Source organism: Psittacula echo, assembly GCF_963264785.1.
Source record: "Psittacula echo genome assembly, chromosome: Z".
In the NCBI taxonomy this organism is placed as follows: domain Eukaryota; kingdom Metazoa; phylum Chordata; class Aves; order Psittaciformes; family Psittacidae; genus Psittacula; species Psittacula echo.
Window position 1 is genome coordinate 44,826,203 of NC_137742.1, and position 71,079 is coordinate 44,897,281.

Below are 71,079 nucleotides of genomic sequence, written 5' to 3' on the forward strand. Positions count from 1 at the left end.
CATAAATCTCTTTGAGAGGTAGAAGTGATAGTTTTTCATGTGGAAAACAATCTAGAACACAGCAGGAGAAATTCTGAAGGGACTGTTAAGTACCATACAATAAAGGTGCAGATACAGTCCCTTCCCAATGCATGTTAAACAGTAACTTAGTAATGCTAGAGAGAAAGTAGGTCACACTGTCAACATGAGGGGAAGTTCAAAGAAGAAACAGAAAATAGCTACCTATATCTGGTACAGGATAATGTTCAAAATAATCGTCTCAAACTTTTCAGCATGTAGTACTTGGGTTAAAGCTTTTTTTCTTTTTTACCATTTTCAATCCCTGCAAGTGCTGCTTGCATGTCCATTTCTGATTCAGCTTCATTCTCATGTAAATTGTAATCAACTTCCGTATCTTGTTTCAGTGCTTCGTGTTCTTGTTTGTCTGGAAAAATATTAAAATTAATTAGTTTTATGCTATACCATAAAGTCATCTACACAAGAGACAGTTACTGTAATAAACTTCCAGAGAATTTGCTTTGCTGCTGACTGAATGGCTGTTTGCAATAGGTTTTTATATTATTTTTATCCTTTTAAACTGTTAAATTTCAGAGCAGCTTTTCCTGTAAACCTTGTCTAAAGAACTAAGGAAAAAGACAGAATCTTTTGGGATTTAGGAAGTGTAGTAAGACTCAGCCAGCACTCAGGTGGACAGAAAGCAAAAGCACTAAACGATTTCAGATTAAGGGACAGACAGCCTAAGTAAAAGTAAAACCTGAGCCAATGCTGAGAACTTGACTGTGGTGTTGCTTTGAAATGTATTGCCACCACCTCTAAAACTTGTCTCAGTTTTCTGCCTTCCTTTAGTTTGTCCACCAAGCAGAAAAATGTGATTATGGCATAAAAAAAAAAGAATAATGATGTGCTAACTTGACACGAAGTGCTTTTACAGTAAAGCTTTTCTTCAGTCTGTCATTAATTCATCTCAAGTAACTTTCATTGCCTATCTTCAGAATTATTTATATTAAAGAACTCAGAAGTAAATGGAAACATTATTTTTGATTGCCAAACTACTACCCTTATTTTTCAGTTAACCAGACAGAAAAAAACCCATACCCTAAAAAGAGACATGGGAGTCTGGTTCTGAATATTCTTAAGCCAAGCCCTCTAATTAGTAACTGGCTTAGAAACAGGCTTGAAAAGATTTTAGCCTTAAGTTGTCCACGTTCAGACAACCATATCAAATAGATGTTTACAGTTACAGACCTAAAGGTCTCAAACTTTTAAAAGAAGATTTTATTGGAAGAGAAAGGATGTTCAGAGAATGTAGCAGAAATCTTTTTATACCTTTGTCTACAGGGAAACTATGCAGTAAACTGTGGCATTTTTGTTAATAATCAAGGCTGAAGAACATCCTGCTAGTCTTCCTAGCTCATGCTGATATTTCACAGGCTACATGGCAGAGCTTTTTCTTGCACCAGTTACCAGATGGGGTTTTTTTAACCTAATCTTTCTGGTATCTTTTTCTGTTAAAATGGAAGCAGTTTACATAACTTCTGTTCACATCTCTTTCGGGGACAGAACAGCCTGCACTGGCCAGTGTCTTTTCAGAGCAGTTGGAAAAATACTGCTTTAACAATGCAGATAAGGTTATTTATCCCTGCCAAGTTATCAACAGCGTTAACATCATTACTCGTGATTCTATGAATATGTTTAGTAGAAAAGCACAAGCAGCATTTTTTGTGGACATCAGTTCCTGCTCTGACTGCCATAAGTCTTCCTCTTGATTACTCTGGGCTACTGGGTCCACCTGAGACCAAGTCCCTCAAGACAGAGAGATGTCCAGGTCCTGATCAGCTTTAGGAACAACATCAGTACTCTGCTATAGAGACACACGGTTCAGGGTCATATATGGCAGATGCCAGAAACTGGCACTTTTGCAATATTTGATCTCCAGTTTGCAAACTCACAACAATAAACTGTAGATACCTGAAGCCTTAGGCAGAGTTGTATGCATGCTAGCTTATTTTGAAATAGGGATAGCTACCATTTATACAACACTATAAGAAGACTATATGCAAAACATTATTACATAGTGTCTCTCTTCTCCATCAATGCTTTGGATGGTTAATATCTCATCCTTCTCAAATGCATCCTTCTTACAAAGCCTCAATACCAAACAGTTTCGGGACTGATTTCCCCAAATGCCTTGTACAGCTAATGGAGATAGACAGGAAGGCTACTACAGTGATGCAGAAGAATGCATCCTGGTTAGCTCCATGTTGTACGAACAGAAGCTTCCATCTTTACACACAGACTGTAGAATACTGCTGGAGGCTAACCTTTTACATCTCATATTAACCTTTAAGGAACCTTGTACTAAGTCTGGCCAGCTGCCACCACTGTTGCAGAAATTGTGCCCTATTCCACATTTTTCATGTCTCTACTGCTTAACAATATGTGGCATGCTACATACCAGCCTTTATGGGGGGCGAGTCCCGCTTAGCATTGTAATTCAGGAGCTGCTCCCTCTCAGCTTCTTCATTGGCAGCCTGCTCTGCAGCCAGCTGTAACACATCTTGCACAGCTACTTGTTTTTCATCTTCAGGATTCAGCTCATTCTCTGACTGAGGCAGCACCTTTTTATGACCAGCAGCAGCCTTGAGTGGATCCTGCAGGTCTTTCACTTGACTAGAGAGCTTCTCCTCTTCTGCCTTACGCTCCTGTTTTCTGATGTCAGCTAGGCCATTTATTCTTTCTGTAAACAATAAAAATGATTCTGAGTTAAAAAACCTAACGCCTTTCAGTGGTGGCACAAGTTAAAAATCTTTAATAAATACTGCTTCATCTTTCTCAGTCCATTCTTGTTCTTCCTCTGAAAGATATCTTCCAACCACATCAGGTAAAGGATGAGCCATTGTTGTCAACAGTTTCATACTTCTACCTACTTAAAATTTTTATATGTGCAGTTAATAAATCGGGCAGGTGAAACAAGCACTTTAAATAAAAATTGTAGTGTGCTATGTAAGTGTGAGGTTCCTGTCACATTTACTTACCAACAGTAAAACCGAATTGGTGTTCAAAAGTAGCTTAAGACAAAGCAGTCACATGGGCAGATTTGCAAATAAATCAAGGCTGCTCTAATTTTTAAAGGGGGAAGTGCAGGAGGGCTGTTACTTTTAGCAGACATGACCATACATTTTTTCCCTGTGTATGTGTATTTTTAACCAGGAAAAAAAAAAAAAAAAAAATCTTGCCTGAAGAAACTATGTATAGATGTTGTCTTCAATTGCTAGTTCTCTAAAATGAAAGTTGCATGCTCCCCAGATTGTAATTTAAGATAGCATATAAGAATAATTAAATAGGAAATTGAATTTCTATCACACACAGTACTGTGCGAGACTGACACATGAGAATACATCTATTCAGATTAATAAGTTTCTGCAAGTTTAGTACCACAAGCAACATTAGGTTAACTAACCTGATTTCCTGTGTATCATTTTCCTTACTTGCATTTGTTCATTGACAACCCAGGGGAAGCATGAAGGTGTGGTTTTTTTTAAAGCCTAACTTTCAGCTATTCCATAGGGAGGAGTAGCAGGCTAGATGTGTCAAACTTATTAAGAAAGCAAGTCTTTTAAATGTGATTGAAAATCATTGCTTCCAACAGCAATTTCTCCATATTAAATGAGGAGTATGACTTCAGAGTTGTAAATATCTGTATTTTCCTTTACATGCAACATGTCAATTAAACAAAACTGAACCATAGAAATGTTAGTAGTAAAAATGCTTGAACAAATATACCTCTCCACAGCTGGAAAATTGCTTAAAGTTCAGTCTACTGGTGTTGGTTTTTTATCTTAATCTTGTGTACAAAAATGTTTTTTAAATGTTCAATTAAATTACAAATGTTCTTAACCAACTGATTGTCAGATTGTGACTTCCATTTCACCTTTAGCCTCCAGCGGGTCTGTCTTTTTTACCGTAGGTACTGCTTTAGGTACATCTTCATTGGGTTTCTGCTGTTCCAAGTCAGCCTGCTTGAACTCAGTTTGCTCCAAGGTTGGCAGTTGAATACTGGCCTATAACATGAATGTGCACAGATAAGCATTGGTATATATAACTGTTCTAACTATTTGGAAAGAGAAGGATTCAGTAGAAAAAAAAATTCCTAGCACACTCAGAAATACTTGGACTGAAGTTTTTGTTGGTGATGGAAGTACCATATGATTTTGAACATGCAATGATGTTTCCATATAACAGCACAACGTCCGGTGAGAATTTAACACACCTTCTTTAATCTAATTGCAGGTAATTATGAGGTTACTGTTCTTGGTTAGTGTTTCACAAGGAACACTACCTGTTATACTCCAAGGGTCACAGAATGGTAACAGCACACTGTTGCCCTGCTACCATGTCAACATCAGCAGAACAAAAAAACCAGATGGTTTTAACTACTGTTAGTGATCTACAGGAACAGGTAAACTCAGTTTCAGCATAATGAGACTTTACAGAACTGGAGTAAAGCTACATTGAATGTAGGATTAAGAGAAGAAAAGCTTAAATCAACCAACTAGTCAAAAGTATCTGTTTAATGTGATGGAGCTTACTTAGAATATATTAAATAGTGGTACTAGATTGCTCTCAGCATCTCACCTATTTAAAGATTAATGGCTAAGATGTATACCACCTTGAAGATACTACAATATAGCAATTAAAATTCTGTTTTACTTATATTGGCTTTTAATTGGCTGAGAGCTATGTCAGTTCAGTCACACCAACACTGAGCATGAAATGTGCTTGGAGCTGTCCTGCACTGTACCAGCTTCAGTGCAGACAACCGACTTGTTCAGAAACTGTTCTAAGGGTTGCTTTTTTTTTTTTCTTCTGGGATTTTGTTTTGTTTAAAAAAAAAACAAAAGATGCAGAGAAAGAAAAAGCGCACAGATGTTAGGGACATAAACCTTTTTTATACCTGATACTATACAAATAAATAGGAAACCTTATGGTGGAGAAAGTAATAAAGTTTTCTGTTACGATTGTTGGTAAGACTGTAGCTACCCATTTTTCTAAGTAGGTTAATAAAACACTAGGTTGTTCACACAGTCATTCCGAAAAATGTCTATGGAAAGAAGTGGTTAAATAGCTATGAAAGCCAAAGCTGCAGATGATTTATAGGATATTACTTGGCTGTTTTGAAAATGTTTAAGCTTAAAGCCAGGCAGAACTTGTTGTGTCAACACTCTGAAGTCCAATGTCAACATCAAATAATCTAGCGTTAACTCTTACGAAAGCATGAGCAGCAAGTATCACCACAGAGTATCTGGTTATTGCAGTAAGGATATTCAGAAGAACTCCATCTTCCTTCAATCATGAAAATAAAAATATTGTATTTAAAAATGCTTCTATTTTATAAATAGTTCAACCTCTTGAGATCAATCACTATACTAGAAATCGTCAGAAACTGAACATCAGATCATTTTTCACTTATGCAGGGCATGAATTCCGTAAAAATACTGAGCCTGCACTTAATAGCGAGAATCTACCTCTTAATTATACATGCAAAAGCCCTTAACTTAAATTTCTAGCTCAGTAATTTTTAATGATGGTAACTTAAAAGGATATACACTGAAAATTTTTAAGTTGAAGGGACTGAATAAAAAATAATTGGAACATGTTCTGTATTCCTCAACTGAGAAGTATACATCATTCTTTAAAATGCAGAGCTGTAAGAAAAGCTGTGTATTGATTAACCAACACTCCCATTTTCTTTGTTTTATTTTAACTAAACCTTTCCATTACATAAGCACATACATCTTACAAGCAGGAATTATTCCAGCTAAGAACAATAGCTAAAAAAGTACATAGATTTCATCAGGGTCACCTTGCACCAACATTAAGTAGCTTTTGTACAAGCAAGAAACTGCAATCCTTGGGCAAACAAACAACTGAGAAAGGCACAGCTTGACGTAAGAAACACTGTCACAGATCCTAGGGAACACAAGCAGACAGAATTCCATTAGGCTGTTGCTGTATTAGTGGTTATGTCATCTGGGACCATCCCATCTATAGATTAAAAGAACAAATAACTTGCCCCACCTAAAACCACTGCCTGCTTTGAATAGACTGCCTTCAGTTATGGGACTTGTTGCAGGAGATTGAAGTTCTCCTGCAGAGGGGCTTCAGCCACACTCCTCAGGTTCCTTCAGGGATGAGTTCCCCTCCAAACTGGAAATGGTAAAAAATAAACCAAACCACAAATCAAACGAAACAAAATCTGGTACAAGGAATTGTAATGAAAGTCTGCTGCAAGCCACAAAAGTTGACCACCTCTCTATGGTGGTCTTCCCCACATCACCTTTTGAAATAGCGTTTTACACCTTGAAATTAAGTCCTCTCAAAATGGGCTTTTTGTTTACCTACTACCATATAGTCACTATTACTATTATTACTTTTTATTTACTTATTCAATGCGTGATAAAAATTATTGACAAACAAGAGCTTTCACCTTTTTTTTGTCTAGCATTTCCTGTCTCTAATGCTCCATCCATCTTGCAGCTCTCACACAATGTAAGTTTCCAGGATCAAGCTTCAGCAGGTCTCTCTTCCACCATTTTATATACAGGACTGGACACAGACTGGAACCATTACCTGAGCACCTAGGGTTCTCTGAACAGGTGTTGCAGCCATTTTCCCTCACCCATTTCCAGCTATTTGCAAAACCCGGCTTCAATCCTTGTTGCATTACCCTTTCCACTTCTGAAGTCATCAAATGCTTTCTTCTAGTAGCCTTTTCCTAGCCAAAGAGAAAAGAGTATATGCAACCAAACCCCCACCGTATTTTGCCCACCAAGGTACGGGGGAAAGGCCTCAATGCAAACAAGTAAGCTTTGTGACTAGCGCTCAGTCCTGAAGGAAGGGCTGCTTCGGTAGATAGAAATAAATTAGCTGCCTTCCAACCCAGGAGCTTCACTGCATGTGTTATCTGTATCAATGTGAGGAATCAACAAATGGTTACTGGTGCCACAACCAGGGGTTTGGCTACTTAGACCATGGAACTCACTTTGAGAAACATGCTCTACTGGGGGCTGATGGGGTCCACCTTTGGAGAAAGGAAGAGTGTCTTCAGTCACAGGCTTGCCAGGCTGCTGGAGGTGGCTTTAAACTAAAGTTGCGGGGGGAAGGGAACCTCAATTCATCCCACTCCTACAAGTTTGATTCTGGTGCCAACAGGAGATGCCTAGAGCCTGAAGAGGGATCATAGGTCAGCAAGGGAGCACCTGAAGAGCAGCACAAAGGAATTCCCATCACTCCAGCCAGTAAGTAAGCCAGCTTCATCAGGAGCCAAACTGAAATACGTCTATGGCAATGCGCATAGCATGGGGAACAAGCAAGAGGAGTTAGGGAGGTGGGCCAATGCCAACCTCGTGAAGTTCAACAAGGCCAAGTGCAAAGTCCTACACCTGGATGGGGGCAATTCCAGGCACAGCTACAGGTTGGGCAGAAAAAGGATTGACAGCAGCCCTGAGGAGAAGGACTTGGGGCTGTTGGTTGATGAGAAGCTCAACATGAGCCAGCTTCAGTGTGCGCTCGCAGCCCAGAAAGCCAACCGTATCCTGGGCTGCATCAAAAGGAGCGTGACCAGCAGGTCAAAGGAAGTGATCTTGCCCCTCTGCTCTGCTCTCATGAAAAACCTGCAGTACTGTGTTCAGATCTGGGGCCCCCAACACAAGAGGGGCATGGATCTGCTCAAGTGACTCCAGAGGAGGCCCATGAAGACGATCAGAGGGCTGAAGCACCTCTCCTAAGGAGACGGGCTGAGAGAGTTGGGTTTGTTCAGCCTGGAGAAGAGAAGACGCCAAGGAGAACTTAGGGCAGCCTTCCAGTACTAAAGAGGCCAAAAAGAAACCTGGAGAGGGACTTTTACAAGGGCATGTAGTGAAAGGACAAGGGGGAATGGCTTTAAACTGAGAGAGGGGAGATTCGGATTAGACATTAGGAGGGTGGGGAGGCGCTGGCACAGGCTGCTCAGAAAAGTTGTGGATGCCCCATCCCTGGCAGTGTTCAAGGCCAGGTTAGACAGGGCTTTGAGGAACCTCACCTACTAGAAGGTGCCCCTGCCCATGGCAGGGGGGTTGGAACTAGATGATCTTAAGGTCCTTTCCAACCCTAACTATTCTATGATTCTATAGCAAATCAAGTCCTACCCTTCACTGAAGAAGCATCAATAATTCACATGCCAAGGCAACAGCATGATCTAAAATTTCTTTTTCTCAGGATTTCCCCTGACCTCTCTACTCCAGGAAGAAAGAATCAGCTGGCATGCAGTCACCCTATGTGGCAAGCCTGCCCTACCCTAATGAGCCTTCTCATATCACATGGTTCTTTGACTCAGAATATCCAAAAGCAAATACCTGAGACATTTGATCTTCCCCTTGTTCCCACGGTAAAAGGCTGACATTAGGATTCCTGTGAAAAGTTATAGCCAATGCACCTCAAAGACCTTCGGACTACAGTATCTTACTCACAGCTTGTTGCTACTCTGAAGTGTTAAAAATTAATCCTTATCTTTAACACACATCCTCAACATACAAAGCAACTAAGTCCTTCGCAAAGTCAAAGGGAGCTGTGAGCCGAAGCTCAGCAGTGTAAATACTCTTTAAGAGGGTCCACAGCACTCCTAACATCACCTCTCAAATTCTGCCCCTCCCAGAGATACAGATTTGAAGTCTCCTGCAGAACCTTTTGCCTGTTCTGTCCTTGCAATCACTCAATTTCTCATCGATCTCAAATATCCAACAAATGTGAAGGAAAGCAGTGCAGAACTTACTGAGAAGGGCTAAGGTTAGTTGGAGATAGTGCAAAGCTGCCCACGAATTACAAAGGAAACTATTTTTAAGAAATTACCCAACCATACCTGGCTGGTTTTTTTCAAATCTTCTGATAAGTCTTTGTTTTCTTTGATTTGTGGTACATCAGTGACCTTTTTTGTAAGCTCATCTATCCTTTCTTCACATTGTTCTTTTAATTCATTCATCTGGTTGATGCATTGTGACCTGGAGAAAACAAAAAGGTAAGCAGTTGTCAACTTTCATCCACACTCTTCTAAAATGTCAAAATAATATTTTCTAAAATGATCTTTTTTATTATTATTTTATTATTTTTTTAGTCCTATTATCTGTGCTTATATTTGAGAAGTCAGAAGTGAGAAATGGGATGTTAATCTAAGTCCTAGGGACAAACATGTTGTGAAGATGGCAAAGTTCTACTGAAAGAAATTTATTTAAACTGCTTTTGTTAGACCAGCTCAACAAGCTACATGAATTTTCTTGTCTTCCACTAACCTGTCAATTTCAGTAAGTCAAGATCAATTTTCATCCTTGAAGCATTTCTAGGCAACAGAAATGAGTATTTGGAGTTTAGCTAGGAAAGGGAAACAGCAAGGTACTGGCTGAAATAAAACATCGATGTAAGCCACTGCTAGCAAAGAGAGCACCCTTTCTCAGTATTTCACTGAAGTGCAGTGCTGGAAGACTTAACAGAGCATACATTACAGAAACGGAGTTCACCAGTAGTTCCAGAAGCATTTCCTAAAGATGCAAGTATTGTGTATCTTTTACATACTTTCAGTAGTTAGACAGTACCATTAGTGCCTTAACCTGTGTGACACCAGAGGTCTTCTGTTTGCAGTTCTGCAGTCTGCCTTTCTCTCACAGCTCCATAACCTCTAAGTAAGCCCTAGGCCGTTGCAGAAAGGTTTTTCCTGAATCTGCCAGGGCAGTGTTTTCCCCTTTGTACCTGTGCAAACCCCAGGTCAAGCTGGGTTTTTCAGGGTAAATGGCTGCCATTAGGAAAAAAAATCATCCCTTCTCCCCAGCTCTCTTCATAACCTGTTTGTAACTTTCCATTTATATTAGCAGAAGAACAAAACCCAGTCAATAACAAAGCAGGTAAGCATTACACCGTAACAGACATGCAGAAGGCTTAGAAACCAGTCCTCATAGGACCCAAAGTATGCTTTTGATCCCACTGTGAACAGTAACAAGCAATAGTGTGTTTGAGTGGAGATGAAAAGTGTATCATGCTAGGACAAAATGTGGTGAAAAACCATCGCTGTCAGCACCCACTGCTCTGGAGAGCGTGCCCAAGGAAGAGGCTTGGCTGGAGACCATGCTGATTCTCTAACAGTGACAGGAGTTTGTTGTGGTTTTTAAACTTTTTTTCCCTTCTCTCATTTTTTTCCCCTCTGAGATAACTTTGAGTTCTATGTATACCACCAGTTATAGACTCTGCAAATACATCATTCTGCATGCAAAACCTTTCTTGGCATCCCTCGTACAACAGTATGGTCAACATACTGCAAATTTTACCTCCCCCTCACTAAGACAGAACAGAGATGAGTATCTCCTGAGTCTGGTTCTGGCAGTGTTAATACCTCGGTTGTAACAGCAGTTGGTTCAGATGGGCATGTTCCATTTCTCACGCTGCATATAAGCTACTGCCTAATCCAGAGGAATTCTCAGATCATGTGCCCTCTACAACAGCAAGTCATTCTTTCTTACTGCACTTTCATTCTTCTCCACCCTGCTTTTTAAAAGCAAATAATCTGTTCTGTAGTTCACATCCAAAAAGGAAGAAGATTGGCAGAGAGGCATGCTATGAACTGGCAAATTAATGACCTTTATTACCACTTCTTTTTGACTAGACATTACTCGAAAGTCTTATTTTGATAATGCTAATACATGAAGGAGTCACCAAAATAAGTAGTGCTTCCTAAGTCAATGAACATCAGAGACAATAAAACAACATAGGCTGAACTTAAGCACATGTTCACTAATTTCTAGGAAATAAAAGAACATCAGAATACCTGCACCTCAGTCTGCAAGCTTGAGAAAGCTGCAGTACACAGACAACCTGAAGTTGGAGATAGTGCAACCTCTCACAAATGCCTTTTCATCCCACAATGCACATGAAAATAAAGTTCATTTAATATCTGTGGCAAATCCTCACCCTTTTAAATTTATTATCTGTGAAGGCTTCTAAAAGGGATTTCTGGAGACTGGAATGCTCTACCCATGCATACAACAATTTCTGAAGCACAAGAACAGCACTAGTTTCTCCAATTCATCCTACCAATATGACGCAGTTCAGATTGCAAAACCAGCACTTTAAATTGAGACTCTTTGACATGTTTTCTCTCTGGAGTTAATTTCTGTGATAAACAGCTCACCTGCGCATACACAAAGGAGATTAGTCAATACCCTCCTGAGATGCTCTCAGGCCCATCACAGCAACCATCCGCCCAACCAAGGCCCACCTCCAAGAGCCCAAAGGAGCACAGAGGCATAAGGGCAGGGGGGAGCTTAAGATATGGACTCAGACATCCTGTCCAGACCATCCCACAGCCCCAGGGCTGACTCCAGTCAGCCTCAGCCCCTGTGTTAGTGTGAAACCCACCAAGATGAGTCAACAGGAACAAGGTATTTCCTGCCCAGGGTAGGGAACACATAATGGATGCAAGGGCAGGACATGTCAGGATCATACAAGACATATTATGAGACCAAAAGCAGGAGAAGTGATGGACCTCTGACAGGAACAAACATGCAAAAAGAGAGAGAAGGTGATAAACATTAACTGCAACGTAAACACATTGCTGGTTGGTGTGCTTGGCTGGCCTTGCCCTGCACCTGATCAGGACAGTCTGTCCCACTTTTTATTAAATGCCTTTTAAATTTTTCCCTGTTTAGTGTGTGTGTGAATGTACGAAGGCAAGAGGGCAGCAACTGGAGTCAGATGAGGGTGGGAGTATGATGCCTGGATGGTGCAGGGACTGGTGCCAGCCGGTACGTATGTACATGAGCACGGTTTGCACTAGCAGACCCCTCCTCAGAGCAGGGTGACGCTACTGGTGGTGTTCATGCTCATGCACTGCATGTGTCCGTGTTAACCTGTATACCTGACCATGTACAGGTGTGCTCTGCATGCACAGGAACATATGTGCAGCCTCTCCCCTCCAGGGCTGCTAGATTTGCTGCCTGCACCATGAGAAACAGAGCACAGTCCTCCAGGAGCATATAACATCAGCTCCTTTCACCCCTGCCAGAAAAGAATTACTTGTGCACTCACATTCTTTCACTTGTCAGCTCTGCAAACACCAAAGTAACTACCACACTTTTTACGTGTTGCAAATTTTTCCAAAGAAGTGACGGTGTAACAAACAAAGCTCCTCAGAATCAAAATGCATCTGACCACTGAAATATCATCAGAAGATGATAGAATCATAGGATCATAGAATGGTTAGGGTTGGAAAGGACCTTAAGATCATCAAGTTCCAACTCCCCTGCCATGGGCAGGGACACTTCACACTAGACCAGGTCACCCAAAGCTCTGTCCAACCTGGACTTGAATGCTGCCAGGAATGGAGATTAGCCCAAAGGCTTCCATTTCTCTCTGGCTGCTGCAGGAGAGAAGGGTCAGTGCTGCCAGTCAGTCTGTGCTGAACAAGCTCTGCTGTGAGCAGAGAGCACTGCGCACTGTCCATCAAGGGTATCTCAGTATGCTGTCTGCTGAGGAGCATGCACTCTTTATTGCACACAATACCAGTAAGCTCACAAAATTCATGGCGGCTTCTGCATGGAGATCACTAAACCTGCTCAAAACCAAACAAACCAAAAGCTAAGATGAAACTTCAAGACTTAGGCATGAGAAAAAAAACCAACTAATTTTGTGCCTTCCAAGTTAAAAAATTGTATTATTATGCGTTCCACACGCACAACCAATTTTATCACTGTCTGCTACAGTGCAATATCCACCTATATAAAAAAGTGATTATAACACCATATACCACAACACCATCTCTTCCTTTTTCCACTGCGCAAAGTGTACACGATACTTAAAGTGCAAAACCTGCACCCCTACAATCCGAAATCAAAGGAAGAAATACTGGTATAACAGAAAAGCAGGTCTAATGCCCCCTCCTGCCAAGGTTTACTGAAGACGAACAGACAATATGTTGGTTTACTCCTAATACTGAGGGGAAGAGGTAAGACAACTTAAAAGTAACATTTTGAGTCTAATACTTGTTTTTATAAGCCCACAATCACATTGGGAAAAGGTTGTTATAAGCAATTAAAATGACAGTATTAACTAAGCATTTAGAGGCAGCAGAGGACTGTATGTAACCAAGTACAATCAGATGTCTGTTTCTATAACTAACAGAATGCAGTGCATAGTAATGTAACTTACTACAACAGTGAAATATTAATGTTCCAGCATCCCCCCTAGAAGTACACAATAAACAACATTTAAAAAAGATAATTATATGTTCCTGCTAAAATTTTGTGAATGCTGCAGGGTGCTCAAGCTATAAATCATTCCATGAAATTTTGAGTGCAAAGTTTGCTTTCCTCAATTGCATAGCTCCAAAAAAAATCCAGAAACAGAAAATGAACACTTCAGAGTTATACAGCAAAGCTAGTGAAGAAAGCATAGTCCCTTGACTGAGATAATTGCTTTTAGAGACTCCTATGAAGAGACTGCAGGAAACAGTGCACCTACCTCAGGACCAACTGGAGGCAGAGCAGGTAGCAGAGTCCCTGTTCAGCTAGCACATGGCTAAATTATCATGCCTGTCTCTACATCTACCCTGACACAAGCAAACTCATCTTCATCACTGTAACTTGGTTAGCCTTCCACGTTAAGCCAGCCTTGACCCTACAGCTGTATGCTCAGAATCCAACCTTCTTCTGCTAAATGAAGAGGGATTCTGTACAGTACAAACCCACAAGCAGAAAAGCTCTGCCAATGATTCCCTCAATAGAGCTATACTTGAAAATGTTTCACCAGACATGGACACAAGTTTTCAGAAACCAGACTGACTACATTTGCCTCATATCACTTCCCTGCAAGTATCAATCCAGTGCTTCAAGGATGTACCTCTCATGGAGAGAGCAACTGTACAGCTTGTATACGTGGCTACAGATCCATTTATTTGTGCTGATCTCAGCCTTAGAACGAAGATGCTGGCAAACAGAGACTCTAACTAGCAAAGAACTATGAACAGAGCTCCAGGAGTCCCAGCTCTGTCATTTAACTAAACAGCAAAGAGATAGTGCTTAACTGCTCTACACAACAAACGAAACTCCACTAAGACAATACATCTGGGTAGTCTTTATTAAATGAGTAACATACCAAGGGGAAGTCATGCTTGACCAACCTCATAGCCTTTTATGAGGAAATAACATTGTGGATGGATGATGGCAGAGCGGTGGATGTGGTCTACCTTGACTTCAGCAAAGCATTTGACACAGTCTCCCACAGCATCCTCATAGCTAAACTGAGGAAGTGTGGTCTGGATGATCAGGTGGTGAGGTGGACTGCGAGCTGGCTGAAGGACAGAAGCCAGACAGTTGTTGTCTATGGGGCGGAGTCCAGTTGGAGGCCTGTATCTAGTGGAGTGCCTCAAGGGTCAGTACTGGGACCAGTATTATTTAATATATTCATCAATGATTTAGATGAGGGAATTGAGTGTACTGTCAGCAAGTTTGCTGATGACACTAAGCTGGGAGGAGTGGCTGACACGCCAGAAGGCTGTGCTGCCATCCAGCGAGACCTGGACAGGCTGGAGAGTTGGGCAGGGAGAAACTTGATGAAATATAACAAGGGAAAGTGTAGAGTCCTGCATCTGGGCAGGAACAACCCCAGGTTCCAGTATAGGTTGGGGAACGACCTGTTAAGAGAGTAGTGTAGGGGAGAGGGACCTGGGGGTCCTAGTGGATGGCAGGATGACCATGAGCCAACACTGTGCCCTTGTGGCCAAGAAGGCCAGTGGCATCCTGGGGTGTATTAGAAGGGGGGTGGTCAGTAGGTCGAGAGAGGTCCTTCTTCCCCTCTACTCTGCCCTGGTGAGACCGCATCTGGAATATGGTGTCCAGTTCTGGGCCCCTAAGTTCAAGAAGGACAGGGAACTGCTGGAGAGAGTCCAGCGCAGGGTGACAAAGATGATTAAGGGAGTGGAGCATCTCCCTTACGAGGAAAGGCTGAGGGAGCTGGGTCTCTATAGTTTGGAGAAGAGGAGACTGAGGGGGGACCTTATTAGTGTATATAAATATATAAAGGGGGAGTGTCACGAGGATGGAGCCAGGCTCTTCTCAATGGCAAACAATGGTAAGACAAGGGGTAATGGGTACAAACTGGAACACAAGAGGTTCCACTTAAACTTGAGAAGAAACTTCTTCTCAGTGAGGGTGACGGAACACTGGAACAGGCTGCCCAGGGAGGTTGTGGAGTCTCCTTCTCTGGAGACATTCAAAACCCGCCTGGACACATTCCTATGTAACCTTATCTAGGTGTTCCTGCTCTGGCAGGGGGATTGGACTAGATGATCTTTTGAGGTCCCTTCCAATCTCTAACATACTGTGATACTGTGTGATACTGTGAAATCCAGAAGCCACTTTTATAAAGGACATACTTACAGGTCATACGAGAACTTCCTCTGAAGGTTAGTCTGGTTCTTCTGAAACCAATAAACATTCAGCTGTAGCTTTCCATATTCTGTCTGTAACTCTTTCAAATGTTCTGACCAAAACAGGATTAAAATACACATTAAAATACATACATACATATATACTTACGTATATTACAACAGAAGTGTCAAACAACAGACCAATAGTAAGCACAGTAACTCCATCCATCATGCTGACTACATTTTGTGTACAAACCCACAGATACTTATTAAATTTATTCATCACAGATGCACAAGATTAAGAAGAGCCTTTCAGCCTAACATAGTAACAAAAACGGTGCAACAAAGATTTCTGACGTGTTTCTTCCTAAGGAATACTGTAATTTGTTTACAAACATTTGCTTTGATAGATTTCAGCCCAGGAAATCTTTAAGTCTATGAAATTCTAATCAGAACATGGTATGAAATGGCATTCATGTTTATTAGCTTACAATACAGACAAGCTTCCAGTGCTTCCCTGAATAATACACAATTTACAGTTATGTTTCTCAAAAACAGTGGCGTCTATGATTTACAGTTTTCTTTCTGATAGAAAGCTCTGTGTGAGAACACCAGAAGAAGGCACCATGTCACATTTACCTGCTCCTAGAACTTAGGATCATTCCCTGGACTTCCTGAGGAATAAATTGCTAACAATAATCTTGAAGCACGAACATGAACAGAAATTAATTAGACCGAGTTTTTCTTATTTAATATAGTAGTTTGTGAATTCCCCCCATTCACGACCCAAACACCTCAGGGAGGAATGTAAGAATACACTGCAAAAAGTAGCATGAAGAATAAATATATCAACAATGCACACGAAGGCTAGTTTTTATTCCCTATTATTCTGTATCATATGGGTCAGGAGTCCTACAGCAAGCACTACATGGACACTATCTTCTAGACACTAGACACTAGTGCTACATTGTAGCACTACAAGTACTACCTTCTACTACTGAGGTAGATTAGTCTGACACTTCACTGAACTGGAACTATGCAGATGCAGGATCTAAGTCACCACAGCTCCAGCACCATCCACATGACTTGAAGAAATGCAGGATTCTCAGAGATAAAAAAAAATAAAATGCAAGTCTTAAAAACAAGGGGCTGAAAAACGTATATGAAAATGATATAAAGGAGTATTATGTATATACCTCGTAGGCTTTGGATCAATCGGTCATTTACTGTGATGTTACTCATCAGCACTGCCTGAAAGGAATGAAACAGAAACCAGTGTTTTAATTGCAAAGGACCTGCATTACCATTAGTATTATAAACAACATCAACCAAAGCACTTGTAACAAGATCTTTTATTTGTGAAGTGCTGGGTTACAGCCAAACACAAAACCTTCTAGCTGCTCTAAAGGTTTAGTCGATTATGAACACTCATTTTTACCCAGATTTTCCAGTAAAGAGCAGGGAAGAGATATCACTCCACTTTAAAAATAGGAGGAATTTAAAGAGTCCAGCCCTAAAATTGCTTGCTGCTTTATTCTGGTTTAATCTCATGCTTGCAAATCACAGTCAGATTTACTGTATTTATCCTTGAAGGAAGAATACAGCATAGCACAGCTTGCCATCAACAACCTTCTCAACAGGGAATCAATATACCTGCATTAAGGCATGTAAGAATGAGCTATGAAAGCATTAATCATTCAGCATAAAAGAACTCTACAAAAGCAACATGAAGCCCTTGCATTATACCACTTTTCCTCTCCCTCTTTGATGACAAAGTGCTGGAGTGACCTTTCATTCCCTCACTTTGCTCTCTCATTCTGAAGCTGCAGTCAACATACGAACATTTGGACCAATCTTTCACCAAGCCCCCTCTACCAACCCATACATACACATCCCCCAAAACACCTGAATATTGACAGAATTAAGGCAGGCCTAAATGAAAATAATTCCTGTGAGCCAGAGGTCAGGATAATTCAGATTCATATTTAACATTCAGAATGTCTGGTGCACAAGAGTCCGCTTAAGACTACAAAGAGATGAGATCCACTGACCCTTCACAAACAATCCATTCCAATCTTAGGAGCACTTTCTTGCACTTCACTGCCAGTTTCCTCGTTATCCCCCTCCCAGGAAAACCCAGTGTTCTGCAGGGGTCCCAGATGAGGGTATACCAAGCCCCCAGCTTCCGCTCAAGTACTGATGTGTGTACATATGTCCACACCACTTTAATGCAAAGAAGTAACTGCATCCATTCTGCCTGCCCAAGTCACTCTGAAATACCCTGAAATGCTGTCAGTGCCTTTTTTTCACTAAGACTACAGTAATAAGTGCCAGTTGATTAGAAAAAGCTAAGCATTCAATCAATCAGAGTGAGATAGCACATAGGAGAGGGCTAGATTAGAGAGTCCCGGTTTGGAGGCAGTCATTCATGTACTGATGAACAGGCAAACTTTTTCAACTGTAGGAAAAAAAATATTCCTATGCCATTCTATAGATACAGCTGGTCCATGAATACCACTGTGAAACCTCAAGAGCAAAGGCCTTGCTACTTTGTTGAAAAAGAAAAAACTAATAACAATGTGAGTAACAGCATATACTTAGGATTGTTTAATACCTCTCCATCTCCTTTCTCCTAGGACAGGTACAAAGAGTATTCTTATTTGTTTTCACTGGTTTATTGGGGAAATAAAATTAATGTTTCAGTGGAAATGCCAAGTTTTGCTAATGCATGAGCAACATAATCAAGTTGTTCCATGATTATCACACCTTCAGGGTTTCCAGCATTAGCCATTACCACAGACTGTCAATGGACCAGAAAAATCAGTGTGACGTGGCAATTTTATGTTCCTACCGCTTGTTCTGCCTTGGTTTTGGTTGGTTGGTTGGTTGTTCCCTGTTAATACAAAACTCCAAAATACCGGGACCACTTATTTGGTAGTAAAACAGACAAGTATTGAACGTTTTGTACATTAGGGCAATAATAACTACAATTAGATGAACTGAATAAAATTATGCGCCATACGAAAAAGGTTCCTTACATCACAACAGGGGAAGAAAAAGCAAAAAGCATGCTTTGCCCTTTATGAGTTACTTGTAACACTTTCCCATGGCAATGCCACACCCACCTCCCTGAGTCTGTGGGTAAGAGTCCGGGAAAAAAGTCACGTTCACAAATCTTGTTAGCTGTTAAACCTGAAATACTGCTTAATAATTTACAGGACAGTGCTCCAACTGTCAGTTTCCAGTCCAACTGTATCCATAATGTCAGGCTTTCCATGCCTCCTCCTGCCATCCCAGAGTCAACTTACCTTCACCTCATGGCTGTGAACTTGGCAGACATTATTTTCTTTTGGGTTTTATGCACACCAGAAAGCAAACTACTGGGAAGTACTACCAAACACATGCCAAAACACAGTTCTAGGAAGAAACTGGCATTTTAAACCTCACTCAGCCCACAAGACAATACCTGTGATCCCTAGAAGTGAGAATCCAGCACTGTTATCACAGTATCAAAATGTTACCTTTTGTGACAAAGCAACTCTGTAACACAGAGCCAGCTTATTTTATTTGCAAACCGATCTTGCATAGAAATCCTTCTGATCATCACAGAGGAAAACTCAGTTTCCTGTCTGGAGTCAATGCTACAGACAACAGATCTCCAGAAACCAAAAATAAAGCCACACTGCCACCAACAGTGATGGAAAAATCTTGCTGTAGCTGGCTATAGATTTTATTAATTACAACCACCAGAGATAGATACATTTTTCTTGCTCGTTACAGACCATGTCTATGTAAGTCACACTCCACTTGAGAAACAAAAATTATTGTCTAAACAAAACCCAAAACATAGGTGCAGAAGTACTTGTGAAGAAATCATTTCAAAGCATGCGTTTTGAACACACGTATTCTGAACTATATACATACATTTGATCTGATTAATGCCTTACAGAGTAGTGTCCTTAAAACATTTCTTGGGGCCATTATTGCAATAACAGCAACCTCCAGCATTTGCCACCCTCAAAAATCAGCTAACCCAAGCACACTGAATTCATGTTTGTGCTTTCTAACAATGACTGTACGCGCTGTATATAAAAGCATAAGATATTGCAACAGGAAAAAGGAATAAAATTACAAAGAACTTGATGAGAGTAAACACTGGCTTCAGAGCTAAAACCTAAGAAAAAAGGGTATGCATTCACAAATATAGCTGTCACATGGAGAAAAAGATGAGCTACAGGATCAGTAAATCAGCTGAAAGAACAAAACCAAGCAGGAACAAAGCAAGCTGAGAGATAAGATCTATACATCCAGAAAACAGCAGAAACAAGCATTTATAATTAATCAGGGAGAAAAAGGGCATCTATTTAATGATTAACTCAAACTGACCTAAGTCCTTGTTGCAAAGAAAAGGAGCTGTTCTGCTTTGCACGCTCCTGCTCTCCACCACCATTCTGGCCATGCAGCACAAGCCACATTTTGATTATCTGTTGTTCATTTCTTAATTATATCTGGAGATTTCCACCCTACTTCTCTATTTTTGCAAGCACACCTCCCCACACACACACTTGGCTGGTAACGCACATCATCAATTGTTTTCTTTGTACTCTTCTTCACCATTTTGAAATAATCTTCGGGAGTAAAGAAACCATTTATAACAGCCACAAAAAAGCTTTTTCATTCTAGGACACGAGATTAACAGCTAACTACATATTAGTAGCTGGGGAAAAAGCTCATAAATAAAATCTCAAAGGAAATATTTCTCTTTTAGGTTGGCCTGTGTACTGCACACCCACGCATACTTCAGTGAAGGTGTGCCAATTGAAGCATGGCCGAAACAAATTTCAAGCCCAAAATGGAGGAGACATTGTTCATTTAAAAGTACTTCTCACTGAATAGAATTCCATTCAGAAATTACAGACTTTTCCTCACCTTCAACAAAGGCAGGGGCGGGGGAGGGGGGAAAATTAACCAATAAAACCAACCAAACCTCCCAAAAACCCAACCGACTCTCTTCCGAAAGAGTGATCCTGGCAAAGATCAAGGACACTATCTTGACTCTATCACACCCTCTGCTAAAAGCAATATAGACTCTCTTCTTCAGTGATGAGGGACCATGCAACATGATGTGCTGCAAGTCAGCTCTCAAAACTGCAGAAACCATCCAAACAGTAAAGTTGACAATTTCTTACACTGTCAGCAGAAGAAAGAGGAATTTGACGCAAATGAGTAAGAAATTACTTTTACAAGTGCAGGGCAACAGCAGGCCGATTGGAGAAAATAAGACCTCTACACCTACAGGTCTTCCATGTCATTGTTATATTTCATTTAAACCCAAATAATAAGCAGTGCAAACAGAACAGAATCCTGTTATGTGAGAATCTTGATAGAAATCTGTACAGGTATACATAATGTACCTTCTGCTTTCCTTTCTGTCAATTCATTTTGATATAAAAGGGGTAGAAATGTGCCAGTAGTTAACCCTTAAGATACACATACTCTGAATTTACACATTTAGGATGCCTACAGTTAAGCTAGATCCAGGCCATCCATTTTTTTTCTTTACCATGTGAAAATGTATTTTAAACAGAGGTAGTGTTCTAAACCTCTGTAGCAGTTACAAGTAAGCAGAGTGATCTCTTTTGCTAAATTAGTTACATCATGCTATGGCAAGTAGAGCAGGGGACAAGGCAGCACTTGCTTTTCCTTAAAGCTTTTTCAAAACTAGAAGATGCAACGTCGGTTTATAAAATAAAAACAAAACACATATAAGCACCTTCTTCTTTTCACAGCAGGCTTTCTTTTCTCTTTCCCTCCCCGCCACTGCCATCTCTTTTGAGTGGAGCCAACTCTCTGCATACTGATAGGTATTTTGTTTCAGAAGCTGTGCTGGGAATTTAAATTTTCCCAGAGGGAGGGGATCCGAGAGCAGCTGTGGCCAGTGTTAAAAGACACTGAGCAACAGGTCAGTGACGTGCTTCACATACAATGTACAAAGCTCGGCCCTTCTCCTCAGCAAAACAAGATGTGGGCTGCGGAAGAATTACATAAAACCAAAGAAAATTACAAAAGTATACTCTAGCTGTTAAAAACAAGAGAGATGACACATATTGTTCTCCTATTACACTCTTCAAAATTACTATCACGGCTGTGCATATCCCAGAAACTACGAGTTCTGAATAACAACTGTACAGAATATTGTTCTTTAGAAAATCGCTTACGGATTACAAACAGCCCTTTGCACTCCTCATTACTTATCTGTTGTGACTAAGAGTTCATGTAAGCTCTCTTGATCTCTTCAGTCTATCTCTATATGGATTTCCACAAGCCATTTGCTGAACCTGTATTAGTCCTTAAAAATTCAAGCAGATTTTTTAAAAGCAAACTGGTGACTGAAGTGTTTCATACATACTCAGACCTAAAAGAAAAGTAATTACAACAGGCAATTTCCCAGGATTACATTGTTTCAGTGAATGGTGAGCCTCAATAACTGAGGGTATTTCAGGCTCTGATTTCCTCCTACCTTCTATGTTCTCATCCTTTAAGTAGCACAGAGACAGTTCCACTGGAAAAGAAGGCAAATTTAACTCAAAATGGTTGGTCCTGTACAGATTTTTTTTCTATAATCAGCAGAACTATATTTTTATCCTGAAACAGATGGGTTTTCAAGACAGACCATTCACTTTTACACATCAGCTGAAAGCATTTTCATTTTTCTTTAAGAACATCTAGAACTAAACAAAATCACGTTTATCACTCAAAGATCTGTCTAGTTAGTTAGACAGTTTGCATTACTTTTAAGGCAAGTTGAGAGACTTGTGATTTGGATTTGCATTCATTCTCCCTGAGTAGGTAAACATTTGCTACTAATCCCCATGGAGTAAACAAAGTTCAGTTCAAGCACCAAGTTTCCCGTAACTAGAAATTATGAATTCATTACTTGCCGCTCAGGAATCCCAGAATCCACTGAAATCCGTGAAGCCAAAAAAAAAAGGATATGTGTGTTCATGTGTGTATACAAGTATGTATGCACGTGTTCACATACAACACACACTTAACGTACCAATATAGATATACGCACAAAAAAAGCACTCAGAAATAGTCTTTTCTTATATCCTACATCCCTCTGGAGAATAAAGTCTGATCCTGGACAGATTCTTCAGATCAGGATCCTTAGCACAAAGAGCTAAGTTTTCCCTCTCTTCCCTGCCACCATATCACCAGCATGCCTAAATGAGAGGGGGGAATCCATGCCAACTTGGCTAACGGCATCTTTTGACAAATACACAGGTTCCCAGTAAAACAACTCTCCCTACTCTTTAATCACAGTGTTGGAAAACAAACTACTACTGGGCAGGATACTTGCTCATGTGTTCCAAGAGAAAGAAAAGCAAAGTTTGAATTTGCCACAAAGTGGTACACAGGCACACACATATTTGTCCTATCACTTGAGGCTCCTGAGACATGCTCTTCTCCAGTCACAAAAAGCAGAAGACAGGAAATGAGTTCACTGCACCACTTTTACCTAATGCTTCCTACAGCATCAGCTCCTGGGGTTTCAACAGCAAGCTTCATAGATTACTCCATTAACAAACAATTGCATTTTAGGATGATGGAGGAAAAAGCACTTAAGAGAACGTAAGAGCTATCGACCCCAAAATCCACCTTGCCCAGCACCCTGGATGCCAAATAAACACCAAGGCAGCTACAGTATTTGCCAAACAGCAGCTATTTCTGGCTGAAGAACATCTGGAGCCACAATTGAACACCTTTGTATTGAGCAGTGGCACAGATGTTTGTCCAAGGTTAACCAGTCACTTTTTAACCCACACAGACCTACTGCTACTGGGCATTATGGATGTCACACATTTGCAGCTTCACCATCTATTGCATGAAGAGCACTTCTGCTCAGTCTGAACTACAACTTGTTGTCTGCATTTGAAACCCAACAGTGGACGGAGAACAATCATTCCTTGCCTCTCCCAGCCATGAGCACTTTCTGCACGATTCATGATCCTAGATATGCCCACAACAGCTCTCCTCAGCTGGCTCTTGTCCAGCCTGGAACCTACACTGTGGATTCCTGCAGAGAAAATCTGCACATCTATGGTCACCCTCCTCATCCTCCTCTGCGTGGCTTTTCCAGCAATCCGAAACTCCACCAGTGGCCTCCCCACAGTACAACAACTAATCCATCTTATTTCTAAGATGCCTTGTAGCTTTTTTCTGTAACTTTTGCCTTATCATTCACCCCTGTGATAAGTGTCTCACCAACATGGCTACATAATTTCACTACAAGCAATTCATGTTTCACCCTTTGCATTTCCAGGTGTGAATGCATTCATTAATCTCCCTCATCCCTGTCACCGACTCTTTCAGAAGGAAACTCCAAGAGACTTCAGAAGCAGCGTCTCCTTTTCCAAGAACCACTCTGACTCTTTCCCAGATTACCACATCCACCCCCACATCCAACAGCAGTTTCGGTTTTGTAAAATACTTCCCAACTCTTTTCCTGGCACAGATGCCAGGTTTAATGGACGACAGCTCCTACATGTCCTCTAGACTTCAAAACCACCACCACAACAAGGTGGATCATGTGGTGTCAGCTACATTTGTCTAGTACCCCAGTAGTTCGAAGCAGAAAGGTAGCACATCATAGTCTGGCAGAAACATTTCATCCATCAAGCTTCCTTAAAATGCCTGGGTGAGCACCTGTCAGCAGCTCTCAACATCCATCGTATGCTGTAAACTCTGTGGCCAGCATGGCCAGTTAGCAGACTCCTAACACTTTTGGCTAAAGGAAAATGCTTATAAAAACAAAACTTAAACCGTATTTCCCTTGTAAAAGAGACTGGAGTAAATTAAGCAAAAATTAAGCAAATACTTAGTTCTGTTTGCCCTCTCCTTACCTTTCGTTTGTTTTGTTGTTCTGTTTAACTCCTGAATGTGCTTTTACTCCTTGCAGGACAGAATTGGAATGTAAAAAGATGCCAAAACAGATGGTGAGTTTCACCAACACATGACCTGGGGGAGAGGTTTTATTCCACAGTGTTGCTACTTGCAACTTCTAATATTTCATGTGTTATACAATGAAAGCTATAATATGCATTCAACGTGCAATATCAGACAATGATACATGAATTAAATGTTTTGCCACACCAACACAGACCGTATGCCCATCACCTGGAACATTTGAGCAACCTTACTCTGTTGCAGAGAGTGTATTGGTAAACCAAAGTCTCACAGAAAACTGTGACCAGGTATAAACACCTTTGGGCCCTACCTTCTCTTCCTGGTGTAGCTTGTTGGCATTTTCCATCTGAAAGCTGTGTAAGGACTGGATTTTGTCGATCTGCTGCCGCTGCTTCTCTAGCTCCCCTTGGAATTCATTCTTCTTGAGTTCCACGGCACCCCTCTCTGCTGCCGCACGGCGGACTTTGCCTTCCAGATCCATGATCCGACCCTGAGAAAGAGCAAATTAGCCCAAGAAAATAGAAATTACTATTCTCCAGTGACAAATTACTATTCTCAATAGACTCTTCTCCAATACAAAGAATATCAAATTTCACAGAACTAACAATTCTAATGTCATCGAAGTGTTGTGTTAGCCAGGGGCACCTGCCACACACATAGACACCCTGTCCCTGGTTCAAATAAATTAACAGTACAGTATATTCTGCAGAGAATCAAAATTTCCATTAAAAGAATTTAATCCAAACAGTTCTGACATCACTGCACTTCCCAGTGTTGGTCTTAAACTAACATAGAGGGAAAATTCATCTCTCAAATCAGTATGTTTTCTCAGAAGACTGGGAAAAAAGCAGGAGGAAGACAACACTACCTAATTTTCACAAAGAACTGACATATAGCTGTTACACAGAGAAACATATGAGAGGACTCATTTATTAGCAGAAGATCACCCTTCTTGATTGGTCAAAGAGCAGTGACAAGCAGAGGAGAGATGGGGTTGTTCAGCCTGGAGAAGACTCCAAGGAGACCTTATTGTGACCTTTCAGTGCTTAAAAGGGGCCTATAAGATGGGAAAAGACTTTTTAGCAGGGGCTGTTCTGACAGGAAGAGGGGTGATGGGTTTAAACTAAAAGAGGGGGGATTCAGGCTGGGTATGAGGAAAACATTCTTTACAACAAGGGTGGTAAAACACTGGCACAAGTTTCCCAGAGAGGTGAGGGACATGCCATCCCTGGAGACATTCAAGGCCAGGCTGGATGTGGTTCTGGGCAACCTGATCTAGTTGAAGATGTCCCTGCTCATTGTAGGAGGGCTGGACCACATGGCCTGTGAAGGTCCCTTCCAACCCAAACTATTCTATGAGTCTAGGAACGGAGAGTTAGAAAGATAGCTGAATGCTTTGTGTGAGCATAAGTAACAAGTACCATACATGCAGGCTTTCAAGTTCCAGGTTTCCCTCACCTGAAAATCAGAATTCCTCACAATGCCCCATCTCCCACTACTGATAAGCAACTTTAGTATTTATGAGAATTCCTACAACATGCTGAAGCTCCTCGCCCACCACATGCAGGAGAAGCATCCTTCTTCTGGACTATATTTGTAACCACACAAGTACAGGACGACATGCAGAGCAACAGGCAAGTTACCTGCAGATCCACACTGCGAGAACTTGCAACCCAGTAATTGAAGCCCAAAACAATGATGCACGCCACAAGCGCAGCCACGAGGAGTGGTGGAGACTTCATCCCTCGGCAGCTGTTTCCTAGCCCTACCATTTCAGGAAAAACACAAACCCAAAGAGCCGCAACAGTGTGGAAACCTGCAAATTAAAATATGCACATTAGATTGCATCCTCCACTACAGCTACTTTATACATGCAATGAAACTTTTACTGCAGTAACAAAACTGCTCTCTGCTGAAGGGACTACACCCAGGCAGGAACGCACAGTGTCTAGATACTTCCATCTGAAAGACCAAGAAAGGCCATCTTGTGCCATCACCTTGTACATAAAGCTTCACATGGACTTGAGGGGGAAGCCTTGAATATTCCTAGCAATATAATGAAAATCTGCAATAAACAGAACAAACCAGTCATGCTTTTATCATATATTACACCCAAACTTGGTCAGATAACACAGGTCTACAGATAGAGGATAAATTCCTTGTTATCTCCTTTAGTCAGAAAATAAGCTTAGTCTCACTGTTTCAAGAGCAATTTGCACTTTGCTTCCGAAACTCAGGCAATTTCAACTTACTCCCTCTGACAATATTATTTTAACTTTTGCTTCCAGGTTTATAAATAAATAAATTAGATTGAACCAAATTACTTTAAGGATAATCTAAATAAAAAAAAAAAAAAAGAATTAGCATACACTCCATGAATACAATGGTAAATCACATTAAATGATGCTGGTTTTGATCCTCAGCTGCTGTCTCTGATCCTAACAAAAAACAAATAACCTTGCTTTAATGAATGAACAGTACCAAGGGTACTACTGGTTGCTATGACACTTGGGTTGCTTCTGCAAAACAGCGTATCTTAATATAAAAGAGTGAGCAAAGGGCAGTCACAATTCTGTTTGAAATAGGCTATGTTCATCCTGTGACATGATAAAATCTGCTCTTAATGAGTGTAATAGCAGGTAGCTCAATGAATCCTCAAACTCCACTGGGAACCTTGGGCACAGTTCGTAATAGATTGCTCTCTTGTACACTGAGATCAATGTTTTTTCTTTTTGTACTCCTGCAGACAAATGCCCACAAAGATGAGCACAGAAGATGAATCAGATGGCAAGCACAGATAGATACGTCAAAAGGCATTAACTAAATCTGAAATGGGTACATTTACTACTAATATCTTGCACAGCCTCTCAAGGTACATTCTTTTAAATAAAATTACCTTTTCCCTACAGATGAAATTCAGACGTTGTCATATACTTAAAAATTAATACATCACATCAACTCTCAAAGGGTTTACATATGCACATAGACTGTAATCACAGGGGAAGAAGGTGACGCCAGAAGTTAGCAGGTACCAGAAATGCTGATTCTACTTATGTCCAGCACTTTAGTCTTTTAACAGCTCACCAGTGCCTAAGTCTGCACATGCACCCCTGCAAAATCCCCTTTGCCTTCAGTTTAAAATATAACCCATATTTTTTTCTCAGCAGGGAGTGCCCAATACTGTCATACTGGTGAAAATCTCAAATCTATGTGGTCATCTGAAAAGTCTGTAAATTTGTTTGTATTTGGGAATGGGGTACATACTGACCCTAACAGTAAAACATGGATTCCTGAAAATGCTGCCTCTTTGTGTACATGCACACACACACATACACAAAAAACCTCAAACAAACAACAAAACACCACAAACATCAAATCCACAGAAAACCCCAAAGCAAACCAAAAGAAGTGTGCATGACTGCACAGGTCCAATACTTGAGATTCTTGCCTAAGGAAACCTCAGCTACTTGAGCAAACTGACACATGCAGTAGAGCTCTAGCAGACACCCATGGGGCCATGTACAGCTGAAGTAAGGTCAATAGAAAAAGCAAAGGCATGAGGAGAGACACAGAGAGATATGCACAAAATTCCAATACAAATCTAGGAATTGCAGAAATACGTACATCTTGCACAGACTACTCTCCTGCTGTGCCATCCTAAGAGGAGAGCCTGAGAAGTACAGAGCTGCCTCACCTTACACAGATCCCCTGAAAATCAAGAACCACAGATCTCCAGAGTGGCAAAAATGAGAGGTGGAAAATGGGGAAGATCAGCACTGCCACATGAGCTAAGAACAAGATACTTAATTTACTTTTGCTTACTGGAATAAAATACTGCATTTCAAATAATGTGTATTGGAACCTGCCATGAAGTCATTTGTATCCTGTTCTTCACTGTAAGAATATTAGCTGATACACTTGAAAACATGGAAAAATACTAAACATAGCACTGCAAGATATAGTGAGTCATTCCAAATGTTACTTGAAAAAAATAATTGGCATTTTCCTCCTAGTGGTCAGAAACAGAGAAAGTCATCTATGTTATCAGCAGTAACAACTTGCACTGGAATTTAACTACTGGTAAATGTATGGGACTAACTATTTAGTTCAATTTTCAGAGCTAAAAGCAAACCATATTGTTCAAAGGAAGAACACTTAGTTCAACACATAGGTTAAAGTACAAGCGCAAAACCATGTTAGAGGAATGCTGATATACCTACTGAATATGCAAATTCAGCAGTCTCAGGAACTCTTCCATTGTTTTCAGCTATTAAAAACAAGCAGGCAAGAAAGCATTGATTTCCTGGTGGAATGTTTGACTGCAATACGTTGCTCTCTCTAGAAAATCCAGTGTTGTTTGCCCTTACGCAATCTATGTTCATTGGGAATATATTTTTATACTCAACAGAAGGCAAAATGCAGGGGAAAGACATGAAACCCAAAGAAAGATCTATCCAAATAGAGCAGATCCAAAACATTACCTCTGTTGCAAAACTGATATTCCCTTTCTCATCAGTTTAAAAATTAAAACTTTTTAACTTTCTATCATGGATACACACACATGTATCTTGGAGCAGCCTGGAGAAGAGAAGGCTGTGTGGAGACCTCGTAACAGCCTTCCAGTACCTGTAGGGGGCCTATAAGGATGCTGGGAAGGGACTATTCATTAGGGACTGTAGCGATAGGACAAGGGGTAACGGGTTCAAACTTAAACAGGGGAAGTTTAGATTGTATATAAGGAGTAAGTTCTTTACTGTTAGGGTGGTGAGGCACTGGAATGGGTTGCCCAGGGAAGTTGTGAATGCTCCATCCCTGGTGGTGTTCAAGGCCAGGTTGAACAGAGCCTTGGGTGGCATGGTTTAGTGTGAGGTATCCCTGCCCATGGCAGGGGGGGTTAGAACTAGATGATCTTAAGGTCCTTTCCAACTCTAACTATTCTATGATTCTGTTCTATGATTCTATGTATTTTGGAGGACACATAAGCAAATCAGCTCAGTAAGCACATATACACGGAAATTATTTGTACATGCTGTTTTCCAGGAAACATCTGGCTTGGCACAGTTATCTGAGTTGAAAATAAAATACATTTATGATTTTATGGGTAAGAAAATTATTTTACTCAATATGAAGGAATATATCATTCATGAATGTTTACTACAGATGTGAAAATGAGATGCCGCATCATGCGCATAATGCTCTACATTTGGTAAAGCATAAAATTCCAGATTTTTGAACAGCAGATTTCATTCTTCTGTTTTGCCAACTTAGCAATGCTTCATCAAGAGGGAGATGTTTTAGCCTCTGAAATATTCAAGCAAATTAACATACAGCACACTTTTATTTCCCATATTAATACACTATCAGTCTGTCTGATCAATGCCTTCTTTTATTGTACTCACCTGAAGTAGGATAGCTAATATTCAGTGATCTTCCACTACAGATAACTAACAACCATGCTGACAAAGTCTGAAGACTAAGACATTCAAGGCAAAGACAGAGCAAAACAATTTGTGCATTTCAGACTTCCAGAAGGAAAACCAAGCCCCTCTGCTCACAAGATCCAGCTCTGTGTATTTGCACAACACCTGCCACGCAAGAATAAGCAGAACAGATAAAAATTCCATCAAAGCAGCATGTAGACAGAGTGGAAAGCAAAGGTGTTTCTTAACCCCTGCCTGCATAGCTGCCTACCCACTGCCTCCTTGGTCACCTAGCTTGCATAAGCCGGAGCAGCACATGAAGGCCATGTACAGATGAAGAAGCCACTGAAAAGTGAAGGCACATTTTCCTTGGAGGTCTGCACCTTGGATTATGGACAGAGCCTTAGTAAAACCCCTTTGGAAAGGCAGGGCCACAACCTGAGGCAAAAGGGAGTGAAAAAACAACAAGGACCCAAGGGGTACCAGACAGCACTGAGAGGATCCACAACCCCATTCAATCAGACCTGCCAACAGGCAACCACTCTGTCCAGGCTGAGGAAATTCCGGCCCTCCTCCAATTCAGGGGCCCCTGCAGATAGGGCTCTTCCCACCTTTTGCAGATTCATCCCAAATTCGTCGACAAGATTCTGAAAGAAATCACCTGTCCCATGGCAGAGAGGGTTGGAACTAGATGATCTGTAAGGTGTCCTCCGACCCAAACCATTCTGCTTCTATGAAAATTCCTGTGTCTGACAGTTTGAATAAAAGTATACTAGCTTTACCAAGCAAGCTAATCAAAACCTCTTCCACTTACAACAGTTAGCTAGTTATACCCAGACATGACTAAATCAGACTAAAAGATACCAGCAATTGGATTTTATTTAAAAAATAATTAATCAAAGCTTTTAAAAACATAATTCTTGAGAAAGTGAATCAGACACAAAGCAAACACTTGAGCACCCAGTCTTCAAAACAAGGTGATATTCTGAGCATAGGTTGAAATGGAGAGGTGACAAAAATAAGTCAAAACCTTTTATTTTCAGTTTTATATATGGTTAACATGAAGTAGCGATCATCCCTGAAAGAGAAATCCAGTTGCTGGGTCTCACTCACAGCTGGATATTACCCAAAGTATCACCATTCACAGTCCCACAGCAACCTTCAGGCTTTCCGGGGTGCCCTGACTGCTTTACAGGGGTCAGAAACATGGTGTAATACACTGCGACAAAACACAGCAGGTTTCTCATCATCCTCTGCAGCAACACTGTTTAGGGGTGGCTTTTTAAGAGTTAGCAAGTCAGAAAATGTCAAACAAATGCTCTTCCAATGGAAATTTAAAGCCTGTATAATGAACTCAAGCCTGCTGACCACAGACTTTCTAAATACCATGCACAGGAATCCACAAACTGCAGGCTCAAACAACCAGACAAATTAAAAAAAAACCAACCAACCACCAAACAAACCAAAAAACACAAAACCAAAACCAAACAAATCGACAAAAGCTCCTGGAACTCTCAGCTCCAGCCACTTTTCAACCTTCTCTACTTTGAATGACTGGCTCACTTCAAAGCAGCAACCACCTCCGGAAAAAAAAAAATCAAACACAGATGCCACAGGATGTCATTGAGTCACTATTTGCCCAAATTACCAAGTTACTTTTCACAGGAAGGGGAGAGGCATTTACAGCACAACACATTGAGCAGCTGCACTCTCACCCTTCTCAGGAATAACCATCATTAGATGCTCAGTTCAGAAAAGGTCTTCCTTTTCTAATGCATTTTAAACTAGAAGTAACAGAGCAGAGAGTATGAAGATACTGAAGAAGCATTACCTTTTCAGGGGGAGGATGACTATTACCACTCGTCCACCGATTATTTTTCAGCTCAGGAAGTATCTCATCTTTCAAATGACTATATTACAAGAAGCTATAACCAACACCCATGATGTTCTGCTCTTTATTTGATTAAAGAGATATCCCAAAGAGGTGTGTAGCTAAACAGATGCTAGAGATTTAAGGTAGGTATTGATTCTGATGAAGGAAGTTAGGTAATCAAAGTTAACTTGAGAAAATCTTCTAAAATACCCATATCTGAAGTTTCGGGACATGCTGTCTAGGTGTACTTGTTGATAATACTATAACCACCTGAAAATACTGTTCATGAAAACAAAATCACACAAGAAGCTCATATACTAGAATGATCTCATCATTTCATCAAAGCATCCATTTATTTTAAGGAAAATACTCTGTTGCCAGTATTTTTGCCATAGAACATGAACTGTCTTGTTAGGATCACCATTAATAGGACATCCTCTTGATCTTAAAAAACCCACCAACATTAGGAAATGTAGTACAGTACGCTTAAGTATGTGGCGAGAAAACCACTATGCTCCTGTCCCCCCACCTCTGTAATGCTACATGTATGGTTTCAATGTAAAACACACAAACATCCCACTAGAAAAGTAAAAAATAAAAATAAAGATTGCAAATAGCTCTTCATGAGCAAAGTTCTGTCAAGATGTAAGATGAGGTGCCATCTTAAAGGAGTCAGCACACGGGCCAGGTTAATTACAAACATGACCAGGTACACCTGGAAGGTGACAAGGGAATCCCACAAAGCAAAGTGAGATTAACCTCCATGGTGCCCGAAACAAACACAGTGTTTACTGTCTAACAAGCAGCTGAACGAAAATTTATGAAGAGGTGAAACACTTTGCCAAGCATAACTGGGAAGGGCTCTGGAGGCACAAACTTGTGAACAGCCACCAGCCACCCCAGCAGGAGTAAGAACTCCACAGCCCTGTTTACTGGTGAGGAAAACCTGGGAGCCGCTTAAGCAAGGCTGGCTCAGAAGAAAGAGGCAGAAGAGGGTGAACAGTTTCAGGTCACAGCCTTGGTTGGAAGGCACCTGGAAAGACCATCTGGTCCCACCTTTACCGCTGAGCCTAGAGGAGATTATCTAACACTCTGCCTTGTTACGGCCCTTTCTGATTTCTAACATCATCATTGTTTCTACCTCCACTGTGGAGGTCTGTCTACCTCCATTTCTACCCACCAAAATTGTTTAGGGCTAAACATGCTTCTCGGTGTGCTAAAGACCCAAAAAGGGAAGACTGACTGAACAAAGAAAAAGTACTACAATAAAGAGCTGTTAGTGCCAGGTATGGTCGCAAGCTAAACCCAGACGAACCTGGCATTCACCTACGGCGAGTGGCGAGCTCCCGCGGGACGGAGCCCGCCCTGGCCGCATCTCGCCGCCCGCCTCGCACACCCCGCGCCGTGGCCGCCGCTTGCCACCCGCCGCTTCTGGAGCCGGCCGAGCCCAGCCCGGCGGGCAGCGCCAGCCAAAGGACGGGCGCCAGGCCGCGGCCCGGGGTCCCTCACGCCGCGCAGCCCGTCCCCGCCGGCCGTCTGCCGCAGCCGCGGCACAGGCCGCCGTGCGGGGAATGGGACTCCAGGCAGGCCCTGCCGCAGCAGCCCCCAGCCCAGCCCAACAGGCAACGGCGGGGACCGCGGCCGCTCACCTCAACTTCCCGAGCCGCCGCGTCGAGCAGGAAGGCGGCGGCCGGTGGCACTCCCCCCGCAGCCCCCCGGCGCCTGCTGCGAGAGAGAGCGGCGGTCGGAAGCACCGCGGGCAGTGAGGGGAGGGCACGCCTCGGCACAGCAGGGCAGCGTTGGCAGGAAGTGTGGGGCGAAGAGGAAGCCTGCCGGCCGTACGGGCAGCGGGAGCTCCCGGGCAGCCCTCGCCCAGCCCCGCCCCGGCCCGCCACCTCCTCCTGCCCGAGGCACCCTAGGCCAGGGGCCGCCTCGCGGCTACCATCAGCGCCCCGTCCCACTGGCGCCTGCCGCCGAGGGGCACCCGCGCTGTGCCGCGGGGTCGGGGCAGCGGCAGAGCCGTGCGGTGAACTGCCGGGTAACAGCGGCATGTGCAGTCCTGCCGCCAGCCAGCGATTCCAGTACGGGTAGCTTAGGCAGAGCCCTTGGCCAGCGCTTTAGCTGGGGTCAGAATTCCCAGTCCTCATCACAGGCGTTTGGGTTTCTGGAAAGTGACGTGTGGGGAAAGCTGAATGTCCGAAATCCGGGACTAGTGAAATAAAGCTCAGGAAGGTTGTTTTAATACTTATTTTGACAGCCAAATGAATAAAGTGTGTATTTTCTTTGTTCAAAACGTCAAAGCAAAAAAAAAAAATAAAATAAAATAAAGGAAAAAAGAAAGGGTGGTAGGAAAGGTGCAATAGCAGTAGTAGGCTATGAAAGATGCAGGAGAATTTATTAATCTATGGGAGAAGTTACTACTTCTAGATCAGTCTCCTTAATGACATGGTATAATTACGTGGTAGAACAAACAAAAACTAGAAATTTCTAACTCAACAAAAAGTACAAACTTAACAAAAATGATCTTCCATGTCAGAAGATAGTGCTGAGTATGAAATGAACCTTTCCTCCAGTCCCTGAAGACCATTCAAAAACTGATCAGTGTAAGACCTGAATTTTAGCTTTTTCATGGGAAAGAATTGGTTTGGTTTGGTTTGAGTTTTTTAATAACATGTACAGTAGCCTTGTCTAGCTCAGAAACAGGAATTTTTATTGCAAGTTCAAAGCCATGTTGGATCACGTACTCCTGGTTAGACAGTTGTGTGATTTCCCCAGTGAGAGCTTTTTTCCCTTCTTTTTCAGTTTTTAAGGAAAAGCGGATCCTTGTTTAGTAGCCCAGAATATCCAAGGTCTAGAATTACAGTTTGACTAAAAACAGGGTTTCAGATGTTTAGGGAACTGAACTGTTTGTTGATATTCATAAAAACACACTGAGATGCGGAAAACAGCTCATTCACCACAGTAAGACAAGAAGACATTAAAAATAAACACCAATAAAAATACTCATTAGGAATAATTGCAAGCAAAAGAAAAATGAGGACTGTCTGCAGCCTCAGGGACCTCAGCAATCAGGGACCACTGACTGAATAATTTTGCCCTGCTTGCTTACAGGCATCTAAAAATTCTGGAGACATAACCCCATGTTTTTCCCTGTCGCATGAGGTTGTCTTGAGGTAAGGCAATCTTCTGGTTCTGTCCAGAGGATCATGGAGGAGATCATTTAGAAACAAAAATGGCCAACAAGTCTCAAAACCTTATTGACTGTAAAGCCGAACTCTTTAAATAGGGAGAGTGTCTGCAGTATGGATCCAATGAGAAGAAGTTCACTTAACTGAGTCAAAAAATATACATCACTTTGCAGTGCCAAGAGCAATTAGAAGAATGTTTAAACACATTCAGGGTGACAGAACCAGTTCAAAATGTTTATTAGCAGTCATCACGTAACAGTATTTCAGAAAATATCAGCTTAGAAAAGCTCAGATGCTGCGATGGTTCTTGCATAAAAATCCCAACTGCTCTATTTAATCTTCACAGACATCATTTATTTCCCTACTAATTAATAATTCAAACTACAACTATGTTATCTTGCACAAAAATTAGTAGAATGTGCAAATTAATGAAAACGTCTCTTCAGTTCAAAAATTTATCACCATATATTTTAACAGAGAACTAATAAAAATGCAAGTTTTGTCTTTAAATGTAAACGTGGCAAAGCAAAGAAGTCTTGAAAGAAAACCCCTCATTTTGGTTTATGGATGGCATACACTAGCCAGTCCACTCAGCATGGTTTCCTCTTTGCTATATATTCACAATTGTATGACGGTCTTTCAGAACTACATTCTAACACTGCTTTGAAGCCAATAGGAATCACATCTCTATATGTTACACAGCAGAAAAGTTGAGGGTCAGCAAGATCTCTTGGGACCAGTGCTAGAAGCAGTACACTTGATAAGAGATTCCTTACATGGGCTTCACAGGCCAGACTGACCCTCAACCCAGGACAGAGGTGGCCTTAAGAAGTAAGACAGATTTGTACTTGAAAGCACTGCATACTAGGACTTGCCACTGCCAAAATACTGTGCCTGAATAGCACAGTCTGGAAGTAAAGCAATTTGCAGAAGGCTGCTGGAGGTTGATTGCCTGAGTAATTGGAAACTGTTCCAGAGGTAGTTTTGAAAATCAAAACTACTGTTTAAACTGAAGTAAGAAAATCAAATGTGCTTTGAGAAGGAAGGATTAGAAGCACCTAAACCTGTATAATAGTGGCTATTTATCATTAGATTAGCTGGAAATGGAGCAGTAGATGTGTGATTATTGACATAGACATATATTGGCATAGCACTGAAATCAGGGTGCATTCATGTGCCAAAATCGTAAGTCAGCAAATTAATCAATGGTAAAGGGACAAACGTAGTTTTATCTGTGTCAGAAATATTAAAACTGATAGTGGTGCATATTTTTTTTAAATTGAGTGTTACTCTGCAAAAGGTAACACTATTCAGCATGACTTTATTATACAAGTTTTGTCATGTTTCTAGGACTCTGCACAGAAACTGTGGTAGGTTTTGATAGACATTAAAATGTCCCTAAAGAGAAAATAGCCAAACTACAAAGTATTTTGCAGTCAATGCTGTGGATATAGTACATCTGGTTTTTCTTGAACTCCTGGACAAATAAACCAGGAGAGTTAATCTATGTGAAAGAGTATTCTAAAGCACGGGAGCACTGTGTTTCCAAGGGGTGACATGACATGCAATTGTTTGACATGTACAATCTACTGTTTTCAGGTATTCTGAGCCCAGTTTTATGTGTCTGTGCTTTATGTGGTGTTTCTGATACCTCCAAGAATCATAGAATCATAGAATAGTTAGGGTTGGAAAGGACCTTAAGATCATCAAGTTCCAACTCCCTTGCCATGGTCAGGGACACCTCACGCCTGCTCTAGTGAGTCCCACGGACTATTACCTACTTCTGGTGATCCATGTGGGTGCTAGTGATGTTGATAGCAGTAGCCTGGAGAACATAAAGAAGGACTACAGAGCCCTGGGAGAGGTGGTTAGGGGCTCTGGAGCTCAGATTGTCTTTTCATCAATTCTCCAGGATACAGGGGGGACCTTAAAAAAGCTAGGAGGATTGGCCAAGTTAATAAGTGGTTAAAAGGATGGTGACATAGTCAGGGGTTTGGGTGTTTTGAATACGGGACCCAAGTTAGTAGGCCAGGTCTACTGGGGGCTGGTAGAGCTGATCTGACAAAGAAGAGGAAGAGTGGTTTTGGTAGGAGGCTTGCCAGACTGGTCAAGGTTTCTTTAAACTAGATGTGTTGGGGGAGGGGGGCATTGTTCCATCCCATCACATCCAGTCAGTTGCCAGCACCTACAATAAATGCTCGGAGCAATGTAGAGATATTCCAGCCGCTCCAGCCAATGAGCCGGCTTCATTTGGAGCTCAGCTCAGATGCCTCTATACAAACACCCGTAGCATGGGAAACAAACAAGAGGAATTAGAAATGTGTGCACGACTACGGGAGTATGATATAGTAGGCAACACAGAAACAAGTGGGATGGCTCTTACGACTGGAGTGTTGGAATGGAAGGTTACAGGCTCTTTAGAAAAGACAGGCCTGGCAGGCGGGGAGGGGGAGTTGCTATTTATGTTAGGGATAGGCTGGAGAGTATGGAACTCTGTCTGGGGATGGGTGAGCAGTCGACAGAGAGTTTGTGGGTCAAGGTTAAAGGGAGAACAGCGATGGGGGACATTATTGTGGGGATCTGTTACAGACTGCCTGATCAAGAGGAATCTGTGGATGAAGTGCTCTATAGGCAGATAGGAACAGCCTCACGCTCACAGGCCCTTGTTCTCATGGGAGACTTCAATCACCCTGACATCTGTTGGAGGGACAGTACGGCCCGGCACAAGCAATCCAGGAGGTTCCTCGATTGTGTGGAAGACAACTTCCTTCTGCAAGTAATAGAGGAGCTGACAAGGAGAGGTGCCATGCTTGACCTCGTGCTCACCAATAGGGAAGGGCTGGTTAGAAATGTGATGCTCCAGGGCAGCCTTGGTTGCAGTGACCATGAGATGGTCGAATTCGAGATCCTCGGGACAGTGAGAAGAGCGTGCAGCAAGCTCACTGCCCTGGACTTCAAGAGAGCAGACTTTGGCCTCTTCAGGAGCCTGCTTAGTAAGGTTCCATGGGATACAGCCCTAGAGGGCAGGGAGGCCCAAGACTATTGGTTGTTATTCAAGGATCACCTGCTCCAAGCTCAGGAGTGTTCCATCCCAACTAGAAGGAAGTGCAGCAGGAGGGCCAGGAGACCTCCTTGGATGGATAAGGAGCTGCTCAGGAAAATTCAAAGGAAAGAAGAGGCTTATAGAAGGTGGAAGCAGGGACAGATGGCCTGGGAAGAATACAGGGATGTTGTCCGGGAAGCTAGAGACCAGGTGAGGAAGGCTAAGGCCCAGTTAGAATTGAACTTGGCTAGGGCTGTTAAGGATAATAGGAAGGGATTCTATAGGTACGTAGTGAGTAAAAGACAGACTAGGGACAACGTAGGCCCCCTTCGGAAGATATCTGGAGAACTGGCTACCCTGGATTTGGAGAAGGCTGAGGTTCTTAATGACTTCTTTGCCTCAGTCTTCACTGGCAAAGTCTCTGATTGCACCACCCAAGTCTTGGAAGGCGAACGCAGGGACTGTGAGAATGAAGACCTTGGGCCCACTGTAGGAGAGGATCTGGTTCGAGACCATCTTAAAAACCTAAACGTACACAAGTCCATGGGACCTGACAAAATCCATCCGTGGGTCCTGAAGGAGCTGGAGAATGAAGTTGCTAAGCCACTGTCCATCATATTTGAAAAATCATGGCAGTCAGGTGAAGTTCCCGATGACTGGAAAAAGGGAAATATAACCCCCATTTTCAAGAAGGGGAAAATGGATGACCCGGGGAATTACAGACCAGTCAGTCTCACCTCTGTGCCTGGCAAATTCTTGGAGCAGATTCTCCTGGAAGACATGCTAAGGCACATGAAAAACAAGGAGGTGGTTGGTGACAGCCAGCATGGTTTCACTAAGGGGAAATCCTGCCTGACCAATGTGGTGGCCTTCTGTGATGGGGCTATGACACTGATGGACAGGGGTAGAGCAGTTGATGTCATCTATCTGGACTTGTGCAAAGCCTTTGACACTGTCCCACATGACATCCTTGTCTCTAAACTGGAGAGACATCAATTTGATGGGTGGACCACTTGGTGGATAAAGAACTGGCTGGATGGCCGCACGCAAAGAGTTGTGGTCAATGGCTCAATGTCTGGCTGGAGACCAGTGACGAGTGGTGTCCCTCAGAGGTCAGTGTTGGGGCTGGTCTTGTTCAACATCTTTGTTGGTGACATGGACAGTGGGATTGAGTGCGCCCTCAGCAAGTTTGCCGATGACACCAAGCTGTGTGGTTCGGTTGATACGCCAGAGGGAAGGGATGCCATCCAGAGGGACCTCGACACACTTGTGAGGTGGGCTGATGCCAACCTTATGAAGTTTAACCATGCCAAGTACAAGGTCCTACACCTGGGTCAGAGCAATCCCAGGCACAGCTACAGGTTGGGCAGAGAAGAGATTCAGAGCAGCCCTGCAGAGAAGGACTTGGGGGTGTTGGTCGATAAAAAATGAACATGAGCCAGCGTCAGTGTGCGCTCGCAGCCCAGAAAGCCAACTGTATCCTGGGCTGCATCAAAAGGAGCATGACCAGCAGGTCGAAGGAGGTGATTCTGCCCCCCTACTCTGCTCTCGTGAGAGAGCATTGGCGTATTGTGTGCAGTTCTGGTGTCCTCAACATAAAAAGGACATGGAACAGTTGGAACAAGTCCAGAGGAGGGCCACAAGGATGATCACGGGACTGGAGCACCTTCCGTATGGAGACAGGCTGAGAAAGTTGGGGCTCTTCAGCCTGGAGAAGAAGCGTCTGCATGGAGACCTCATAGCAGCCTTCCAGTATCTGAAGGGGGCCTACAAGGATGCTGGGGATGGACTATTCATCAGGGACTGTAGTGACAGGACAAGGGGTAATGGGTTCAAACTTAAACAGAAGTTTAGATTGGATATAAGGAAGAAATTCTTTACTGAGAGGGTGGTGAGGCACTGGAATGGGTTGCCCAGGGAAGTTGTGAATGAAATTAGCAGGGCTCATTTGGAGAGCTTTAAACTAGATTCGAAGGGGGATGGGGTTGTAACTGGGCTTGCCCCAGTGTGGCAGCACTCTAGAACTGGTGAAGACTGGGAGGCCTCCTATAATCCTAGGGTGAAATCGGTGAGCTCAGCTCCCTCCTTGAAATGCCTGTACACCAATGCGTGCAGCATGGGAAATAAGCAGGAGGAGTTAGAGACCTGTGTTAAGTCAGGAGATTATGATCTGGTGGCAATTGCAGAGACGTGGTGGGACAGCTCGCATGACTGGAATATAGTCATGGAGGGCTGTGTCCTTTTCAGGAAAGACAGGCCAGCCAGGCGGGGTGGTGGGGTTGCTCTTTATGTGCAAGAGCAGCTACAATGTACTGAGTTCTTATTAGTGTATATAAATATATAAAGGAGGAGTGTCACGAGGATGGAGCCAGGCTCTTCTCAGTGTCAAACAATGATAGGACAAGGGGTAATGAGTACAAACTGGAACACAAGAGGTTCCACTTAAACTTGAGAAGAAACTTCTTCTCAGTGAGGGTGACGGAACACTGGAACAGGCTGCCCAGGGGGGTTGTGGAGTCGCCTTCTCTGGAGACATTCAAAACCCGCCTGGACACATTCCTATGTAAACTTATCTAGGTGTTCCTGCTCTGGCAGGGGGATTGGACTAGATGATCTTTTGAGGTCCCTTCCAATCTCTAACATACTGTGATACTGTGTGATACTGTGCTCCATACTTGGCGGTGTTCAAGGCCAGGTTGGATGAGGCCTTGGGTGACATGGTTTAGTGTGAGGTGTCCCTGCCCATGGCAGGGGGGTTGGAACTAGATGATCTTAAGGTCCTTTCCAACCCTAACTATTCTATGATTCTATGATTCTAAACCATGTCACCCAAGGCTCTGTCCAACCTGGCCTTGAACACCGCCAGGGATGACACATTCACAACTTCCTTGGGCAACCCATTCCAGTGCCTCACCACCCGCACAGTAAAGAACTTCTTCCTAAATTCTAATTCCTAAATTCTGACTTCCTAAATTCCTAATCTAACTTGAACTTCACCTGTTTGAACCTGTTCCCACTTGTCCTACCACTACAGTCCCTGATGAAGTCCCTCCCCAGCATCCTTATAGGCCCCCTTCAGATACTGGAAGGCTGCTATGAAGTCTCCACGCAGCCTTCTCTTCTCCAGGCTGAACAGCCCCAACTTTCTCAGCCTGTCTCCATACGGGAGGTGCTCCAGTCCCCTGGTCATCCTCGTGGCCCTCCCCTGTTCCATGTCCTTCTTATGTTGAGGACACCAGAACTACACACAGTGCTGCAAGTGGGGTCTCACAAGAGCAGAGTAGAAAGGCAGGAATGAACAAAGCTAATGCTAAACCTTCCCCCCTCCCCAATACCTCTTTCTCTTTTCTATTCTAAAAAATATTTTCTGATTCTGAATTGTGCTTTTCTCAATAACTGAAGTACAAGGATGCTAATTACTTACCTTTCTAACATCTGGGAAAAGAGCTAGAGTGTATGTAAGTGCCATGTTGTGACTGTTAAGAAGACATAGGTCAGGCCCTGCTAAATAAGTCCTGCTTGATTAGTTCAGGTCCTTCTGAAAGATTATTAGTTAATTAAGATGTATTATCTCAGCTGCTTGGGTGTAGAGTACATCTCTAAGACAGAAAGTGCTTTCTTTTTCTTGATTCCATGCAATCTTGTATGTTGCCTGAATTCCTGAGTGCCTGTAAAATGGGTTGTAACTGTAACTGTAAGATCAGTTGATCATGCAAACAGCTGATCTGTTCTTTGATGTGCACTGTTTAAACACGTGTGAGAGATGTGGATATAGCCTTTACTTCAAATTCCAAAGTTTTCTGCCTTTTTTTCTTGTGAGAAAGTGAATTACAGTCAGAAGAGAAAAATAAATGTCTTACTTTTTGCAAAACCAGCAGTTTAATGATCTTGATCCTGAAGAGTTCACCCACAAATTTGTCAGGTTTTTTTTTCCTGACCTTCTGTATGATTATTTGTACGTGCATATAAATGCACAGGTAATGCATAACTGCTGTCACCAAATTTTCCCATGTACACTAAAGCATTCCTATCTGAACACGTATATTCCCAAAGATTGTTACATATGAGCTCCACAGATATTCAAACTAGTCAAGAAAGGCATTAGCCATGTCTTGGTGGGAGGAAGGTCAACTGCTTTAGTATACTGTTACTTCTAAAGATCCTAAGCAATGGAGGTCTAACTCCCCAGAACATCCAATGAAGTTAAAGGTTTGATGCATTCTCTTTTTTCCATATACCACAAACTTAGCTTGCCAGACATCTCTCACTACTCTTGACAATCCGTGCAATGTCATACACTGTAGAGTTTGAGGATCCTACCTTTGAACCAGAGGCAATGAAATTTTGTAGTCCAAGCATCCAAAACATTTAGAAAATTACTAAAATGAATTAACACGAAAGCACAACAGGGTCTCATTTTATGTTTTAAATTTCATTAAGTCAGGGCTATACGCCAAACCCAGAAAGGGCTGAGATGCTGAAGGTAGCTGCTGGGAGATGAATTATCTCCCCTACCTCATCTCCTGCTTTCAAGGAAGAGCTTCTTAAATCCACATTTTGTGCTTCAGAGGTGAGAAGTATATTACAGGATATGAAAGACTGTATTTGCAACACATTTCTCCATAGCAGACGAAAAGTAATACGAACTGTATCTTTTCTTCTGCGCAATATGTGTGCATATGTATTTTTGTAAGTGCATACTGACTTAAATGCACATTCAGGATCTGATGTTTTACAAAACGAGCTTATGGACTGTCCAGTCGCCATTCTATGGCCTGCATTTTAACAGATGTGCAACTTAATGATGTCATTTGGCCTTTAAAATATATATCTTGTGAGTCTTAACTTAAAATGGATGCAGGCTGAAACACTGAATAAAACCTAATCCTTTCGCAAACCAATGAATCTACATAAGCTTTTAAATTCACTTATGAAGTGAGAATATTCTAGTACATATACTGCAAAAATTGACATTACTATTTACTACTTAGGTCAAGCAGCATGCCTAATGTTATGCGTGTTTTAATTCTCTTAACTCTTTAACTGAATTTATGCACAGTGCTTTGTATTGAGCTGGAATGCAGCTGGTATTTGGAGATGGAAGTAATAATGTGCTTATATAGGAATTAGTGTTAGGTGGTATTTTCTACTTCCATTTTAAAAGAAATCCTTCTGAGAGGATTCCAACTCATCTGTGCATTTGCAGAGATAGAAACCTTTTATTTAGGTAATCACGTTGTCATGTTAAATCAAAATAAGTCATTCACAAACAAACAAGCAACAAATAGGAAGCAGGGAAGAGTTCATTTGTCTATACAATGGTTCTCAGCTGAAATCTGCTGCTTGCATTACCAAAGCACAGACGTGTTATCACAGCTCAATGATAACAGGTTTTCTTTGCCTTTCGCAGCTTCTGTATGCTTTCTCTGAGTAACCCCAAATGCTTGCCCTGACATAGCTTCCCTAAATGGTACCATCATTCTGGCTTCTTCAGCTCTGCAGTCGTTGTCTCAGAGGTATCATCTCTTGCTTTACTGCACAACCTCATTTAGAGAAAATGCCCAATATGCTCTGATGTGAGAACATACAGCTTCATGGGAAACCCATGCTAACTCTAAGAATTAGAGATAGGGACAATGGTCTTGCTAGAAAAAATCAACATCTACCTATCATCTGCAAAGGTAGTAAAATGTCACCTTAGCCAAAGAGACGTTGAAGAGCTGGCTATCTCTGCCCAGGATCCTTACCAGATTAACTGTCAGCTTCACCATGTGACTTATCTCCATTCACCTTCTGTATCTTTGATATGTTGACAGCTCCCTAGTCCTGCTCTGGGAAATAGATTTTTCATTCACGGATATGAAGGTGACTTCAGAAGGTTCATTGATTTATGTTACTCTTCAGTACTGGTTGCTGCCATTTTCTCAGGAAAAGTAGTATCTGTCAGCAATGACTGTATTCACTCTCGATGGTTCACCATGGATACCTGTGTAGCCAGAATTAACTCATTCTTTTCTCTTCCAAAACAATATATAGAAGATTAAATCCCTTATTTTCAGCCTTTTTAGCTTCAATATGTGTAGACCAGTAAGAAGAATGCAGCACATTCTTTCCCATAGATGTTACACCGATGGACAGATTCCTATGATACCAATTGCATATGCAATAAAGGATGCCAGATTTGCAAGCATTTGCTGCAACCTTGTGCATAGGTATAAAGTCACACATAGGTCACAGGCTGAACCTGTTTTTCCTAGAACATGGACTGCCACTTGCAAAACTTAGGCCTATTTTACTGAAATTCATAAAGTGCAGGTTCTAGCCTGACCTGTGCACAGTTGAAGTCAACCTTCTCTATTCCTCAACAAATCAGAACAATAATGATTTTTTGACCTAATGAGGGCACTGAGGCACAATCTATTAGGGTCAGCACATGGCTAGTCCAATATAGATACATAAAACACGGTGAAGATTACAAAAGCTCTCTCCAGATCTTGAATGTTCACCCAGGAAACAATGATCTTAGTTTGTAGTTTGTAGAAAAACTGTCAGTGACACAAAGCTGCAATCCTCCAGGGAAGGGCAGTGGTAACTAACATGATAACTAAGTACAGTTTTAGCTAACTTTCCTTACTTCAGCTTTTAGGAAGATAGAACATGCAGGGACCATTTTATCACTTCCTTCTGTGTACTGTGACAGGGATCACAGTAAGTAGTGGAATAAGGTAATATCTGTGTAATTATCTGTCAGACACAAGACTGAATTCTGATGGTGTATCTTGGTGCTGGGGGCTGGTGTCTATAAAGCACCAGCTGATTTTTTCCTCTCTACATGAATTCTTTTTACCTTGTACACAATACATGTACTACATCAGCAGGTACAGTGTGAAAAGAGAAACAATGGCAGTGTTCGTGTGGGAACTGCTAGAAGTACTTTGAAAATGCAGGTGGGAAACTGAGGATTATCCAGCAAGTCAGGCCATCTGCAAATGCACGAGTAGTAGCAAGACAAAAGAAAGAGTGTTTCCTGTTGAATTTACAGATGCTCAAAGCCCAAGTTTCATAAAGTAGTATTTGTTTATGGAAGGCAATCACCTTTGGAATGTGTCACATAAAGAGCATTTCCAGCTTTTGCACTGTAAAAATATGGGTACCATAGAAAAGTCTGAAGGTTCAGGTTAGACACAGACCCTGACAGTTTGTTGCTTCTGCAAACCTTCAAGAATCGATACTACATTACAGGCACATTAAAAAAAAATCATTAATTTGAAGAGACAGACATAATTAGCAAATAAAAATGCAGTGTATGGAGAGAGCCACGAGATGGTAGCAACCCCATAGTCTGGGTATCTGTTGAATTTTCTCAGTTATGCTGGATTTCTTGAAGCCATCATGAATGTGTTTACAAATGTGAGCTGGGCAGGATAATCTGTAAAAATACTGCATAAATTGTGAACAACAACTCAAACTATATCAAAGAACACCAATGAGACACATCCTCCACAGTTGTTTTGTTCCTGTTGGCAGAACACATCCTTTACGTTCCTTCTGACAAACAGATGAGACCAAATTAGGATGTTCACAAAAATCAGCAATATGGTTGACAGTAGTCTTCAGTCAACCAGTTCTCACACTGTCAAATTTGATTCTCAGTCTAAAGTCAAGAAGTCTCTGGTGCTTACTAAACTCTTTTTCCTGATAGTTTCTGCATAAAGGTTGTAACAATGATAGTGTGCAATGGAAGAACCTTTTTCAAGATACTCATCCACTACTCCATGATACTATCTGCTCCCCAAAGCTATGGTGAGACCCTGGCCTCTAGACTGTTCTAGGCAAACACAAAAGTCCACATAGAAAAGTAAGTACAGAACTCTGTATATCTGGACCCGTCTTCTTCTCTTCACCAGTGGCTGCAGAGAAGAAGCATTGCTTAGTATTATGTTCCATCTTCCCCCTAAAATACTGAAATATTTCATGGGGACTACTGATACAGACAGGAGCAGTGGTGGAAAGTATAATAATGCTGGCAGTGCTAATCCTAGCATTGAGTTTGTATAGGAAACAGCCCATACAAACTGCTCCCTATTTGGGAGCAGCAGTGATGAGCGTATTATGCATGGTGCAGAGATGTGATCCTGCTCTGTTACCTTGGAAAAGGAAGCTGTACAACAGTTTGGGGTCTGCTACCTTTTGCCAGCTTGTGGCATGCTAAGGCTAACTCTTGAGGTCAGTTCAGCACTCCTTTGCACAACCTTAGTTCCAACAGTAAACTGCACATAAGCATCTTTCATGAGCTATCTTGCCCTGCAGGAACAGAAAAGCTCAGCTGGCCCAAAATAGTCCAGGACCTCATTAGATCTGCATGTCATCTAGTGCACTATCCTGAATAGCTCTTTGTGGCCACCACTTTTATAAGTGCAGTCAAAGCTGACCCTGATCCAATATCTATGTGCCTTTACAGCTTTGAGAGCTCTAAAAATAATGCGCTTGAAATAATATACTCAAAGCAAGAATGTGACAGCCCACTGGAACACAGCTCGCCCCAGACTGTCTCTCTCGATGCCTGAGGAGCAGTAAGCAGGGACTAATTGTACTGATCATTTCTCTTCCCTCACTGTAGGGATGTGATTTTTAAGAACCTGGGATCAGCTGCAAGTACAAGCAATTACAGACTTGAGAACCAGTTCCCAAGCTGCTGCTGCCAACAGAATTGTGCCTGCCCCAGAATGCTCCAGGGCATTTTGCAATGCAAAATGCAAACACATCCTACTATTTTTGCAATGGCTGCTCAGCAGTGCTTCAAGTGTCCAGACCTACCTTTGGGCGTGACCTGTGTGCCACTCACCCTGCCACCATTATTACTCTCCCATCCCAGAAAGAAGGAACTTCTCAATTTCTTCCCTTATAACAGAACAACCATAGCAGGAAAAAAAAAAAAAAAATAAATCCTAAAATCCCCAAATATTACAGAAACCAGTGATTTCCTAGCTAGACCTGTGATATTTTCCGATGTCTGCTTTCTGAGCAATTGCCATTCCAGGTGGGAAAGAGGATTCAGGCTGACTTGAGATGTCTCCATTCAAATTTCATTATCCTCCTTTTCTATACAGAAGGCAATGCCATGAAGCAACTGGGAGAAGAGCCTAGCAGCTGTCCTGTTATGAATCCCAGTGTGTCTGCTGTGATTTGTGCCACATTTCTGACTCTTGCCATGCTTCAGGCCATAGCATTTTTTTTTTTTTTTTAATTTTTCAAAAACCTGCAGCTTCTTACTCTATTGTTTGCAGTCCCTCAAGAAACCACAGACAGGGTCTTGCACCTGCGCTACAAAAAATTTTTAACTGTCATTTATAAAATCTGTGAATCGTTTACATTTTCGTGACACTCTGGCAATGCACAGGGACATCTGCAATCAAGAGAAACATAATTCACATTTGCTTTGGGGCAGTGCATGATTTGCAAGGCATAATGAAAGAGCTAAAGAGAATGGCTCTTCAATATTATTTCCAGCTGTGATACTTTGTGTGACCTTGGGAGAGCAGGCTCTGTGTTTAAGTTTCCATTCATGTGTGTGTTCCTAAGAGTGGCTCTAATGCTTTTTAGCTGGTGAGTTCAGTAATTGTCCAGCATGTGTAAGTGCATACAGCATAACAGAAATGTTAAACTATAGCAACATACAAAACAAGCATATTACCAAGCTGAAACTTAGAAGACAGGAATATTTACTTGTACACTAGGAAAACAAAACAAAACTGAACAAAACAAAACCTAACAAAAAAAGTGTATTAGCTTGTAAAGGTTTTTGAGACTTTCTTTTGAACTGCCCTGCTCATACTCACAGCTTGACTCACCAAATGCCTGTTTCTGAGTGCTTGGGGACAGCCAGAGAAATCCCCACTGAAATTACTAAGTAGGTGCATGAATTCAGGAGAACACTGACACTGTCAAGTGTTAGTAAAAAAACCCAAAACAATCACACAAAGTAAAAGCAGCAGAAACTTGTTACCTGTTAGAAGAAATTATTGCATATTCTAACTTGATTAATTCTACAGCAGACATGTACAAAGCAAATAGTTATTCCACTGCATAACAGAGGGAAACTTCCGTTGTATCATGCCACCACTGGATGTTACTCTTGACACATAATGATAAAGAAAAATTTCTGTGAGGATTATGAAATTCTGATGAAGATGGAGCATTTCTTTCCAATGTGAGGTATGTCCGGGGTTCTTAGTGTTTTACATATAGTTCACAAAACAGCCTGGACTTCTGTTTCCTCTAAAGTATAATTGTATGGTGAAGCTGTGCTGCAGATGTGAGAAAAAACAACCCACTGTGACGCTGCCATTCCTAAGTATGCAAGCTGTTACAGTACTGATCACAGAGCAAACAAAACTGGTGTTGCAGCATTGTTAGATCAGAGACAAAGGCAGCCTTAAAATGACAAAAATACCCTTTTATGTATTCTATTTGTTGCATAGGAGCCCACACCAGGTTTGTAAGCCAGAGAGCTAAAGAAAACTTGACTTGAGCAACTTAGGGGAAAAGAGGGAAGAGAGGGGAGAGGTTTAAGATCAGCTTTAAAGATGTAACTTCTAATCTTGCTGCATAGCAGAATTCAAAGACCCACATTAGATAGCAAGCCTTCCCCTGCAGTGTGCAAGCAGAAAGTGGTGACCCAGCTCCAACACCCTGCACGGAATAAAACACTTCAGAACTAAACATCCAACGTCACAACCATCATTGAAAGTTAGGCTCTCACATCTTTTAATAAACATAACTACAGATGAGGGGTAATAGCTCCAATTACTCCCTAAAAGGCTCAGCAGATACTGAAAGCTTAGTAAAATAGACTGTTTCTCCTACATAGCTTTCAGTTACTCAGTTTCAGCAATGATGTTAGAATAATTTGTATTAAGTCCCTCACTGTAAAAACTACTACATCAATAAAACTTTTGATACAAATGCACAGATTAGAATGCCTTCCACCTTCCACTTGCTTTCCCTGCCCAGACCAAAGGGCTCTTAAGCAATTTTACTTGGTTTAACTCCTCTGTGAATTTTAAACATCATAAGTAAAGACAGCCTAAGCTAATCTCCTGGAAATCTGTCTTTCCTGCAAATTACAGACAGCGGGTGGTTATGACAGTGCTATAACTGAAACACAAGCACTAGTTTTATTTTGTAGGCACTTGTTCTAAGAATTACCGAAGTTTTAATTTATATTACATAGAATCATAGAATAGTTAGAGTTGGAAAGGACCTTAAGATCATCTAGTTCCAATCCCCCTGCCATGGGCAGGGACAGCTCACACTAAACCAAGGCTCTGTCCAACCTGGCCTTGAACAGTGCCAGGGATGGAACATTCACAACCCCCCTAGGAAACCCATTCCAGTGCCTCACCACCCTCTCAGTAAAGAATTTCTTCCTTATATCCAATCTAAACTTCCCCTGTTTCAGTTTCAACCCGTTACCCCTTGTCCTGTCACTACAGTCCCTGATGAATAGTCCATTCCCAGCATCCTTGTAGGCCCCCTTCAGATACTGGAGCAGTATGAATTTGTCTACACAGAGGTGAGATTCACATTTTGAGTGTGTTTTTATCTGCAGAAAGAATTAGAGGTATAGAGTTTGCTTTATCATTCCGTAAGTCACTTTGCAAAGGAAGGACACTCTCCAGAGTGACACAACCATCGCGCTGTAATGCAGGAGTCTCCAGGAGTTAGGGCACAGTCTTGCCTTTGTGCAGCATTAAAACACCTCCTTTTTTTTCAAGGAATAATTTTTTTACAGCTAATTTATATTATTCTCCTCCTGCTAGAGGAGGCAGTGTTTTTCAGAGGCAGAGCTTCCTCCCAGCAGTACATGGCTGGGGAATAAAGCTATGTGTGTCCTTTCAAACTGAAATTCTAAAGCAGGGAAAGCCATTATCAAAAAATGGCCAGGATACTCAGTGAATACTTATCTTTGTTATGTCAGAAGAAACCCATTTCATGCCTTATGGTCCTAATCCAAACTTCACTGAAGCCTGCAGGTTTTCATTAACATTGATGTGTTTCAGACCAGATAATTTGGACAGGAGAAAAAAAACAACCCCCCGAAAAACCCCAAACCAAACTAAAAGCCGATCCACAAAGTAGTACTTCACTACCTAGCCTTCAGCCTCTGTGGGGGGATGCAATTAAAGCTGAGCAAAGTAGAACCTGGCTGAGGTTTTCACTTAGCTGTTTCTCACACACTTTGGGCATCTGAAAAGAATACTTTACGGCTTTAGAGTAAATCTGAAATTCTTACATAGTTCTCACCCAATGTGATTTCTGAGAGAATGACTAGTGATGGGTAGCTAAGGCAGCTTCAGCACTCTTTCCTCAAGTATCTCCATAAACACCATCTGGTGCAGCAGGACTGCACCCATGCTTGGTGAAACGGCTGTTTCCATCTGCTGTGTTCAAGAGTCACATGTGCCTCCAGAGAATAACATATTTGCATGCTGAAGACAGAAGAAAAGCACAGTTACCAGGCAGCTACCGACAGTGGAAACCTCTGAGTAGCTTGAAGGGAATGATTGTGGCTGTTCTGAGCGCCTGGGAAGAAGGGAGTCTTTTTGGCGAGGCAACACCACTGAACTACCTGATTAGCGGTGACAACCAGGCAAGCGAAAGATATTGCTATCACTTGGAGGCAGGGTTGTGGGTCTGGCAGAGATATCTGCTTTGTAATCAGAACTGAGGGAAACCTGTCATAAAATAGGAGAGTCTGGTGGGTCAAAGGAATGGAAGAGCAGGGAGAAATACAACTGGGAGATCTGTCCCCAAAGCAAAGCAGACTGAAAGAACGGGTTTTCCCATGGCATTTGGAAGCAAAGAATGCTTTGTAACTGAAAAGAGTAGACACTGACAGAAAAGGCAATTAAAAAAACCCCAAGGCATTGTTTGGAAAGAGGGTAGAAGACAATGGAGAAAAAGGCTGTGCAAAAATAAGGAGAATGAGAAATAAAATGATGAAAGAAGGACAATCTTCAGTTCTTTAGTGTGGGCGGGGCACAACCTGTTTAGATAAGTGGTCTGATTAACCTAGAACATGCCTATTCTCAGGATCTCATCTGACCCATGTCTGCAGCAGGTAATTGAACCAATTAGACTGGGAATTACGAAGAACAGAAAAAGACATACTACTTATTATACAAACAGCAGCTCAGTGCACTCCTGCAGAGACAAAGAAATACTTGTACTTTGTCTGTCTGAACATTCAGTTTCCCTCCAGCTGCTCTGCATCTGAGGAACAGTAAAGCATTTGGGAGAAAAAGTAATTTTGATCTGCTGTGTTTGTACAGCATGAGGAGGCCATGCTCTAGGCTCAATTTCAAGCTACTACTACAGTCTGAAAAATAATTAAAAACAACGACAACTCTTTAATTACCTACAGCCCGTACACTTTGCTTTGCCTGCTGAAACGCAGTCATTCCCATTTAAATTTGTGACGCAGAACAGGATATGCAGAACAAACAGAGAAAATTGTCGAATCCTTAAAAATAAAAGGGAGAACATAGAGTGCTTTCTGAATTGTTCCCTCTAGTGTCTTGAAACGTCTGTAATGTGTTTCTCTCAAAAAATTTTGGAACATCTCTTTCCTTTTCACAGTGGCTTTATACAATTTCCATTGCAGTCCCCTCAGACTGTGGAAGATCACATATGGTATTTCTGACACTGGCAAAAAAGTATGTGTTATTTTAACACATACGTAATGCAACCTCTTTAATGTAAGCTGAGTACACTCTTAACAAGGGAGAACTTTCTTACAAGACCTCTGCATGCTATGATTTTAACTGATGTTCAGGACCCAACTCTTGCAGTGAGGTATTCACATTGATAAACACCTACGTTGGTTGTTGCTGTTATTTAAATAAATAAATAAATGGAAATGGGCCTTGTACTGCTCCGCAGAGAGGAGTAGAGAGATCTTTACTGAATGCAAAGGGGAAAAATATTTCCCATGTCATCATCACTGTTTGGCACTCATACTGCCAGTCTCTGTCACTATGCCAAGAAATTACTAGATGTCAACATTAACACTTGTGCACTCTCACTCGTGGGCTGCTGGCATACCAGAGAAGGCAGGTTTGTACCTATGCTGCCTGTGTTGCATATGCTATTTGAAGTAAAAAAAACAGATCTCATTTCAGCTTGTTTCATTCCGTCGCCATGTTAAAGCCTCCTTGGTCACCTAGGCATGGGTTTTGTCACTCTCGGTCTGAGGAACTTCTTGGCAGAGACAGTATGAGAACCAGTTGAAACTAGCTGTTCACACAGTTGTCAGCTTCTTGAGGAGGAAGTGAATGCTACGGCAGTCCTCAGGTGCAGACTTGCCCACCCAGAAATATTGTAATGGTGGAAGAGGTACAGCCTCCACCAAATCGTTCCTTGGAGACTTTAGGTTATATGTAAGAATCCAGAAGCTATAAAAATTGGTTTGTTTTTTCCCCTGTTATGCAGGAAGGCCATTTAGAGCCATTAAACGGTGTTTTCCTTAGATGTGGGTGTGCACACACACACACAAACACACACACAGAGTAATATATGAAAAATTGATAAGAAGCCACAAAATACTTTGAAGTCACGAAGATGGGGAGGAGAGGAGAAATACAGAAAGTGTTGCTTTGGCGCAGATTCTCCCCTCTGTTTTTCAAGTGGGATCGAAGACGCTCCAGTGTGCTAGGCTTTCCACAAAGAATGCTTATAATATATGCAAGCCATTAGCTGAACTAGGTCTGTAAAAAAGGCTGTTAATATGCTTCGGAGCACATGTAGGGTTAAAAACCAAAGCATCATTCATTTGTGAATCCAGTGCTTTGCTCAAATAAAGAGATAATAGTTTATATGAATCCAATTCCCACCAAAATCCAAGCAAAGTTTCCTACTTAAAATTAAATGTCAGCAGCAACTGACAAGCTTGCATGAGTTAACTACCTCTGTGCACATGGATTTGAGAGAGTTCCTAAATGCCTGTCATGATTTTCTATAATTTTTTTGTATTTCTTATAGGCTTCTGTAAAAAAATAAGTGTTTGGTATAAAAACATGTAGCAAAATGTTGGCTGATTTTTGCTTTGGCAAACTTTGATATTGGGCCCAGTGCTGTTTAATACCTTTATAAGTGATCTGGAAGATGGGATGAAGTGTACCCTGATTAACTTTGCTGATGATGCCAAACTGAGTCATGAAATGGACACTTTGAAAGGGGGAGCTGGTCTGCAGGAGGATGTGGACAGGCTGGAAGGGTGAGCAAACAAGAACCGTATGAAGTTCAACAAGGAAAAGTGAAAGGTCTTGCACCTGGCTAAACACAGTCCAAGAGTGCAGCACAGGCTGGGATCTACCCAGCTGTGGAACAGCTCTGTGCAAAGAGCCTAGGGGTCCTGCTGGACAGCAAGCTCAGTATGAGTGAACAGTGTACAGCTGCAGCAAAGAAGGCCAACAAGATGCTGGGTTACATCAACAAGGACATTGCCAGCAGAGATAAGGAGGTCATTATCCCACTATACTTGGCTTTTGTTAAGCCACATCCGGGATACTGTGTTCAGTTTTGGTCCCTGCTATAAAAAATGATGTGGACAGGTCCAGAGAAGGGCTACAAGGATTACCAGGGGACTGGGGAGCCTGCTGTGTGAGGAAAGGCTGAGAGAGCTGAGCTTGTTCAGCCTTGAGAAAAGGAGGCTTAGGGGAAACTTCATCCCCATGTTCCAGTATTTAAAGGGTGGCCACTAAGAAGATGAAGACTCCCTTTTTATAAGCAGTCATGAGGAAAAGACAAAGTGTAACGGGCGCAAGTTGTTCCTGGGAAGATTCTGACTGCACACAAGAGGGAAATATTTCACAGTGAGAACAACCAGAAGTGGTGGACTACCCTGTGTTGGACACTTTTAAGATTTGGCTGGACAGGGTGCAGTGTGCTAGTCTACATCATGCTTTGCCAAGAAACGTTGGACCAGATGATCCCTGAGGTATTGTATGACTGTATGATCTTTCTCCATGTCCCACATATTCATGCTTCTATTATTTGGAAATGATTTCATAGAATCACAGAATTGTAGAATAGTTAGGGTTGGAAAGGACCTTAAGATCATCTAGTTCCAACCCCCCCTGCCATGAGCAGGGACACCTCACACTAAACGATGTCACCCAAGATAAGATACTCATCTCAGAATATAATACCTGAATTCTTTTATTCAGGAGCTGTCTCTTGAAATTTGGGCTATTTTTTTTTTTTTCTGTTGTTCCTGGCTTGTCCCATTTATGCTACTCTGAGACATTCATAAATAATTATTGGTGCAGACAGGTCACCATCAGAAATGTGCAATGTAGAGATGGAGGAACACTCAGATGCTGGCTTGAACCTCTTCTCTTTCCTGAAATATTGTGTCTTGCATAGTAACTCCTCACTGAAATATTTGTCTTGGATCAAAGAAACTGGCATAGGAAGGCAGTATTTTATCAAAACCACATAAGGGAGTACAAGTTTTTGTAGTAGGTCACAAACATCAGCGTTTTTGTGCCCTCCAGCAACAGATATTTTAGACTTTGATTTAGACCGCTGTTTGACATCTTTCAATATAAAACTGTCTGGGGTTCTTGCACCTTTTCTTTTGGTGAGTCAGTGTTTCCAACATTTCTTCGTGAAAAACTGCTACTAATAGTCTCATTAGAAAGAAAGCAGTGTTTGTTACATGCTGCTGCATCCAAACTGTTAGATCTTACTCCTGTGTAGTACGGAAGAGAGAGATGTGTCCTTGCTCTTACAATGATGGATACTTTTGCTGTTTGCTTTTAATATTTGTGAAGGATGACAACAGTTCTGATACCTGAAATGAATATAGAAATTTTTCACATTAATGGCACACGACTGTAAAAATAAATTTTATCGATTATTATGAAGTTTTCTTTTATCAGTATTACTATTACTTAAATTTCTTAAACACAAGAAGTTTTGACTAGAGTCAATGTTTGGTAGCCATTGGTCTTCCTACAATACAAACAAATCATCTTTGCCATGAAAATCTTACAATCTAGACAAAATATAAAAAGGCTAGTTATGAAGATAAAAGCAAGATGATTGCACAAGAGATCATAGAATCATAGAATAGTTGGGATTGGAAAGGACCTTAAGATCATCTAGTTCCAACCCCCCGCCATGGGCAGAGACACCTCACACTAAACCATGTCACCCAGGGCTCTGTCCAACCCGATCTTGAACACTGCCAGGGATGGAGCATTCACAACTTCCCTGGGCAACCCATTCCAGTGCCTCACCACCCTAACAGTAAAGAACTTCTTCCTTGTATATAACCTGAACTTCCCCTGTTTAAGTTTGAACCCGTTACCCCTTGTCCTCTCACTACAGTCCCTAATGAATAGTCCATCCCCAGCATCCCTATAGACCCTCTTCAGATACTGGAAGGCTGCTATGAGGTCTCCACGCAGCCTTCTCTTCTCCAGGCTGAACAGCCCCAACTTTCTCAGCCTGTCTTCATACAGGAGGTGCTCCAGTCTCCTGATCATCCTCGTGGCCCTCCTCTGGACTTGTTCCAACAGTTCCATGTCCTTTTTATGTTGAGGACACCAAAACTGTACATAGTACTCCAAGTGAGGTCTCACGGGAGTAGAGCAGATGGGCAGGATCACCTCCTTTGACCTGCTGGTCACGTAGATGATGAACCATCTTTCCAGCATTCCACAATAATGACTAAATATGTTCCCTTTGTATTGATTTGTATCATTATGCATATACTTTCTAATATTTATATCAGACTGTAGATGTCAACTGCTCCATGAAAAAAATGTCACATCATGCCTTGATTTGTCCAAATCTGTAATGATGTGTAAGAGTACAAGTATAAAACAGATCACTAGGAGGTAGAAAGTTAACTTAAGGAAGCTATACCATTGTGTACACCTCTGCTTACCTTATATCCAGCACCCAGTGACAGCCAATCTCTTACAAGGAAGACGCAAAGATGATTTGCCAAACCATGAGAAGGATGCACTGTTTGCTGTCTTATAATATTAAGTATTCAAATAGCATGCATTTAAAATAATTTCATATTACTGAAAACTCATGAGAAACTGAGCATTTCTATATGGACATTATCAGTATTGCTTAGACTAGAAACTCGTCCAGGCAGAATGTCTGTTGTTAGGTTTGAAGTGGCTCTTTGCTTTATTCAAAGAGTACTCAAGGTTTATAAAAAAAGTCAAGTGAGCTGTTTTCATGAAGATAAATGACTATTTAAGGCCACACAATTGAAGGGACAAAGCAGAAATAGATACCTTCCTCTTACTGATCTTCCGACCAAGTGTACTGATATATACACCAGCACTGAGAAATAAAATCATCTTTCTATTTATGCCATGAAGGCAAGAGAAGAACTTTTTTTTTTTCAGAATAGGGGAAAATGATAGTGGCTGAAATTCTATGCTCATAAATACCTAACTCGAAACGTTAAACTGCTGTAAATTCTAATATAAATTCTTTTTTGCAGTAGAAAAATTCAGTACAAACATACTGGTGGCTCTTAGCCCAGAATATCCTGTATAGTAGAACTCTGACAGTTCTGCTATACATACCAAAGAGGTTTTTGAACAAATAGAAATCTGGTACTGTAGCATTACCTAACCAATTGGTCCTTTAAAAAAAGAGGGTAAAAGAAAGCAAATGACACCAAAACCTATGAATGCTTTTATACTGTTAAAATACTCACTTTCAAACCAAGAGAAAATGACTGCTTCTTCTGCTTTATAATTTCTGGGAGTAAATCTTCCCCATTTTCATCCACTGTACCTTCACTGTGCCGAAGAAAGAAAAGCAATTTTAACTAGCAATTTAAAGACATGAAAATGATAGAGAAGCAGGATTGATTGAAAGCAGAAAAGATTAACTGAAAAAAATACAAGTATTCATGCAGAAGTTGATACCTTCTTCCCCAGTGTCTGGTCAGTTAACCATTGTGCGTCTGTGTTACACATCACAGCCCTTTGACCACTGCAGTTTAAAACCTTCTCAAAGATGGCAGGATTTGTCACTTTCCTGTTGAGAGGATTCTCAGACCAAGAGATTTCAGTAGCAAGCTCATCAAAAATACTATATTTTCCTTAGTTAGCATTATTCTTTTTCCCCTTAGCTTCCTTTTTTCTGCATTGATAAATTCCCTGCTTGCTTGAAAATGGTACATTGAACATGTACAGTACATCAGTACTTCATGATCTCAACAGAAATTTCATCTTTATTTGACTACATATTTTTACCTTGGGGAAAACCTCCTGATTTTCTGCCTATTTTGACTCTTCTCTCAACTCCTGCCCAAAGAACAAGAATTTCTTGAATTGAAAGTACCATGGTCTGTGCCGGACTATACAGTGGGTGACTATGAGGAAGCTACTTGAGCTGGCCGAGTCAGAGGTATCAAGCAGAGCAGAAACAAAGCCACAGCCTTCACTGCATGCCAATGCACCTCCCATGTAAAACTCAGTGCTGGTGGGTTCCCACTGGAGAGCTGTTTTCCAGGAAATATTTTTCCAATTCGTAACAAACCAAGCATTCCATTTTTAGATGTGTGCACATGCAAAAGCTTCCTTAGTGGAACATATGGGCCTAATTATAATGCAGGGCTGTTTTAACCAGTTAAAGTACAGCCTTGGCAGCACAAATTTCACTAAGATGCAGGATGGCAAATGCGTAGATCTAACATGAATAGTTTTCTTTGAAAGCATCAAAACCTGGAGTTCAAAACCATCTTCCTAAGTCTTTTTAAACTGCTTCGCAGTTCCACAGTGGCCTATGTCCATCAAATGGGAATGACAAAGATCCATGTCCCTTGGTTAACAAGCTTTGGGCTTAAGGGTTGCTAGAGCATTTTAATGTTCTAAATTATTTATAGAAACCAGAGCTTCCTCATGAAAAGAATATTGCGGGAGGCAGCTTACAATATCCTTGCAGCAGGTATTTCAGGCTCCCTAACACAATGACAGATGATCTCTGGATCCTCTTGATAAGAAAGTTTAAGTAAGCTACACTCACTATATAACTACTGCTCACTTTGCTGGGGTTTTCCCACATTTCAGCAAGACTAAACAAGTTTTTTTCTTGGAGCATCTAAGCGCTCAGAGCAACACATTAATATAAACTCACCCTCAACAGGCACTTCCTTCACTGATCAGCCATACGAGCACCAGCCTCAGACAGAGGGGGCAAGCACAGAGGAACTTCCTGAAACATCTTCAGCAAGATTTGCCAGTGTCTGGTTGAATTTCAGTTCATAGTTCAACTGATAAAGGCAGAATTTCAGATGTATCTCAAGGAGAAGCAATATGATTTCTCATCAAGGTTTCCAAACAGTGATTTTACATTATCGCTTTTTATACCCAAGTATCGAATTTTCTGTTTATTCATTTCAGGAGAGAATTCATTAAATATTCACCAGAAATGAACATTGATGATACACTTCTGCTACCTCTCATTTACAAATGGGAGGGCCACATTCTGCATATGTCTTGTGAAAATGCAGGTTGACAGGAGGGAATGGTCCTGTTCTCTAACACCTACGTGCTTCATAAAGAGACTGCTACATTCATTAATACGTCGCCTTTTCTCCTTATCAAGAGAGAAAATCTTGCTTCCATTTAGGCCTCTTATGTGGAACAAACCCAAGGAAAAAATATTATTAACAGCAAAGCAATCTAATTTAAACATGGTTTTGCCATGCTTCATACCACTATTTAGTATTTAATCAGGACTACTGTGATCAAGAATGAAAGGTCAATGTGAATGCTTCGCTGTGAACAAATTGAAGACTAAAACACAGAGTTGCAAAAGGAAATGCCTGACAGCAAACCCTCTGTATGAATAGAATTGTGTTACTTAGGTTATTCAAAGTGTTTGGAGGCTGTCTTGTTTCATTAGCTAGTAAGGGGAGCTTACTTTTGCTGTCTGGACCTAACTTCAGGAAGCTACAGAAGGAATTTGTCACTAAAATCACATGCAATAAAATCATGATGCAAGGAGTGAAAAAAAACCCAGTCACACAACCAGTAAAAAACACCAATAAGTAAGGTGTAGGGGGTGAGAGTATTTCTGTCAATAGAGACTATACTGTTTCATGAGATTCTTTGTCCTGCTGGAACTTCTGTTACCGTAGAGGTTAAAGCTAACTGATGGAAACAAATCTGCAATAATTTGGAGCAGGACACAACAATAATGAAGTACATTAGCACACTACTAACAAGGGGAGGATTGGTGAAAAGAACAATGCTTCAGTAGCAGAAGCTGGTCAGGCTATGCTCTGCTCCTCTGCTCTTTGCATCAGGAGCTCCAAAGTGTTTTGGAATTTTGCATTTCTGCAGCCATCTGCATCCTTTAGGAAAAGTTAAAAACCACAGCAGTACAAGAAGGACGAACAGCAGAGCTGAAAGAGTTTACACCAGTAAAAATATCCCAGTATTCAGGAGTATTTTTACTTGTTCAGGAGCTTAGATTACAGAAAGTTTTGAAACGCTTAGACTGAAGATTTGCTGCCACCCGGTGGCAGCGGATACCCGCTCGCCCCCGAGCATCCCAAGGGGGAAAATCAGCATTCGGACCCTACCCGACAGTAGGCAGGCAATTGTACATGGTGGGGATCCCAGGCTGCGCCGTGTGTGGAGCTCGGGGGACACTGCTGCCAGCGACAGCACGCACGGCCCGAAAAACGGCCCGCTGAAAGGGACCGTAAAGGCGAGGACAAAGATCTTGTTTATGTTCAGCGATTTACCTTACCTTGCTGTATCCCAAAGCAAAATGCCAGTGCTGCGTGCCAAAATTTCCATTCAAATGCTTCTCAAACCCAAATGCGTATGGAAGCGTGCTGAGCACTTCTGCTTTTGCTCACTATGTTGAATCAGCATATCTCAGTACAGGAAAGATATGGACCTGCTGGAGAGGTTCCAGAGGAGGGCCACAGAAATCAGGGGGCTGGAGCACCTCTCCGATGGAGATAGCCTGAGAAAGTTGGGGTTGTTCAACCTGGAGAAAAGTCTGGGGAGACCTTAGTGTGACCTTTCAGTGCTTAAAAGGGGCCTATAAGATGGGAAAAGGCTTTTTAGCAGGGGCTGTTGCAATAGGACGAGGGGTGATGCTTTTAAACTAGAAGAGATGAGATTCAGGCTGGGTGTGAGAAAACATTCGTTAACAGTGAAGGTGGTAAAACACTGGCACAGATTGCCCAGAGAGGTGGTGGATGTGCCATCCGTGGAGACATTCAAGGCCAGGCTAGATGTGGTTCTGGGCAATCTGATCTATTTGAAGATGTCCCTGCTCATTGCATGGCAGGAAGAATAGATGATCTTTGAAGTTCCCTTCCAACCCAAACTCTTTTATGATTCTACAATCTCATATATGTTAAAAATGGCAATAAAGACCAAAGTTGGCTGAACTGCTCACTGTCTGGCAGATCACTTTATAGAAAAAAATGCTGTACTGGTCAAGTACTCTTTTGAGGGCTCTTTTGGGATGAGTACAGAGGTGCACGCTCTGCCCCATCTGGCAATGATGGAATTCTTCCATCAGAAAAGACTGCAAGATTGTAGTGTCATAAATAGTTTATCTACTAAATGGCCTGGCAGCCAGTGAAAGCACAATGGTGGCATATCTGGAGAATTTTTCAGCTAGTGAAGGTGTTGATTTAGCTAAATGGGAAGAAAATAATTACCAGATTTTAACTGTAAAAACCCCCCCAAAACCAAACAAACCAATAAACCCAAAATAAAACAAAGAAAAAACCCTAGAACTTCCTAAAGTGTGCTTCCTTAACATTAAATTTCACAGTCTCATTACTTGCATCTAATTTTTTATTTCGGAGTTCAAACTCATTTTGCCCCGTCAGGGTAATTTGCATATTGAACTGCTTAATGTTTTCCTAAACATTCGTTCTTCTTGAGCCATTCCAAGTGAGCTATAAAAAGCAGTGGATCAGGAATGCTGACTTGCTTGTGCAAGTGTTTCTTTTTCCACAAAGCTCCATAAGGACTCCGACAGAAAGGTAACCGTCTTTCTTCCAGGCTCCTGACAGCATGGAGAAGTTGGTTCTCTCTTCCCAGCATCACGAATGTGCAACTCTGTATTACAATCTCTAGCATTCTTCCAAAATGTATTACTTCTCCCCCTAGCGTTCAAGAACTCCACACCTAACAGCAAAAGGAAATTTCTCACCTTTAGACGTGGACAGACTGTACCTAGGAGAAAACCCCAAATGTGTCATAAACCTAATACACTATGGCATATTAGTGCCCTTATACAGCACCGCAGTGGACTGGCCAGGAATGCCCTTTGACTCAAACTCTCAAATTGCCTAGCCAATTAAAAACCTTCTGAGTCAACAGTTACTTGGACCAAAATCATCCTCCTGCTTTACAACATACCACAATGACTTACTGACATGTAGAAACCTTCACAGTAAGCATCTTGCCTGTCAGAATTTCTACCAAGAACAGTGTGTCACAAAATTTAATAGAAGTTTGACCATTAGCGGCCCGCCCTTCTGATACGTATAAATACCTTTCTGTACACAGCTGGGGTTTTTGCCATGTTTCTATGCTATTCCAAAGCTGTTAATATCTTGAAATACTTGATATTCCTGAGGAATATGAAGTCAGGTTTGTAACCCCAGCATACAAACCTACTCTCTCCCTCTAGTGCTTGTTACTGTAAATAGAATCATTCAAGATAGAAATATTTCATGGTTACCAGCAGGCAATATTTATTATTACAACTGAGAACTCTACATACAGTATTGCACAAAATTATAACAGACCAATCATGAAAACCATGTTCCTATGCAACTGTAAATAGCACTTTAACAGAAGTTGAACACATTGTGCGTTAGGTGTCTTAGTAAAGTGACAATTTAGAGGATTATTTCACTGGAGTATGAAAGTGCAAACTTTCAGTCAAGGCATATACACAAAATGTGAAAAGGTTGCTATACATGCCACAGGTCTTAAAAAATCCCCAAGCCAATCCCCGGTACTCCAAAACACACCAGAACAAGTTAAATGACTAAGTAATAGCACTCATAGCAAGCCCTACCAGTGCTACCACATTTCAAGTCTTATCCCCTAGCAAGAAGCAGAGGAACACGATCTGAAGAAATGCCCTTTGCTTGGAGTTTTAGACATATTAATGCAGCTGTACCACATTAACTGCATTTTTTTTGTTTGGCAAGACAAAGACTTGTGGCACTAAAAATGCACATAGACAGTGTATTACCAGTAATTCCTGAATTGCTATATAAAGTAACCATGTACAGCAGTTGACTGTTGAAGGAAATAGCATTTTTACATCAAAAGGTGACATAGCATACAACCAAGATTCAAGTATTTAATATTGAACTGTAATTGTGGGAATTCTGACCTTCTGTTCCTGTGCACTACATAAAAATGAAAAAATAGTTCTTTATCTGTTTTATTCTTCCTTCTACACCTTTTCGCAGGTGTAGAAGAAGAACAAAAACACGGCTGCAATCCTGAGTCTTCAGCACGTTACTATTCCAATGTGATTGCAAGGTATGTGGGTGCAACTGTGCAGACCAACGTTACCTCTGGATTCTCAACATGCAGCCTTAATGCTCTCCCTCCACTCTCACCTCAACCACCACCCTGTCCTTGACTGCAAGATCCCAGTCCTTGTTGTCCCCTACTTTGGATTTGCAACCTTTTCACCAGCTGTTCCCATCAGATGCCCAGGAAGACATTATCTTCTCTTCAGCACAAGCGAGCAGTTTAGCTGCACAATGTCATCTTCAGACAACCAGGGAAACATGGAAATAAAAGGATGGAAGAGTACTTCTATGGAATCAGGTTATGGGAAGGCCTGGAGAGACATTTATACTTCTGCCTTAGCACCAGTGCATAAGTGCTGAAGACTTTGTAAGCTTGAAGAACACAGGTGTAAAAAACATAAAATCTGATTAGGAGAAAGTTTGAATTCCAAAGAAAAAAATGGCCTCCTATAAACACAGTGTTTTAATTACTGTTTAGATTCATTTAACAATTACAAAATACTATGTTTTTTTAAATTATAAATGCCTTTTCCCCTGTCACCAAGTTAACTTTAAGAGAGTTAAACAGAAGCTATAAGCTTTAGAGAAAAAACCTTGTACCTAGAGTTGCAGAAGAGTTCAAACTGTAACAAAATTAGTAGCAGACATAACTACAAAAAAGTAATGAGAAGCCTAAGAGTCCTCTCAAAAAAAAAAAACCCCAAAAAAAACCCCACAAACATCTGCAGGCAGTTTTACAACTTTTCAATTTAAGTCAAGAAAGACAAACGACAGAAACATGAGAAACCATGCCCATGTGTATCTGCTTTAGTACTCCACTGCCCAAATGTATTTCATGTTCTGAAGAATTACTAAGTACAGCAGAGACTGTGCCTTCTACAAGAAACAGAATTAAAACTGAGTTAGTCCATTTTGAAGTATTTCTACAAGCAGTGCTATGGTAACCTACCACTATACTAATACATGAACATTTTCTTAGACCTCCCCAGATTTATAGGAAAATAAACCACCAGAAAACCCACATGTAAAAAGATTAAAGCATCAAAAAACTACAAAACCAAAGCAAGCATACACATAATCATAGTGAACTCTGAAGCTGAGGTCTGTGTATATAAATTTTTATGAACAAGCTCATATAAATGATTGGGGTTTTTATTTTGGTGGGGTTTTTTTTCCTCCCCACATCAAAGTAGAACACATAGGTAATATATTCTTTCAAATAGGTTTTGGATCGGGAAGTCTGAGTAGAATGGACAAAGAAAATAAAGGAAAAGAACAGACAGATTTTATTTCCTTGGTACGTGAAAGTACAGAGGTGTTACTACAGCACTTACTGTTCTTACCTTTTGAATCCCAACTCATCACAAATTAAAGTAAAACTACATCAGTGGTGGAATCTTAACAATTTACTTTTTCAAAAGGGTTTATTTTAATTAATGGTATCCACACTTCACGCAGCCTACGAACCTGAAGAAAATGCATTTGCTTCTGAAAGCCACAGCAGTGTTTTGGGGTGTTCAACGTCAAAGAAGTAGTCCTGAGATTTCAGATGTTAAAGCTTTCTCCACAGCCACATGTTCCTTTGATGTTTGGATTATTGAAGACAAATTCACTGGACAGTTTGTCTTCTACATAGTCCATTTCAGTTCCTAGAAGTGTCAGCTGTGCCTTCTTCTCAATAAACACTCTAACCCCTGGAGGACATCGAAGCAAAAAAAAAAAATAAAATTTACATATAGCAAAATCATCACTCACTTTGGAACTCTTTTTAAACCAGTGATAAAAAAATGGAAACTAAATATGAGGGCTATCAGTATTAAGTCAGTTTCCCTGGCCTTACATGGGACACTTTCATCACTGTTTTTACTCTACCATACAAGTCCAGCAACAGTTTAGAACTATTATTTATGTGCATTTATGTGTCACTTACATACGTATTTTTTGAGGGGAGATTTAAAAACATGACACCTAGGGAAAGAAGCTGCAGAACTTGGGAATGAATCTCAGCTTCAATACTTAAGTTTCCATACATTACACCCAGCAACCCATTTCCTACCATTCTTAAAGTCTGTGCATATAACAACACACCCGAAGACCTTGAAAACCTAAATGTTTCAGTCTCAAAATTATTTTCTGCTCTGACAGAAATATTACCTCTACATTAACTACTAGCAATATTGAATCTTAGAATGAGGCAAATGTATGAACATTCAAATATACCACAATCTTTTAAGATTAAAAAGTAGCAGTTCATCTTGGTAAGTAGAAAGAGCTTTCTTTCCGAAAGTATACAAAGTCTGTATCTCTTTGGAATAAAGTTACTGAACTTCAAAGCTGCAAATATGACACAAACGTGCAAGTGGACTGCTTTAGCTATCCACAGACTATGAAATAATAAAAATAAACACGTAAAATTGTACCAGTACAGAGCAACAAGACCTCATTAAGGTACACGAGAGATTGCTGGAAAGCCGTTTCATCATAGCAGACACTGAGACAAAACATAGTACTAACACAACCCAAGTCTGGGCAACCGAGTTGAATCTACACTTTTTTGGGGTTAGTTTGGACAGTAACTGATAGTGAAGGCTAAACCTAATCAAAGAGTTTATGGACCTGATTCCTGAAGCTGTCACTTACTACCTAAAAGCAGGCAAACTTGTGCTGGGATTCAAAGTCACCACCGAGCAGAAACCTGTATAAAACAGCCTTTACTGGAAGTCTGTCTAGAAGCAAGTGAAGCAAAACAGAAATGACAAAAGCACACATGAACCGCTGGTTTTGGAACTTAAGGTCTCTGACCTGACTGAGGGAAACTGCTTTCCAGTTTCTTTAAGATCCAAACCAAGAAATGCTTTCTGAAAAATGTGTTTTCAGGCCTGTAAATCTAGAGCGGCTTCGAATCAAGCAGGACAGGTTAACTCCAGAAGCCAGCTGAATCTGAAATCAAGAGGCACCTGGAGAATCAGGTGGCAGTCCCTAGCTCACATTCTCATGCTCATATTCTGCTTCAATTTAACCATTTGCTTAAGTTCTAACTAATTCTCTGTTTAAGAGAATAAAATCTATGCGTTGGTCACAGGTTTTCTAAAGACAGCTGGAAGGTGGGCTCTGACCAGCAGCATAGCTTCTGTAAGAAAACAATAGTGATAGCCTCTTATTCTTAAATCTCTTACTTTGCCACCAAATTAAAAGTAACATTTCTGAACATAATGTAGTTCAGTAACGCTTAAAAGAACCAAAAACCACCTCCACAAAAGCAATTCTATGAACCTTTAGAAAACGAACAGAAATCAAAACAAACACTATTATCAATCTGTATTAGACAAAAAGACCACTGACGTAAACTTTTATAAAAACTGAAAAAACATACAGCACTGTGCTGGTTTTGACTGGGACAAAATTAATTTTCTCCAGAATAGCTAGTATGGGGCTAAGTTTTGGATTTGTGCTGGAAAAAGTTTGAAAATTCAGGGATGTTTTAGTTACTGCTGAGCAGATGCTTACACAGCATCAAGGCCTTTTCTGCTTTTCACCCCACCAGCGAGCAGGCTGGGGGTGCACAAGGAACTGGGAGGGGACAGAGCCAGAACAGCTGATCCCAACTGAACCAAGGGATATCCCATACCGTATGACATCATGCTCAGCAATAAAAGCTGTGGGAAGCAGAATGAAGACGGGACATTTAGAGTGATGGTGTTTGTTTTCCCAAGTCACCATTATGTGAGATGGAGCCCTACTGTCCTGGAGATGCTTGAAAACCTGCCTGCTGATGGGAAGTGGTGAATTAATCCTTTGTTTTGCTTCACTTGCATGTGTGGCTTTTGCTTTACCTGTTACACTGTCTTTATATCAAACCATGAGTTTTCTCACTTTTACCATTCTGAAAAAGTTTGGTGGGAGAGTGAGTGAGCAGCTGTGAGGGGCTTCACTGCTGGCTGGGGTTAAACCACAACAGGAACTTTAGCAACAGACCTATCATGTGATGCTTACTGTAATTATGAGGCAGAAAGCATAAATATCAGGGTAGGAAAACAATTTTTAAAGTATTCTTCAATAAAAATCGTAGAACCTGTTGTTACAAAGCAATGCAAAGGTCAAAAGCACAAAGAAATTAAAACCAAATTATGCATCAGTGAAGAATAAGACTAGTTAGAGAAAGTAGTTGGGAAAATCCCTTGCATATAAAATCTTCACTTTGCCAAGCCCTGGTTTAGGTATGCTGATAAAATATTTCATTATATATGCATTGTTCTGTATTATTCTCTAAATATCTATTAGCCACCTCTGAAGACATGAACAATGGACTAAACTATTCAGGTGCAGTAGCCTCTGATGCAGATACTGCAGAGCTGCTTATTTTAACTAACTGGTTACTTTAAACCAGAAACTAAGGTGACAACAATTCCCATACAGAGGGACCTCTTACGGTAACTCGTTATTTCAATTAAGTTCTAGCCTGTACCTTGGCAAACCTGCAATTGGTTATTCTTCACCACCAGCACAGAAGTTTGTTCGGAAACTCACCATCTTGAACTACCTCTTCATCAGAATCTCCTTTTGATTTCGTATATTCTAATGTGTAGGAAAGCCCATTGCATCCTCTTGTACGAACACCTACTTTCACACCCACCTAAAAACACCGCAACCAAACAACAGAACATCCATGAGGTTTTTTTAAACTTACTCTCAAACACCAAGATAAAAAAGTATGCAGAACAACAAAATAATGGCATTTATTATGTTGTTGTTTATGTTACGTTTATTATGAAGTTGTGGATGCCCCATCCCTGGAAGTGCTCAAGGCGAGGCTGGATGGGGACTGGGGCAACCTGATCTAGTGGAAGGTGCCCTTGCCCAGGGCAGGGGGGTGGAACTAGATGATCTTTAAGGTCCTCTCAAATTCCAACCATTCTATGGTTATCCTCCACTGCCTCAAAGCAGAAGTTAATAACTTTCAGATTAAGAGGTAACATTTTTTTTTACCCTTTTAAAAAGTTGACTGCCAAGGTGAAAGCAAACATCAGACGTTTGCTACTATGGATCAAGCCCTAAACTAAGTTAAAGTTTTGAAGTAATAAACTGTTAGAACTCTTACAGGTGCCTGGTCTAAGGACACTCACATTTCAAAGACAGGTATTTTTGTAACTTCAAATGAAAGTTTTCTTAGATGCCAATTCTGTACTGACAGCAATATGAGGCCAAGACAAGGGCAGTTACTGAATTTGCACAGAATTCTTGTAATAACACCATCAGAAAACTTACTTCAAACACAAGTTGTGAAAAACATACTTTGATTTCTTCATTACCTCTATTGCAAGTCTCACTTAAACAGCAATGCCGGCTTAAATCAATTACGTTTATTTGCTTGCTGTTTTAATCAACCTTATAAGCCAACCTAATCAATGTGTGTAACATTCACAGTATCCAACAACTCTGACAAAAAAGCACATTGTGTAAGAAAATATTTTAAAGAAACAGAACTACTTGTGTACAACAATCTTTCAGAAATATCTACACACCAATGCTTCATAACTGAAGAGGAAAATTATACTGCCTATCTCCATAATCAATCTTGTGATAAAAATATATCGAAACATAGCACATGTCATCAAGTGGGATCTCAGAGAAACATGTTTTATCTTTTCAGACTAAATACCTTTCTCTACAAGAACTGCTACAAATAATGGGCTGGAAAATGTAAACACCATTTATAGCAAGGGGATGACTGACGACCTAAGCTGTAGGCTTAAGGCTTCCTTAAGTTGGTTTGAAACATTAACAAAGAGTCCACTCAGTTATGGAAACTTATAAGTAAGTTTAACAATGGAAACTTATAAGCAAAATACTCTCCTTGAAATAATACTTACTGCAAAGAAGAAAATCTAATGCTTGTTTTTATAATGGTTAGAAAGCAAGACTCTTTAGTTTTTCCCCAAAAAGAAAAGAGGACAAGCTCAGTTACTTACAGAAATGCTGATTACTAAACCAAAAAGTTTCCTTTCTGGCAATTTTCCCAAAAATTAGATTTTTCCAATGGGTATGAGTCTAACTTTATTACACTTCAACATGAGAATTCCTACAAGAACTTAATTAACAACGTCTTACTATCAACAGCTGAAGATCTCTTTCTGTACCAGAACTCACCACTACGCCATATTAAAAGGCTTCATTAAAATATATATCAAAAATATTTTAAGCTTAAATTTTTTCAACTTTTTCATCTCAAAACATCTGTGAAGTGAAATGTCATTACCATCAGTTATTTTCTGCATTTCATTTTATAAAGAAATGAAGCTTGATATATCAAACAAGCTCCAAAAAAAAAAAAGCTACTATGTCTAATAAACACGTTGGTGCTTATTTCAAACTTCTAAGTTGGCTACAAATGTCTCATGAGTTATGCCGATACGTTAGCACAATCTACAGGCTTGCATCGTTTATACTTACATGTTCAGGTTTATCTTTCAGAAGCTGTTTTATCTTCTGAACAGCTGACGGGGTCTGAAAAACAAAAACATATACATTAATTTGAAAGGGTTTTTTTTGTTTATTTGCAGTGAGTGCTTACACATATTAAATGTGCAACATACTTAGCTGCACTACAAAAATTCCTATTCCAGCACTTAAGTGTACTTAAGTTTTCTTAGTTTACATTTCTTTCCTATGTGCGAAACCCACCTTCAGCATCAGCCACCTGTCAGTATTGACTTGCCTGAGTTCTACTCAAAACTGGACTCTTATCTGAATATACACATTCTGCTGCAAAACAGATGATTGCTGAATCTAACCCATACAGAAAACAATACCTCTCACACCCCTCCATATCCGCACTGACAGCAAACAGGCAGCTCAAGAACTGCCATCCTTTTAGAGTGTTTGGTTGGGTTTTTTCCCCAACAAAATCACTACCACAACACAATTAAGTAGTTCTTAACACATACACATCACAGACAAAAATCAATTAGGCACAGAAGAGCTTATGGCCTACTTCTCTCTTCCCACTAACCTAAAGGGGAACCGGGATTCTACAGAGGGTAAATTCACTGCTCATGCAGAACTACTTGTTGCATAAATGCAAGAACACATTAAACACACAGAAATTTCCATTACATGCTTTTAGGTTTCTAAGACACTGAGAAAAGGAAAGCCTTTAGCAATGTTTAGTTCTTACCACGACCAGATAAAGCAAACTACAAGCAGGCTTATAGCAGAAAACCTTTTCTAAATACCGCTATTAATCTTCATTTGTAGAATGAAGTAAACTCACTACACAACACGAATCACCTGCTCTGACAAACGACTGAACTATATGCACTTTGCCCCTGTTCCAGCAGGGAACTGACTGTATTTTCCTCTGCAGTAATCCCTCTCAGAAGTACAGCTTCCAAAACAGCGCCGCTAGTCGTCAAACGCATTTCTTCAACTGACAAAAGGATAGAAAGCCTCACTAGGAACAACTCGTCAGCGACTCTAGATAATGCTTAACTGTTACTTAGTTTTACAGAAGAAATACAATTCTTAGCGTGACTGTGCAAAAAGGGCCCCGCACGAAGGGGCCGCACCGCTGTTCCCGCTGCCTGCCCTCCGCGGCACTGCCCTCTGCAAGGCTACCTGCACAGGAGCAGGGGCGCGGAGCCTGCTACCACCGGCATCAGTCAGGAGTAGCAGCTCCCCCACAGCAACTCACAGAGTGGGGTGTGGCTGTCAGAAACCCCTCAGCCTTCCCGCAGCCCTCTCCTGCCGAGCCCAGGGCACGGCCGCCACAGCACGGGATAACGGCGCAGGCCTACAACTGCGACGCTGCCCCGGGCGAGTCCCGCGCTCGTCCCGCCCCCCTGTCACCGGCAGCAGAGGGCTGGCCGCGCGCCACCAGCCGCAGGATGGGCGGCCGGCCGGGACAGTAGGAGGGCGGCGGCGCGGCCCGGCCCTGCCGTGGCGCAGCTCCTGCAGCCGTGAGGCAGCACCGGCCGCGGGGAGCCCTCCCGCAGCGACGCGGCACTGACCAGGGTGAGAGCGGCGCGCGTAGCCTGGATCTTCCGCTTGCTGACGGCACGCACCGTAGCCCTCACCACCGACGAGGCCATCACCCCCCTCCGCCCCGTCCGCTGCCTTGGGCCATGGGCTGCACTGACGTCACACTGTGACGCCACGACGCACGGCGTGATTCCGGCGCCCGCCCCGATTGGGCAGCTGACTGTGATCGGCAGCGGCGGCGGTTGCGGCCCGTCCCACTGCGCCATAGCCTATGGGGAAGGCAGAGCATTACCGCCTGTTGACAGAGATAAGCGCAGCCTCGGCCAGGGCAGCCGCCGTGGGAGGCTCTTCTGCTTAGCTCCATCCGCTGACACCCCCACTGGCGGCAAGGAGCCAGCTGTGTGGGGGAACATGGGGTCCCCGTCCTCCAGAGGCACAGGCGGAGAACACGAGTGTTTAGCGGCAGTCACGCGCACAAGCGCTGCAGTACAACCGTTGTTTTGCACGGGCAAAACCCATACGCGGCGTGACGCTGCGCGGAGAAGCCCGCTCGGTGTCAGTGACGGGGGGCCCGTCACGGAGG

At 41.6% G+C, this 71,079-nt stretch overlaps 2 protein-coding genes across 5 annotated transcripts; both read right to left on the reverse strand.

Moving 5' to 3' along the window:
• Positions 1-255: 255 nt before the first annotated feature.
• On the reverse strand, positions 256-33,431 carry GOLM1 (golgi membrane protein 1). Its single transcript, XM_080636723.1, has 9 exons — positions 33,355-33,431; positions 26,056-26,228; positions 24,723-24,902; positions 16,639-16,693; positions 15,453-15,555; positions 8,897-9,035; positions 3,932-4,061; positions 2,456-2,737; positions 256-424 (listed from the first exon to the last, which is right to left on the reverse strand). The coding sequence occupies exons 2-9, from the start codon at positions 26,182-26,184 to the stop codon at positions 288-290; spliced, it is 1,155 nt and encodes a 384-aa protein (XP_080492849.1). The 5' UTR covers positions 26,185-26,228; positions 33,355-33,431; the 3' UTR covers positions 256-287.
• Positions 33,432-61,693: 28,262 nt separating this feature from the next.
• ISCA1 (iron-sulfur cluster assembly 1) lies at positions 61,694-70,680 on the reverse strand. 4 transcript variants are annotated; one of them, XR_013958681.1, is made up of 5 exons: positions 70,526-70,680; positions 68,970-69,023; positions 67,047-67,152; positions 63,987-64,213; positions 61,694-62,830 (listed from the first exon to the last, which is right to left on the reverse strand). XR_013958681.1 is itself a non-coding variant. In XM_080636765.1 (4 exons), exons 1-4 carry the CDS (start codon positions 70,604-70,606, stop codon positions 64,065-64,067), a joined length of 390 nt encoding a protein of 129 aa, XP_080492891.1. In that variant the 5' UTR covers positions 70,607-70,680; the 3' UTR covers positions 61,694-64,064. The 4 variants fall into 4 exon arrangements, 1 of the variants encoding a protein (XP_080492891.1); XR_013958682.1 differs by having other exon boundaries at positions 61,694-62,891; XR_013958683.1 differs by having other exon boundaries at positions 61,694-62,891; positions 63,863-64,213.
• Positions 70,681-71,079: the final 399 nt, after the last annotated feature.

Excerpts from the sequence above, each read along its gene's own strand:
- GOLM1 (XM_080636723.1), bottom strand. The coding sequence starts at position 26,184 with ATGGTAGGGCTAGGAAACAGCTGCCGAGGGATGAAGTCTCCACCACTC. Across the intron at positions 24,903-26,055 it reads CTCGCAGTGTGGATCTGCAG|GGTCGGATCATGGATCTGGA; the intron begins GTAACTTGCCTG and ends GCTCTTTCTCAG. Across the intron at positions 425-2,455 it reads CTCGCCCCCCATAAAGGCTG|ACAAACAAGAACACGAAGCA; the intron begins GTATGTAGCATG and ends ATATTTTTCCAG.
- ISCA1 (XM_080636765.1), bottom strand. The coding sequence starts at position 70,606 with ATGGCCTCGTCGGTGGTGAGGGCTACGGTGCGTGCCGTCAGCAAGCGG. Across the intron at positions 69,024-70,525 it reads CGCGCGCCGCTCTCACCCTG|ACCCCGTCAGCTGTTCAGAA; the intron begins GTCAGTGCCGCG and ends TTTGTTTTTCAG. Across the intron at positions 67,153-68,969 it reads TGAAAGATAAACCTGAACAT|GTGGGTGTGAAAGTAGGTGT; the intron begins GTAAGTATAAAC and ends CGGTGTTTTTAG.